Source organism: Cornus florida, unplaced genomic scaffold, assembly GCF_030987335.1.
Source record: "Cornus florida cultivar Cherokee Brave unplaced genomic scaffold, ASM3098733v1 CherokeeBrave_3.0.0_Hap2_Chr11, whole genome shotgun sequence".
Lineage (NCBI taxonomy): Eukaryota > Viridiplantae > Streptophyta > Magnoliopsida > Cornales > Cornaceae > Cornus > Cornus florida.
This window is the reverse complement of record NW_026775581.1, coordinates 105,202,115-105,274,203: the sequence shown is the minus strand read 5'-3', so window position 1 is coordinate 105,274,203 and position 72,089 is coordinate 105,202,115. Positions and strand designations below refer to the sequence as shown.

The window sequence follows — 72,089 nt, the reverse complement described above, 5'->3', positions numbered from 1 at the left end:
AGACCCCTGAACATGACAACATCCGATCTCAACTCATCTCTTAAAGGATACACAAAACCCCAGACAAGGAACCCCGTCTATCTCACAACCAGGCTCAAACTCAAATCTACAAATCCCAGTCAGACCAAATACTTGTTATCTAACACATAACTACCCCGTCACATATCGGTATAAGCGACTACCAGCCGCACCATTCGATAATCATCATATTAAACAACTTCAAGATGACTAAACAACATATCTCCTAACGACTACATAAACATGAGTCACCAAATCAGTAAAGCGCACTATCATGTACCCAAGATTCAAATCCTCAAAATAAGATGTTTAATAATCAATTATCGTACCACAAACCCCTTTATCGGACACTTGGTCCTACCCAACACACCTCGTCACCCGAGACAAACCACCCGAATTCACACTGTCACACCGACACAACGTACAATACCATGCTCTCACTATCCCTGACAATTCAAAACAATCATTGACTTTTTACCCGACATCGTGCTAAAGAGGGACTGAATCGGGAGAAATGGTTGGCCAGGCCATTCTCATCATTGGTCCGTCTCAACATAGACGTCGTTCCTGTCCTTAGGTCTTAACCTCAAACACAATCTCACACAGTCCACAAGACGACCATGAGATCCACTCACTATCAATCTATCACTTTACGAAACCTCAACAATTGTACAGTCATATACCTACTCTAAGAATCCTTATCATGCCTCAATCATACAATTATAACAAGCTAAAAGCAATACGGCACCAAATACCATAATCATCGACTAGCATATGAGCTCTTTGATCTCCCTATAACATCCATACCAGGTAGACAACTCGATAACATCATTTAATTTAATTCTTACCTCGTCAAAATACACAATACGACTATCTCATGCCTGGATCTCGAAATCAGAGTCAATCACTACTATTACTCCTTAAAGGAATCATACATTCACATTTCAAATCATAAAATCCTGAGGCGATACCGACACTAGTCCTCAAAACACTGCTCAAATCAATCGTCTATAAAAACACCTAAGTACATTACTCATATTACATCACCAATTATCCGTAAACTTACAGTTCACAACACATCCCCTAGTCATCACCGCTAGTACCAAACACTGGAATCACACAATCCCTATTTGGTAACTCATGCCTCACACCACCGGTTGAAACCACTCTCAAAATAAACACCACCAAAACGAAAGACCCCACCTCCCTCCATGGGAGTGAGTTGACCCATACAACCAAACATTTATCTGTGAACTCTAACAGCGTAACAAACCACACATAGGTCCGTCCATCCGCAGAAGCGCACAACTCTTAAATGGAGAACAAGACTTACGACAAATGATGTCCTTGTTAGGACTAGAACAAACGGAAAGGGTAACGAACCCCGCTCTGTCCAGAGACTGACAACTCGTACCTGAATGTACTTGACACCCTGTTACACACTACTCACCAATCGTCCAACCGTGGACACCCAATCTCACCAGAGATGAAATAAACTCCTTGCGCACAAGGAGGAGAATTAATCGGATACCCGTACGGAACTACGAACTCAAACCTAGGCGATCTCACCACTAACGGACCGTCATACATTATCAAAACCGAAACCTCGCATACGCTACATCACAATACCCATGCTAGCCAACACCAATCAGATTAATACCACCCATTCGTCGAGTACTAAAGTATATCCCATAATACGACCAATTAGACAAGAGCATCAACGTTCACGACATACCAACACTAGAAATAATCATAGCCCTTCGGACACCACATCCTGCTCCATCTTGAACCCATCACTCCCAAATAATAATCTCTATGCTATAAAATGACACTTAACCACCCATTCTATCTCTACCTTTCGAGGCGATATTGCCTCGAACACCGTATACAACTGGCTCGCGACCTTAGTCACAGCATCCCACTACTCGTCAAAATAAAAAAAAAGTGTCTATATAGCAACATCCCCCTCACTGGCTCTAGAGACTAAACCGTCCACAATCGCCTCAACTAGTGCATAATCACATCACCAACTTGACAACACACAACAAACAACTCACAATCTCTAAACCACACTCGGATCATACCTTAAACCATTATGTTCATCAGTGCAAAACATCCCACCATTACGCCTCTACTACCATTATCCTCGAATGACAACTCGAACTTACGTCCCGCCAACTCAACAAGCTACCACCAAATGATCTCCCCTTAAGTAGGATGACACAATCACAACAACCACTACTTACTACTAGAAAAGAAGTTCTAAATGGCAATGCCATGCCGACAAATCCCAAAGGAAAAATAAGCACAAAAACTAGAATGCTCAACACCCAACTATCTTCTCAAAACCATTTACAACACAATCAGTCACCAACACTCAACCGGTTACTTGAACCACTCATTCCGAGGCAATCTACGAGTCTAATTAAAGAAACCTCACACTCTAGGTTCAACATCATTACTTTTCCTCTTCACCATTTCTCAGAACACCCTTGGCCCAGACAAAAGTCAAATGGGTTTACCAACTAAACCTACGGGATCACCCTCAACCCAATCATTTCAATCGACAGTCTATCTCTTTGGATCCTCAAACAACAAGTACCACCTCCTGATACTCCAAACGCAATTTGAAATATCACCCCTATCCACAGCTCTCAAATTCTAGAACACAGTCCATTTGATAACACAGTACCTACCATCTATCACTTCATCCGCAACCAACCAAGCACCTCAATGACCCCGTACTACCTGCCTTATCGTGCAATCCTGCATTACACAGCTAAAACTGATTACTATACACCACATCGAGACTCTCCCGTCAACCTTGCCAACCCCTAACCCCGCTCGTCGACCGAGCCTTGCAATCGACTCACTGAGAGTCAATTATTCGCAACACACTCCTATAGCTCTCTGAAATGGGGATCATTCCTCGACAAACCAGTCCCTAAAATAGACTTTTACAACCCACGAATTGAATCAAATTAAACGGTCGGTCACCCAACACTGGCATGATTCCAGTCAATGCCTACGTCACCTTAGACTCACAGAGTCTAACAAGTCCTCTTAACAGTCGTAATCATCATGCTTCTTTGGACCGTACCAGAATACCCGAAATACAAATCTACAACCCATAAGCTACACTTGTGACTCGAGCAACCTCTATCATACCTACCACAAATCGGTCTGAAAAGAATCTCTGCACCAACCGTGACCCAAGTCACAAACACTAACCCCCTAAGGTAACGTATTTCTCCCACAAAACCCTCACTCCATACACCTGACCTCCACGGTCACAAGAACATACACCGATGCATAAAACTCACACAAAACATAAACACCATGCTATGAAATACGAGCCCGTTCAAAAGTCATGCTCTAAATACCGCACAAAATGCACCAAGAAGATCAGGATGACCCCACATTGAATAGCTCAATCTACAAGCTAGAAGCCCAAGCTGAGTTTTATAAGAACCGGCACCCAAATAACCCTGGAGCAACTGAGCTCCTTGCTTACGTAGGTCAAAACCCACACCACCATTCATGTCGCAACAAATACTCTAACATGTCGGCAACCATCCCATCCTCAACTGTATATACACACATAAACATATATATAATAACCGTACCCCATAGCATGATATAATCGTGTCTCTTTATTTAAAATTCAATGTTACACCTTCTTTCTAGTTATCATCCTTTCATATATAAAACATATTGGCATAAACCATGCCCGACTACCCGTCACATTATCATAAAAAAAAACTGCACAACCCATGCCTACCACTTGCCACTGTTATGTATCTCATACTTGCCATTTTATTACAATTAACATGCTTTCAATTATTATCACATAAATATTCCGCATACATGGCCATTTAACACATATTTTAACATTTAAACACATAAGGATGAGAACACTTAGCAAATAAGTATGCCCTTTTTTTTTTTTTTTTTTTTTAAACCGTAAACACATAAGCAATTAAGCAAGTAAGTATGCTTCTCAGGTAACAAACACTTTTTAACATATAACCATATAAACAATGCAATCCACCTTCCACACAACCCTAGGTAGGCCTCTACCCGTCGCCTTACAAGTTTTCGAACCATTGCTCTGATACCAAATTTATAACGACCCAAACACGGGGTTCGAATCGTTTACAAGGTCCTCACCCGAACCTGAGGTCATATAAGGCAACACCGTTCTTTTTTATGTTAGTGCATAAAATATACGTCATCTCAAGACTCATATCACTAGCATCACAGAAAACTCATAAATGCAGGTAGAATGGCAGCGACGTCTAAGTCCATTGATACAATTTGTACGTCCATACTCCTTAAGTTTCCTGAAAATGTTAAGATAAGGGGTGAGCTCAACAGCTAAGTAGGTAATGCCTAAAACACCGGTTTTGGACTCCCTTGAGCCAACAACCAAAGAACGAGAAAAAGATGTCAAGATCATACACGGGGAATTATCAAAATCACAATCCACATCATTCAATTTAAAAAAAAATATCATCACATAATCAGTCATAATCATAGGTGCCAAAATGCCATGAAATGCAATGCATTGCGTAACCGTCCCGAGCTTGATCTCACACTAACCCCAAATCCCCACCTACGTTAACTGACTTTATCGAGCTGGGATTGACACTTTTAATGTCAACTTTTTCACACCCTACACCGGGCCGCGCCCACTCTAGGTCAAGTTAGTCCCAGGTCCGCGATACCCGATTCATTTCTAAATCATTTCCTCACAATTCTTTTTCAATCACATTCCTTTACAAGAATCATTTCAACCTCACTTTTCCCAAACCATGCCCATGCCATGAATGGAATCATGCATGAATGAAATTGACAATACACATGCTTGCATTTTATCAACTGAATCATACATACTCATCATCATTATCATCATGTATATATATATATATATATATATATGTATATAACTTCAAGAGAATAATTCAACACAAGGCATGCTCATTAAACAACTTTGCAACTAAGCACATATATATACATAATTAACATCATTTAGATCATGTTTCGTCACATAAACATGTAAACATATAATTAACAATTAAATCCCGATATTTGTCATTTTAAGCATGCTTAGCAAGAAATCAACTACCGAACTCGACTAAAGTCAAAACGTGATGGTTTAGATATCCCTACCTCAAAAGTAGCCAAAATACATTCCCGGCCAAAAAAGTCAACGGCGGCGGAACGAAAAACTGTTTTGTGGGAACATAGTCGTCGACGAGGAGATTCTACTATTCCAAAGGCTCAGCTCCGGAATTCGACTCTAAATGGCCCAAAACCCCCTCCGAAGCCTTAGATCCAAAAATTTTAAAAATTTGTAAAATAATCACCGCTCCTCCAAAAATTAAATCCTTTGAGTATGTGATAGAGAACGACGAGAAGAACGTTTTCTGTCAAGGAACCAAGACCGGAAACTTAATTGATCGGTTGAAAAATGGAGGAGAAATATGAAGCTCAAAGAAAAATAAAAATAAAATCAGAGGAAGAAAAAGAGAGCTGCAGGAGAGCTGAAGCTTTCTGGCCAAAAAAAAAAAAAGGCCATGTGATATATGTTATAAGTGTATGACATGTGGGGCCCACCAAAGAAAATATCTCCCATTTACCTTTACTAAACACCTTACAACCACAAATTTTCAAACACTTAACCACATAATTATACATCATAAATGATAAGTGCTTAAATGTTGTACATTTCAACACCTAAACTAGGGTATTTTAATCATTACACCTATCTTATTTTCATATTTTAGTTCTAATTTATGTTTTTGTCAATTTCAGGTCAATAAGGTTTAAACGGACTAATTTTGGTTCACTAAAGCTTTTTTGGAGTCAAGCAAAGACATTCGGAAAAAGTTCAGAAAATGACAAAAAGAAGTCGCAACCCATTGCTCGGATAATGTGCTTATTCTTCAAAAAGAGGTCAATTCTACCTTTGTCGGCCTTTGATGATGTTTTCAGATGAAGAAGCAAACCAATTATCCCAGGGCCAAAATAGAGCTAAAATGGAGCTTAAAGGAGATTTCCAAAACCTGGGGATCGATCCCCCACTATTCACAGAACTAAAAATGCCCTTGGGGGATTGTTCCCCAAGGCTTTGGGATCAATTCCCCAGGCCCTGGCAGCATTACGAAATTTTGTTTTTTGGGCTTATTTGTTTGTAACTTATGGGCTTTAATAATGTTTATTACTTAAGGGAAACAAGCCCATTATTTTTAGGGTTAATTTTTCATTAGTTTTGAGAGAGTTTTATTTATTTATTTATTTTATTAAGAAGTTTTATATTCTGTACCGTGATATTTTATATTCTCTCTGGAAAAAGACGCGAAGGAGGAGAAACGAAGAACGGGCTAGGGTTTGGAAGAAAAGTTCAGAGATGATGAATTCAAGGATGGAGATTGTTCTATCTTCAACTCCATCAACCATGAGTGGCTGATTCTTCTACTTAGGGTTGGATAAACCCTAAGCATGTAACCTATTCTCTCTCTCTTTTCATACTTTTTTGGGATTTAACATGTAATTATTATATAGGTTTATATGAATCAATTCTTCCAATTGTTTATTTATATTAATCATGTGTTGTCTTATGTGTGGTTGATGAATAAACAAGCTTTACACCTGAATTCTTTATAAATTGATTCTTGTGATATCTATGCATGGTGATAATTAGTTGTAGTTGTGAATCAATTTGATGAAAAATTACTTCTATTTGATGGATGGCACTACATGTTTAGGTTAATTTATTGTCTAATTAGTTTTAATTTTATGTTTAATTAGTTTAATTCAAGTTTAATTAATTTAATTGCAATTTAATTATTAAGTAAGTAGACCATCCATACTTATATTTAAATTCCATACTTTTTGCCACAATTGCATTATCCTCTAGATTGATGTAGGCTAGAATTGTAACTTGAATTGATGGACCATTCTTTTGATAGGTGAATTGCATTACACTTAGTTTATTTGTCATTAGGTAGGCAATTCAAGCTTGAAATTGATGCTTCATACTTTTCTTTGCAAGTATTAGCTACATTAGAATTACATTTAATTATTTCCCCAATTAGTTGAAAGTTAGTGAGTTAGGAAATGTACTTAGTGGTGAATCCTACACCCTAAGTCTCTTTTCAATCTCTTAAACTCTATTTCTTTATTGCAATCATTTAATTTAAAATTAGCTTTAATCACAAACAAAACCCTTTTTAGGAATCACATGAGTACTAAAGTAGAATTCAATTCTGAAAAACCTATAATTGTTTAGATCTCTTAGGATGATCCCTGCTCACTTCATACTCTATAGTATAAGTGTTTATTGGTTTTATAAATTTTAAAATATGGTGCCCACTTGACATTATTTCTAAACCTAAAATGTTGTGCATTATTTTGTGCACACGCTCGTTCGCACCAACAAAATAATGTATGAAGGGTAACGGCCCCCTGAGAAATAATTTTCGTGCACAATAATGCCGGTTACGGGTCCCTCAAAAAATCAGAAAATTCTAGAAAATTTAAAATGATAAAAATCGGAAAGATTACAATAATAATGCCAAAAAACTCATTACTCATCGATTTGGTTCACTTGTGGTTGAAGAAATCAACTTAATCTTTAAATCGGTCTAATTAGGGTTATAGGGATAATATGGTCATTTTGGACCGTGCAATGCATCGGAAGCCTTATAACTGCCTTCTAAGTCATAAATGGTCATTTGGAAACGCTTAAAATTGAAAGAAAACAATTCGGTTCAAAGTTGTCCGTTTTAGGGTTAAAAAGGGTAAAAATAACATATCCATTCAACGCGTAACCGAACGCGGTCATTGGGTCTCACACATCCTAAAGGTCGTGTAGAACCCATACAAAGAGGCTAAAAAAGATTGGAAGAGTCCAAAAAAAAATAGTGTGTGAAGTCCAATTAACGAGCATTCGTCTGCCCCTCACGAGCACTTGTGAGACATGCCAGATGTAATGTTTCTGATTTTTCGCCATTTTCCATTTTCTAAAATTTTTTGTTTTTGTAAGGGCATTTTTGTCTTTTTTCGTTTTGCGTACCGGATGCCGTGAGGTGTGCCAAGTGTGTCCGAGAGTTAGTTGGGGCATTTCATTGAATTTAGGAATCTTGAAAATACACCGGTTACCATTTAAGCATTTCTCCGTTTTTCGGGCCCGACGGTTCCGGGTGGGCCCCGCTATTAGGATTTTGGTGTACGGGAGTTGTGTCATAGGTCCATTACATATCATGCATATATATTTTGTGCATAGTTGTATTATTGTGGGTTAAAATGAGTGGTTGAAAATTATTTACATACACATTTAAATAAAGAAAAAATGTGGGATATTTTAACTTAGTAGTGGGGCCCACTCCCCACTCACATTTTTTTTTTTTGTATAGCCTCATTCTCTTCTTCTCTCTCCCGGCCAAGTTCTCTCTCTCTATATATATATTTTTTCTTTTTTTTTCATCGCTTTCAAGCTTTGATTATGATCAAGCCTTTGGAAATTTGATGGCACATCCTTAGGCAAAGAATTTTGTTCTATAATACACACATCACACAATATGAGAGGTTCATTGACTCGTGTGCGTGATGATTATATAGATAGTTGAATATATATATAATATAGAGAGTGATAGGAGATAGATGGTGGGTAATTTGAAATTTTCAATTAATTCAATGCATGACATCAAAGTACTGCAATTTAATTATTAAGTGGGCTGGATCAATGATGACATCTCCTGCAAAAAGATTGTGTGCCATTAGTACACTTTATCTTGTAATTGCATTAAAACTCCCCCCTACTTAGGTTAGAAATTATCACAATTTAGCAAAGGCAGTTCCATTTCATTTTATTTGAAAGAATGTTTTTGCATTGCCCTGTGTAACTTTAATATATATTTAAATCCTTTAACATGTCTTCATGTGTAATTTTTAGAAATAAAAAAAATTAATACATGCTTCAATTTTAATTATTAAAGTGACATATTTAATAGTTACATGAAGTCTAAACTCGAGATCTTTAATTTTGACATTATGTTAATCACCATTAGCGCTAAAAGATTAAGTTGTAGGACATGGTGCAACTTTAGTATTTAATAATATTTAAATTATTAAACATAATTAAAAGTAACAGAATTCAATTAAGCTTGTACTTAGATTATAAGACTATATCACAAACCTACAATGCTATGGTCCACTACATAATAACTGGCTAGCTATAAATTTTGTTGACAGACATTTGCCACATTGGTATATAGTTAATAATTCAATACTATTAGATGTATTAAAGTTTGAGATCCCTCACACATCCAACAGTAATTTCACCATTGATGACTGCTTTTGCTTGCCCTATCCAGCATTGGGATTTTGAATTTAGGGCATAAAATTAGGAATTTTGGAACTTTTCTTCTCTTTTGAGGTAAGGGTATTCTAATTCAAGATTTCTTTGATTTTGGTGAATTTTTCCCCTTTTATTTGAGTAAAACATGCTTAATTTAATTGTTTTGCCTATGTCTTTGAGGGTTTTGTATTTAATCATGTTCTATATGACTAAATATTGAATTTACTTGTTTCTTGGAATGATATGAAGAAGCATGCTTGATTGAAAGTTTATTGTTGCATTCTATGTGTATAAATTGCTGAAATGTTATGTTCCTCAAAACATGAAATGTATCCACTATGTTCAATGAATTAGATTTGTACAAAAGGGCATATTGTGATTAATTTCATATGATGGGAAATTATATACATTAGTATGATTGTATTAAGCATGATGCATTTTATGCATTCCATTGGAAAAGAAAAGGGAAAAATGTTTTGAAAAGTAAAAATGAGAACTTGTTTTTAGGTAATGATTTTGAAAAGTACTTGCAAAAACCGGATGCCTAAGAGGCGCCTAGTGGTCTGTGGTGTTAGTGCGGTTTAGAGGGGACTAGGGAGAGACCCTAGCGTGGTTGAGCTAACTAGGCCAGATACGACGCCTTGGAGGTGCCTTGTGGTTGTGGATGGTTAGTCAATCCGCCTTTTGTGATGCCTTAGAGGTGCCTTGGGTCGGATCACATTAATGGTTTGGATGGTGAAACGGGATTGTTTCGGAAAGAAAATGGGGAGTGACATTACATGCCGTTGCATTCCATATCATGGTATGGCTTGATTAGGATTTTGATGTGTTGTTGTTGTTATGTTTTCCCTTCCGAATATGCATGACCCCTTTCTCCTTCGTATATGCTTTGTATGGATTCACGGGGTCATGAGAAGTATGTTTTAGACAATTCCTATTGAACATTTTGCTCACCCCATTATTTAACATTTTTCAAGTTCGGGAAAAGAAGTGGCGGGCGACTATCCACCGCAAACCTAGGCAGAATTTGGACTATCATTTTGCTATCTTTTGCATAGAAGTTAGAAACTTGTACTCTTGTAATTAACCAAATGTAATTTTGTACATGGTTGTAAAGGGTGATCTTGTAGGAATATGTATGACTCATGAATTGTAAATTTTATGAATTTCGTTTCCTTGTTTAAGACTATGAAGAATTTTGTATGAATCATATACTATGATGCAATTGAGTGTGGAAGGATCGTAAACAATGATTTCAGTTATGTTTGGAAGGGAATGAGTCATTTCTTTTAGTTCTATAGGAAGCTTTTGCACATTTTCAAATTGTAGCAAACCAGTAGCAGGTTCACAGGTTTGAGGGCATTTCGTTTTGGTCGACCGATCCTTTTGATAGCCTCGGGACTTTCCATTTCGGCCGACCGAAATGGACATTTCGGTCGACCTATTCAGGAGTTGCTTCAGAGGCCATTTCGGTCGACCAAAATGGAACTGTTTTGTGTACCTTTCTCCCTTCATCGGTTCATTTAAACCCCGAGCCTTAGAAAGTTGTTAAGAGCCTTTTTGAAGCTTAATTAGGATGCAAATATGATGTATGAACACTAGTTATGATGTGGATTTGACTTAGGTGACTTCGGGTTCGGGTAGTGACCCGGTTAGCAGTTCGGACTTATAGGTTCGGGTCGTTACACCAGATACCCCACGCGCACGTTGTAGCATGCCCCCTATGCCGGACGATTGCTCGTCCTTCTTGGTCGAGCGCTTAACCCTACCGAGAAATGGGGTTTCATGTCCCCGAAACCTATTTTTGTCGCGCAATTTGGTCGTTTTGACCTTCAATACCCTGTCCTAACTCATAACAAGTATAAATGACCTTTCATTTGCTTTGAACATTGATATAGACATCATATTGATAATTAAACATTCAAATCGTTCCAAGATAGCAACTTTGCTAATACATACATTGATAGTCATTACGAAGTTCAAATTTACATCAAAATAATACCAAAAGAATATGATTACAAGTTCGGGCCTTGACGCTTCAAATTACAATGCTTATACAAAAATAGCTAAGACTAAGCATTGAATACAAAAAAGTTTACAAAATGCAACCATTGACCCTGACTAAGCTTGTGAGGGTCCTTTTTCAATTACTTTCTTACCATGACTTGAAAATGGTAATAAAGGGGTGAACACAATGGCTCAATAGGAGGTACCTAAAATGCACTTCTTAATGATCTCGTGAATTGTATACAAAGTATATAATATAGAAAATAGGGTCATGTTTAGCTTAGGAACAATAATCATGATATGAACTAAGGCCCATGAATGCAATGAGGTGCAATGCCAATGCGATGTCAATGTCGCTCCCAATTTTCCGAAATCCTTTCCGATATCGCAATCGTCAAACCATTAATGTGACCCAGCCCGAGGTGACTCCCCGATGCCACTAGAGGAGAATTGACTAACTATCCATGACCAAAGGTACTCCTTAGTGTCATTTGGGGCCTAGATATCTCAACCACGCGTAGGGCAGTGTCCTTACATCCCCTCTAGGTTCCATTAACGTTACGGATACAAGGTAACTCCTTACCGTCCGATTTTTGCAAACATTCTTTCAAACCTTTACAAAATCGATGTCTTTTATTTCAAAAATCCATTTCCCCCTTTTTCTCACCCAATGGTAATGCATAAATGTATTACGAGTTACAACATCATACCAATATGAAATTTCATGTATTAACCACAATCATATTTACATGCATTATGAGTAATTTAACACAACCATTATCATGCTCTCAATGTAACAACCATAATATTCTTAGCATGTAAAGCATGAAGTGGTATCAATTAAACATATATCTCCACAATAATTTATATAGGCATGTACTTTAACACGTTAGCCACATAGAACATATCATTATGCTTCACTTATACATAAATTCTAATAGCTATGAACAACTTCACAAATCTACATACTATAAACACAATAGAATATGATTAATTCACAAAGAATCAAAGAAAATGGGCTTTAGTGACCCCTATCTCAAAATCAAGCCCAAGCCCTAACTTTTTCCCCAATTTTGAAATTTTCAAGGTTGTTTAATTGAAAATTGGCTCCAATCAATTCGTAGCCCTCATTGTGCTCGTTAACTTTGCCTTCAATGGAAAAGTTCAATTCCTAATAGAAGATGAAGAATTGGAACTTGAAACTTGAAGATTTAAAGAGAGAAAGATTCTTAAAGAGAGAGAGAGAGAGCATTTTGGCTGAAGGAAGGAGGAGAAATGGGCCAATATATATATATATATATATAAATTATGTGGTCATTGTATATGGCTTGGTTAAAGTGGGTCCGCTTTAAACCTAGAATTGATGAAAACGCCCTCGTATGCAAATACACTATATAAACATGTTATTATAATGTACTAAAACACATAGCCGCATAAATATACTCCAAATAATATAATATGAAATGCAATGACCCCGAAAAATAATTCTGAGTACGAAAAATCCCGGTGCGGGATCCATCCGGGACCTCTTGGTCCGAAAATTTGAAAAATGCCAAAATGGTTCAAAAAATATTTCAAAGAGTTCTAAATTCAAAGAAATACCCCAAATCACTTTTGGAACCTTCATGGCACGTTAAACAGTGCGTGGCACCCAAAACAAAGCAAAAAAAAAAAAATTCGAAAAATGAAAAATTGAGAAACATTACAATCTCCCCAACTTAAATGGATTTCGTTCCCGAAATCAAGCCATACCTGGGGAAGGAAACAATTTCGGGTATTTGGAACAGACTTCCTACTCTCGTTCCCAAGTAGCCTCCTCGACATCGTGATGTTTCTATAAGACCTTCGCTGGGGAAGGATTTTTTATTTTTATATATGAGAGGACCATTTAAATTGGAGCATTATGATATGGTACCTTCTGTATCTATATATATTATGACATGGTTCATGCCTAATTTTTTGTACTCAAAATGTGTTAATTTAAGGGCGTGTTCATGAAAGTTGTCAAAAGCATCTTAGGACAAATCTGTTTCAAAATAAAATGTGCCAGAGAGTAAGCGTGTGTAAAATTCTGTACTTTATTTTTCATTCTATTGTAGCGAATGTCTTGAATTGTGTTAGTTCTTTTTATTATTAGCTTGACATTTCTAGTGCAATTTTTTTATGAGTGAGCTAGGAACAATTGAAGTAGGGCCTCTTTGGGTCAGGAATTGGCAATGCCATCCCCATAATAAAGAAATAAAGCATCTAAGAAGCAAAAAATTAGACCTACGTTTTTTTTTTTTTTTTTTTTTCATGGGCAAGAACACACTCACACACTTTTTACCTGTGCCAAGCTTGAACCCTTATATCGTATTCCATTGCCCATTAGGAGTGTTAGTAATAAAGGATACAGTTTTAAAGTTTTCTCAAAAAAAAAAAAAAAAATAAGAAAAAGAAAAAGATAAAATTTGAGGGTTGATTTATTTATTTAATTTCGGAGATTTGCACTCTCAGTCAAAATAATAGCAGGTTTTGCAGCTATAATGAGTAAAAAATAATTATACCAAGTGATGAATCTTCAAATTGGTAGTCGTTTTGACAAAATAACAATAATAGTAGTGGTAATAATAATAATAAGCAACAAATAAAAACTAGGAGCCTGTGTCTTAGCAAAGTGCTGAAAAATTTGGCTACGCCAAATTACATGAATCTTTGTGTTTGTGCATATTTATTGTCCTGCTAGTTGGTTGGCTGTGTTTGTCATAACACTGTTGACCACTTTTTTCTTTTTCAATCTCATAATCCCCAAACAGAAATAGATCTGACATCAGAGAAATTGAAAAGAAAAGCGCATACATTTTGGAAATAGGAAAAACATATGAATCGAAAATAGAATTAACATACATAAAAATAAAAATCATTTCAAGAGGAACATTATAGCAGAGAGAAAAATTAGATTTATAATTGTGTATTACCAAGCATGTGATTATACATTTAATACAAACGTAGAACCAGTTTTAACACATATCAAGCTGGCAATGCCTTAATTCTAGATAACTCCTCCACCTTAAAGCCTTCTCCTTCATCCCTTAGTACATTTTATTGTTTGGATATTTCTTCCTCCTTCAATTCTTTCCCTTCATCCCTAACTTTAATCCTTTGGTCTACACAAGGTCCATATGCCAAACTACAAACAATATAATACAGCAAATTAATGGAACTCAATATGGCAAGAATCCAATAATAGTTTTCATACTGGCCCCTGTTAATATTATTAGAAACCCAACTCTCTTTCCCTCCTTTTTTAGTGAGGTCATTCACGGTGCTCAGTATAGCAGTGGCTAGCAAGTTTGCCACAGCCATCCCCAGTAAGAACAGAGAAGATGCAATGCTTGACATGCTTTTTGGGAATTCAGTGTAATAGAACTCTGTTTGGCCAATGGCATTGAAAGCTTCCGCTAAGCCATTCAAGCAATGTTGCGGCACAAGCCACATAGCTGACATATCCACCAGTCCACCAGCATTGTTCAAAAACCCTTGTTTGATTGCCTTTCTCCTCCTAACATTCTCCACAAGTGCTGAAACTACCATGGCTAGGCAAGAGAAAAACAGCCCTATGCCCATTCTTAGTTGTACACCGAGGTAAACTGGTTTTCCTTTGATCTTTGATGCCACGGGAAGGATTACTCGGTCGTAGAGAACAATCCAAAGTGTTAGAGCAATGATTGTGAACATTCCGAAAGATCCTGCAGGGATTTGGAAGCTTGAAGTCAAGTGTCTGTCCAAGGACTTGGCTTGGAGTACTGGGAATGAGGGTTGGCTTATGTTTATGGTCATCATGATCCCAGAAGACCATATTGGGGTGACTTTCAGCAATGCCTTTAACGCTTCCACTTGTTCCACCGTGCAAATGCTCCACGGGTTTAAAGCTATTCCATCTGGGGTTATATCTTCAGGCTTCCGAATGATGCAAGCTTTATTTAGAAACCTGATTGCACAAAATACTCAACATATGTCAAAAAAACATTCATGGACTGAGCTTTAAATGATGTTGATATGACAGTGAGTATACCTAAGTTTGTTGGTTGGCACTTTGAGCTCTGAATCCTTTCTATGATGGTACCACCCACTTGAATCCTGAGGTGGTAAAGCAAGCCTTCTGTTCTTATAAGCGACCACAGCCACTTGCGCAAATCCAGTGAGCAAGCTCTTGCTAGCTTTCATTTTCACATAGATGGGAGAAGCAAGGAAGAACAACAATGCAGAGAAGAACATGAGAATTGCAGGAACTCCGAAGCCCACTTTCCATCCAATGTGATCTTGAATGTATACAATGCCGGTCAAAGCAACCAGAACCGAAGAAGTTGCTGCAGCATAGTACCAACTGAAGTAGCTCTCCAAGACCCTCTCGTTCTTTGGATTATCCCTTTTGTCCAACTGATCTGCTCCAAAGGCCAAGGAACATGGTCTAATACCACCAGCTCCAATGGACATGAGGGCAAACGAAGCAAACAGGACCCAGTATTGCACTTGTGTAGGGGATTTGCAGCTTTGACCTGATAATAGATCGCAAGGGGGAGGCTTTGCTTGTGGAATCATAGCCGTTAACCATAGGACTACCATCCCCTGTCGTAAATAAATTTTAGATTGATTTCATTAATACAAGCAAAAATGCTTAGTAGTAGTCTTCACTCTTCATACAAGTGAACTACTGAGTTTGCTATTGTTTTGGTATAAAGACACCAGAGGCCAGCTTGATACAGACGATCTTCCTGTATATACATCATAACTCCAAGAACGACATCTTAAGTTTCCATTCGGTTCGCAAATTCAGTGAGGAAAGGATAATAAAATTAAAGAATATTTTTTTGTTGCTTGGTTAGCATGAAAAAATAGAAGGGAAAAGAAATCGAGTTAAGGCCGTTAGGGAGAAATTTTCAAACTTTTACATTTCAATTCCTTTTCATTTCTTGATTCCTAACAATTATTGAGAAAATCTTCAATTTCTAACTTAATTTTGAGAAAGCAAGAGACATTGGGGAAATCACTTTACTTTACTTCCTATCTTTCCTTTTCTTTGTCCTCATTAAATCCAAGAACCAAACTCGCCAATAATTGTTTCAATTTATTTTCTTTCACCCCACTTCTGTGTATAATCTCTCCAAAACCGATAAATCACAAAATAACTCACAAGAGTAAATATGATTGATGTGACATAATTGACTTTGTGCCCACATCTTGAGATCAGAATTCACAAAGGGCCCGTTTACTAACGTTTTTACTTTCTTACTTTTGCTTTCTCAAAAAGTAAAATCATGATTTTCATTTCTGAAACTAAAATATAAAGTAGAATTATGTTTACTAATTTTGTATGCTTTCAATATTTTCAAAACAAGAAATTAGAAAGTAAGTTTAGTAATTATACTTTTGATTTTGTTTTCTAAATTGTATTTATATATATATATATATATAGTGAAATCTCTCATTCTAAAAGGCAAATCTGGAATTTTGGTTTCTGGTAGTCGGGAATTGCAGCATTGATGATATATATATATATGATATATATATATATATATATATATGAAGAATCATGTTTCCAAATACTCTTCCCCGTTGTGAGGCCAAACGTACCGTGAACCACAACATGGAGAAAGAATCACAAAAATCATTGATTGGGCAAGAAAGATTTGTAACTGAATAAGCAGGGTTAGGTTCAAATTCACTTGCCTTTTTCAGATTTCTCCTGTTGAGCCAATTCATCTTTGAAGCAAAATTTTCTAGAGAGAGAGACGGAGAGACTTGACTGATTCAAGGATTCTATGATTGAAACCAAATGTACAGGGCATGTGATGAAATTGGTGTGCCCATGCCCAGTAAAGCGTTGGTTGGCGACGACGTTCTCTTCCTCATCTTCCTCCTAGTTGATTTGAGCCTCAATTTGCTCTCACAAATTCGAGCCACCCGACGGAGATTCCTCTGTTGAATCCTTCAATTTTGAGGTTGGGTTTCACCATCGACAATAGATCCGTGGGAAGCGAGTATTTGTAGAGAGAGAAAGAAAGACATAGGAGAGAGAGGCGTTCTCGGAAGTGGCGATGATAGAGGTGGTTGTCGGCAATGGCGATGGTGGCGATGGTCGTCGACGATGAGGGTCTGTGGCTTTTTTTTTTTTTTTTTCTATGTTGATTTGGGTATATTGTTGATGGTGTGTATGAAAGAGAAGAGAGTTGGTTTGTGGCAGTGACTATGGTGGGAGGAGGTGGGTGGAGGAGATGGGTGATATACGGCGGATGGCGGATGACTGGTTAGAAATTTTTTTTAAATGCTACAGTACAGAAAGTAATTTCCTTGAACAGTGTAGAAAATAGAAAAAGTGAGAAATTCTAACTTTCTCTTCACTTCACAAATTTAGAAAGTACTTTCTTAAAACAAAAAAGTGAAAGCATTTTATTAAACATGATTTTTACTTTTGATTCTTAATTTTAGGAATTGGTAGTAAAAATCAGAAATCATTCCTGTTAGTAAACAGGCCCAAAGGAAAGTCAATTTTTGTTTTAAATGTTACAAAGAGAGCAGGCCTAAAGTTCCCATACTAATTCACTGAATTTAGGACCACATAACAGAGTGGTGGGATCTACATATATTAGCCAGAGAATCCCATCCTCTTCAGTTCATAATGAACATATACGTATATACATAAATGATCTCTCCGTCACGAGAAATTATTAGTTGCAACAGTTATTGATGCAACAGATACATGAGAGTCGTTGGATCAGGTAACCATTGGATACAGTTGGTATGTTTTTTTGATAATTACCTTTTTTACACTTAAATCATATCCAAAGGTTACCATGCTTAAGGTGGAGAAAGTTCTTATTCAGTGGTGAGCAAGAGATCATTACATTCCTAGATATATATATATATATATATATATATATTCAGTGAATTTATCTTGTAAGCATAGTTTGTTCAATTGCAAACTAAATTTTGACCCTCTAATCTTCCAAACTTGTCTTCTAGACTATGCTTAAGTTTCTAAACTCCTAAGCGGAAATGTAATCAGATGCTTTAATGTTCTTAAATAAAGCCCATATAAGAACTTCATCAAGCTATGCATATTAGTTGAATACATAGATCCCCAAATCTAAGATCACTAATTTGGCACACTCTCTTTCTCACTGTGCTGCCAAATGCTAGTTCTTCTACATAGAGTGACCAAAACCAACTTTGATTGGAAAATAGTGTGTCACACCCTAAGCTAATTAAGTGGGGGAGTCTAACTATATAACATATATATATATATATATATATATATATATATATATATATATATATATGCAATGATAAAATTTGGAAAGGAGAAATTCGTAACAAAAGGAAAGGAAAGAGATTTTGGGGGAATTAAGAAAATACTACCAAGAAACTGAAGATGGAACCAAAGCCAATGGTGAGGAATCGACTGAGATATGAATCAGAGAGGAAAGCCCCAACAATTGGCATGAAATTGGTAGCTGCTGACCAGAAGAAGAGTATGTTGGTCCCTTTGACTGCACCAATGTTATACTCATTCATCAGATACAATATCATGTTTGGTAACAACCCATAGCTTGCCACCTTCTCAAATGCTTCATTCGCTACAGGACCCGCAAAATAGAAATTCAATCAAATTGGTGTCAAAGATCACAAAAAATTTAATAAAAACAACAAAATTCTGAAAAACCCATGAGCATTTTGAGCTTATAGCCAGAGAGTATTTATACCTATATATATATATATATATATATATATATGCATGTATGTATAATGTATGTTTTACATACCAATGATGAATGGCATGGTTATCAGCCCACCCTTTGGTCTTCCTTGTGATGGTTTCTGCTCCATTTTACTCTGCTCTGAAGAATTCTCCATTTCCTTCTATCAGTCTGTGTGTGTGTCTGTGAGAGAGAGAAAGAGAGAGAACCATAGTAGCATCCGTCTAGGAAGATGGTCCTAATATAATTAGTCCCAGTGAGGGATACGATGTGACAGGTTACATTTTAAGTGAATGGGGTCCCACCACTTTTGGCCTTTCCGGCTTGATCAGATATTCTGTTTGAGGGATAAGACTACAGTGGTCCCTTGATTTCATGGACTTTGTAGACTATTTTACTGCTCTGATACTTGACCAGGACGCTTTCGTGGGGCCTAATGTCTAGGTACTTGAATGACCACTTATTAGTTACTACGTATTAGTATAAGATTAATACCCCCTGTAAGAATCGAAAAAATAAAAAGAAAAAGGAATTGAAGTTTCAACAATATTTTGAAAATTTTGTGCTTAATTTTTTTTGTTTTAAAAACTTACGATTTTTCTTTTTTCATCCTAGTGAATTGTTACCGATGAGTCAAGTTAGTTACTCAGCTAAATCATTTAGGTTCGCTGCACCGTGTAATAGGCATAACAAATCATTTATATATAAGCTTGTTTATATATTATACGAATGATCCGTTGCACTGCAATTAACTTTTTTTCTGCAAAGTGGACTTAGACTTGTACTACTCCATAATTTTCTTATCAAATACATAGTATATATTAATGGCTCCATTCAAGAAAGTAATTGAATTCAGTGGAATGTATGACTTACTATTTTGACTTGACTTAAGTAAATTCAATCACATAAAAACCTTTCTCGAACCTTTTTTCAATCTCTTACAGTTTAACTAAAATGCAACGTATTTATTAGACAATTGGGAAATTAAGCCTGATGAATAAAAAATAAAGAATACTTTATAGTGTCCAAAATTTATCATATCAAAATAAATAACACAAATAAGATGGTTTCGATTCTTCTTGAAAATAAGGTGTGTGAGTGAATTACTTTAACTTAAAAAAAAAAAAAAAAAAAAAAAACTTCGACTTCAATCAAATGTCTCAGCTCAATGGAGAACCAAGGCTTCAAATTTTCTAGCTATCAAAGATACAAATAAAATCCCTAAAGTAAAAATTGAAACAAAACATAACCTAATTCTAACTTCAGTTTGGCAAAAACCATATAACTTATTGTAGTAATCCATTTTGTCCCAACCCTTTTCTAAAACCTTTGAGTATTCATGCGATTGCACTCCTTTCCAAAGTATTCCATATTTCTCTTTCGGAAGTTTTCTATGTTGCATTAGACATTTTTCTAAAAATTGAACGCATGTGCAATGATGGATGTAAAGACTTGGACGACATTTCTCTTAGTCAAGTTCCTATGCGTTATTTGTGATGGATTTGAAGACTTGGATAATATAAAATTGCAATTAATTTCGACTGTCTAGTGTCTAATTTGAGTGGGAATCTAATGAATTGCTTTGAAGGTGGCATGGGTTCAACTTTCTAGTTTCAAGTCAAGAAAATAGTTCAGATTTTGGTGCTTTTAGTGGCAAAAAACCATCATTTATTTTGGAGTTGTGCATTCAACTTCGTGTGTTTCACTTAAGAGGAGTTTGAGGATTAAGTACTAAATAATAATTTAATTAAGTGGAGTTTGAGGATTAAGTCCTAAATAATAATTTAATGTATTGGATTTGGTGTGGCTGACGTCCGGCAAATACCATATAACTTCTTGTAGTAATCCATTTAGTCCCAACCCTTTTCTAGAACCTTTAAGTATTCATGCAGGACTTCACTTCTTTTCAAAGTCTTCCATATCTCTCTTTCGGAAGTTTGCTCTGTTGTGTTAGACATTTTTCTAAGAATTGCACGCATGTGCAATGATGGATTTAGAGACTCGTACGACATTTTTCATAGTCAAATCCCTATGCGTTGTTTGTGATGAATTTGAAGACTTGGTTAATTTAAAATTACAATTAATTTCGGCTGTTTAATGTTTAATTTGAGTGGGAATCTAATGAATTGCTTTGAAGGTGGCATGGGTTCAACTTTCTAGTTTCAAGTCAAGAAAATGGTTCAGGTTTTGGTGCTTTTAGTGGCAAAAAACCATCATTTATTTTGGAGTTGTGGATTCAACTTCTTGTGTTTCACTTAAGAGGAGTTTGAGGATTAAGTCCTAAATAATAATTTAATATGTTGGATTTGGTGTGGCTGAGGATTAAGTTTATGTCATTTTATTTGAATATTTTATTTTAAAGGGGAGTTGTCATTTGTACTAAATTAGCTTATATTAAGTTTATGTCATCTTAAAATGGGTTGAATTTTTGTCAGAATTTATTTTAATAAGAAAAATGAATTAAATGTAATTCAACAAGAAAATGCATTATAGTCATTTAATGAAAAATAATTTATCACATGATAGGCATAGAACATTTTATAACAAAATAGGACAGTTTAATGGATATTGTATGCATAGTATAGTTGATGGGGTTATTTGTAAATTTGAACATAGTTAGGGTATAATTGACGGGCTTATTTGTAAATTTAAACTATTTTGTAAAATTGAACATAATTCAATTAATTAATTATTTATTTTTGCACTTCAAGAAAAAAGAAAAAAGAAAAAAAAGAGATGGGTCAAGAGAAACAATCAAAACCCAACGAACAAACAAAGCCCAAGGAGAAAGAAGGCCCATTGGGCAATGCAACCACCAGTATCAACAGCTGTTACCGTAAAGGCACCAAGGTGGGAGAATCAACGGGAATACCACAATCGAAGGATAATACGACATTTTAGCACTGGGATCAAAGAAGGAGTCCGAAAGGTTCCAGGTTGAGGCAACATCTCTCTCTCACAAATGGACAATTACATCGTTTGACAGAGAAAAGGCGCGAACAGAGTCGCTGAGGATTTTTGAATAGTGGCTACAAGACCTGGAGAAAACCCTAGTATTTGACGTGATACACAAAACGGACCAAGGTAAGTTTCCGAACAAGAATTTTATTCGACTTTTTCATCTGTTTCCAATTGGATAAGGCCCAAATGAGGAACTTGTGCCAATTTCTAGGGTTCGTATGGAACCCATACTTATGTTGAAGTGCTGTCAGATTACCTGAAGGGTGAGTTCGGTTGCATGGAATTAGAGTATTGGAATTGAAATCGGTAAAATTTTATCCAAGAACATCTTCATGCTGCCACCTCTCTCTCTTATAACCCGCTTCACTGCACCAAATTGTCCATCCCCAAGCTCTGCAAGATACACAAATGATGTGGCTCCACGCCTATTCAAATCCTAAAGACCCTCATGGTCGTCTTCAGCTCTCCAAGTGCACAAGTCGTTATTGCACCAGAGCAACAATGTTTGCATCAATTTTGCATGATTCTTTATATTTTTCACCTTGATCAGCTTCTTGCTTAGGATAATCATCTTCTTGATAGATGGCCAATTGTTTATGGATAATGGTGATAATGATCACCAGTATTATTCCTCCTATGATAACGATCTAGTAGTTTCTTGGATTTGTGGTGGAGAATCCAAGGAACCACATGGTGGTGTTCTTTGTTCTGTTCTTCAGTCTCATATATGCCTTGTACCCTGAGAGAGAGACGTTGAAGGGGGAAGGTTTAGAAGGATAGATGAGAGACTTAAGTTGGTGCATGTGTTGCAAAGATCCTTTGGTTTTGAATTTAGCATTAGATAGCTGAAATTTGTCTTATGCGTGGCAATAAAATGTACACAAGGGTTGCAATTCTGTTTTTATCTTTGATTTTATCCACTCCAGAATACACATCACGTATATGTAGAGAGATTAATCTTTTCTTTTTATGACCCCTAAAATGTTTAATCTATCTTGATAAAGATTCACCTGTACCATAGACAGGGCTATACACATGGTAGTATCCATTAAACCTTCTTCATGATGCATTTTTTTGGTAGTTCTAAAACCATTAATTTCCAATTAGTTTTCAAATTGATTAAGGTCTAGTTGTGTGTTCAATTAACCCATGGTTAGGTAGTTACACCTTGATATATATATATATATATATATATATATATCTGTAAATTTGTATAGACTAGGAGAAGGAATACACAGCAGCATGGCATACCCTGGGGACAAAACTAGAGCAGCCAAAGCAGAAGCAAACAATCATGCATACAATACAGAACTTTCTCAAAGCTTACAACACCAGCAGAACCACAAACCAACAAGCAATCAACTTACTACTACAACAAGAACTTAAGAGTTAAGAATTAAACAGCAGCTGGACCAAAAGACGAGCTTAACATGTTTCACAATGAAGGTGAATGTACTAGCTAGTTAGATGCAAGCATTCTAGTTGAAGCAGAGTCCTTCAGTTTTAGACACATGAGCTTGAATATGTTGATATTCTTAACATTCCAAAGAAAAGTAGAAGGGAAAATTGAATAGACACAGCAAGCCAGGGCCACTTAATCTGTCAAGGGTTTGGAGACTACCCCAAGCTGGTAACCAAAACACAAAGCCATGTTTTGGAATACGATTTTTAAACCAAATACAGAGCAAAGACAAGAAAATAACTGGAATTTAAGTTTGAGTTCTGGCTCTTACCATTATGCATCAGGACTTCTTTTACTTCCTTGAAGATTTTTCCTGACCAAATTCAGCTCACGTAAGGCATCAGTTATATCCATCCTGTCTTGTGGTGACTCCACGGAGCATGCAACTCCGACCTTGATCATTGACAGCAGACACTCCATTCTGATGCCATTTCTTGATTCTCCAGGAACCCGATTACTATTCGACACTTCTGCTGACTCTTTTTCATCGTCATTCAGAAGTATTGGGTCTACAATCTCCATAATGCGGTCGGGCAAAGCCATCATAGCAAACTTATGAAGGTTAAGGCCTCCCTCAAACATACTGTCGGTAGGCCTTTTCCTTGTCATCATCTCCAATACTAAGATCCCGTAGCTGTAAAATCCCCTTTAGTTGACACTTGGCTTCCCAGACCATACTCTGCCATTCACAAAATTAATGAAAAGAAAATAAATTTTTGACAAAGATAGCAAGCACATTTGAAAAAGATTAGCTATTCAATATTTAGGTTTATGAGCTAAAAACAAATTAAATTCCGATTTAAACAGGTTATATCTATTCACATACATCATTCTAACCAATCAACAAATCCGAAAAAATTTATACCCCTCCTTATATTCCAATGAAATTCTCTCTCTCTCACGCGCACGCACACACCAACACAAGGACTAACCTATATCAAATTTTAATCCTAATAAGCTGTAGTTAGGTATCAAATCTAATTTCTAAGTTATGGTATATTCAATGATGCAATTTGAAAACTAGAAGATGAAGAAAAAGAAAATAAAAAGAAACAATAGTGTATTGTGCATGCTTACCTGGAGCTGCATAACCAACTGTTCCCCTTACTGCAACTGAACTGCTTTGTTTTGGAGTTGTGAGTTGTTGAAGAAACCTTGCTACCCCAAAATCTCCTACATGAGCAACCATGTCACTATCAAGTAGGACATTGCTTGGCTTTAGGTCGCAATGAATTATTGGCGTTTGACAATGATGGTGAAGATACTTGAGTGCAGACAACACATCAACTGCAACATTAATTCTTTGAAGAAGGTTTAGGCTCTGAATTTGATCACTCTCTCCGTTACTAGATGTTGGACTTGGATGCAACCAACTCTCTAGACTTCCATTGGGCATAAACTCGTAGACTAGAGCCTTAAAATCATTTCCTTGAAAATCAATGCTTGAGCAAGAAGTTATGATCTTTACCAAATTTCGATGTCTGATGTTTCTTAATGCTTCACACTCGGCCATGAAACTTTTGGAAGCTCCCCGACGGAGGAGGTTTAGTACTTTGACTGCAACAATGGTTTCACTTGGATCAAGGATTCCTTTGTAAACAGAGCCATAACTACCCACACCAATCAAATTTTCTGAGGAGAACCTGTCAGTTGCTTTGAGGAGCATTTCAAAAGACACTTTCAAGAATGAATCCCTCAACATTATTCCAGAAGGTTGAGCATTTCTTTTCTTTTTAACCCAACAAAACCAGAAAGATAGGACCATTATAAAACCCAAAATTGTGCACGGTATCGAGATTACTAATATGATGAGCACAAGAGAACTTTTATGTTTCCTTGGTTCTTTGATGTTGCAATTTGGTAGTTGAAGTTTGGGTATGCCTCCACAGAGCCTATTGTTTCCTACAAGTGATATTGCACTAGCATTTGCAAAAACTCCTTCAATAGGCACCTCACCCTCAAAATCATTGAAGGATAAATTAAGATTCTCCAAGGAAAATTTCTCCAAGAAACTTGGAATCTGTCCAGATAATTTGTTCCTAGAGAGATCAAAGTTTCGAATACCTCTCAAGGAACTCAATGATTGAGGAACAGATCCGTTAAAGGAGTTTCCCTCCATATAGAGGTTTTCGAGGCTAGTGCAACTCTCAAGACTATTAGCAATTTCACCAGACAACTCATTCTCAGATATATCCAACTCCTCCAAATTTTTTAGGTTGCCAACCTCTAAAGGCAGGGATCCAAACAAACGGTTTCGAGATAAATTTAGTGACATAGAAAGAGCTGAAATTTTAAAAAGTTGTTTGGGTATGGTGCCACTAAGATTATTTTGGGAAAGATCTAGCAATAACAGTTTTTTGCAATTTCCAAGACTCAAGGGTATGTTGCCCACTAATCTATTCTCACCCAAGTAAAGCTCTGTCAAGAAAGACAAGTTTCCTATAGATTCTGGAATTTCCCCATAGAATGTATTTCCATCAAAAAATGCCAGTTGTAAATTTTGAAGTTTTCCTATAGTAGTTGGAATTGTGCCCGTGAATCGATTACCGTACAATGATAAAAGATTTAGGTTGACAAGATTACCTATTGCTGAAGGGAGTTCTCCATATATGAAATTTTGTCCAAGTGTTAGATAAAAAAGTTGGTTTGAGAGATTGCCAATGGAATTGGGTAATAGCCCTCTGAATTGGTTAGCGACCAGATCTAATATCTGCAAATTGCTACAGTTGGCCAAAGAGTCAATGAAGTTCATTTCATCTGGATCTCCACTCCCTAAATTATTACTAACTAGAGAAAATTCGTTGAGATTTCGTAGGCCTCCAAAATTAACTCCTAATTTCCCACTGAAATTATTGAATCCAATTTCAAATCTTTCTAGTGCTGTACAATTGGATATTGAGAGTGGAATGGGTCCGGTAAAATTGTTTTGCCATAATTCAAGGACTTGAAGATCAGGGAGCATCGTACCCAAGCTCGGTGGAAGAGTTCCATGAAGATGGTTATTAGGCAAAGAGAGTAGAGTTAGAAACGAAAGATTGTAAATGGAAGGAGGGATTATACCAGAGAGTTCATTGCTGCCAAAAGCCAGTCTTTTTAGGTTTTTCAATTGACCCAAGGCATTAGGAAGTCTGCCCGTGAAAGAATTTTCAGCTGCAGACACATGTTCTAGAGAAGTCAATCTCCCAATGAATTGAGGGAACCCCCCAGTGAAGTGGTTCTGGTGAATGCTGAGAAAAGTGAGCTTTGACAAGGAACCCAGTTCTTCAGGAAGATTCCCAACTAGCTTATTGTCACCTACACCAAGAGACCTGAGGTTGGAGCAGTAGGATAGGTTAGCTGGAATTTCTCCTTCAAAGCTGTTGTTGTATAACAACAATAACTGCAGCCTGAACAAATGACCAACTTGGGGAGGGATTTCACCTTGAAGGGTGTTGTTGAAGAGCTGTAACACCCGAAGGAAGCTCAAGTTTCCGACATAAGGTGACAACGAACCCACTAAGCCTCTAGACGTTAGATCAATGATGATGACTCTACGATGGCGATGACCACATGCAACACCTTCCCACTTGCAGAAATGAAGGGACTCATTCCATGAGCTCACAACACCTTGAGGGTCATGAATAATCTTTGACTTGATGGCTAACAAGGCAAGATGATCTGTCTCATTTTTGTCAATAGTTATCGTACTGGCAGTGGCATTAGGGAGGGTACTCATGATGATATGCAGCAATGTGATGAACACTAGGGATAGTTTTTGTATGTTGAAGGAGTTAAGAGGCATAATTGGACTCATTTCTGAAAGTGCAGAGATATCAAAATAGTGAGGCTAGTTTGAAAGACTTGTATGAATATATCAAGAAAGTTCACTTGTATTTTATATATGAATCTGTAAAAGAGGCACTTTCCAAAGTCTTCCACTTTCTTTCAGAAGTCTACTTTATTTGCAGATAGACTGTGTCGTTAAACTTGGGTTAAATAATTTTCTAAGAATTGCACGCAAGCATGCTAAGAGAAACCACTGAGATTTATCATTTTTTAAGGACTTGTATGAATCTATCAAGAAATATCACTTGTATTGTGACATATGGTTGTTACTTGTTATTGATTATCTTAAATTTAAAGAAATTGTTAAGTTGGAATCTTTCGAACTTTGCAGAGAGGCTTTTTCTGAAGTCTTCGTATCATTTTTTCAAAGTCTACCCTGTCTCTTTCAGAGAGAGTGAGAGAGAGAAGGTAGGGTGTTTTCCTGATATATATATATATCTATTATTATTTCAAAAAACATATATGTAAGTCACGGCCAATTTGTAAAGAGACTACCTATGCCTTGTTTGTGGTGGATTGAAGACTTGGACAATTAGAAAGAATACACAGCACCAGGGCATACCCTGGGGACAAAATTAAGTCCAGCAAACAAGAACGGCTCTGGAAAACTAGACAAAACTACTGGATGAATACAATGGAAACCAAACTAGAGCAGCCAAAGCAGAAGCAAACAATACAGAACTTTCTCAAAGCTTACAACACCACCAGAACCACAAACCAAAAAGCAGTCAACTCAATACTACAACAAGAACTTAATAATTAAACAGCAGCTGGACCAGAAGACGAGCTTAACTTGTTTCACAATGAAGATGAATGAACTAGCTAGTTAGATGCAAGCCTTCTAGTTGAAGAAGAGTCCTTGATTTTAAAACTAGAAGAAGAAAAAGAAAATAAAAAGAATCAACAATGTATTGTGCATGCTTGCCTGGAGCTGCATAACCAACAGTGCCCCTTACTGCAATTGAACTGCTTTGTTTTGGATTTGTGAGTTGTTGAAGAAACCTCGCTACCCCAAAATCTCCTACGTATGCAACCATGTCACTATCAAGTAGGACATTACCTGGCTTTAGATCGCAATGGATTATTGGCGCTTGACGATGATGGTGAAGATACTCGAGTGCAAACATCAATTCTTTGAAGAGGGCTCTGAATTTTATCTCTCTCCATTACTAGATGTTGGACTTGGATGCAACCAACTCTCTAGACTCCCATTGGGCAGGAACTCGTAGAGCCTTGAAATCATTTTGTAACGACCCGAACCCGTGGGTCCGAATCGCTAGCCGGGTCCTTACCCGAACCCGAAAATAACCGAGGGCAAAACGGTCAACTAAGGTGTGCAAATTAATTTCATTGGAAAGCTGACTTAAAATCCTTAAAATTTGACTCAAGAATGAACCCATTTAGATTTGAAATGAGAAAGATATGGCCAATGGAAGTTCGGATTTAAAAAAAAACTCAAAGCAGCAAGGGAGCAGGCTCCCATTTCCATGGAACCGCCTCCTTTTGCTGAGGGAACCGGCTCCCATTCTGATGGAGCCGACTCTATGCTGAAATTTTGTCAAAATAGGCTACTAGACAAGAAAGAGCTGGCTCTGCTCCACCCCAAAGGAGCAGGCTCCACTCCAAAAGAGCATGCTCCACTCCCAAAGGAGCAGGCTCCACTTCATATTTTGACGAATTTAAGCTATTGGACCAAAAAGAGTCGACTCCCAAAGGGGAAGAGCCGGCTCTTCACCTGGGAGGCCTGAAATTGCTATCCCAAATGCATTTCTAAGTTTGTACATTCCATCCTCTCAACCCAACATACATGAATGAGAAAAATAAACAATTTGATAGGCTAATTCAAGGAATTCTACAACATGGCGACACAAGGAAACTTTGATCTCATCATACATTCATCATCATTCTTCCCATTCAACTAAGAAATAATGCATAGTCTTTACATTTTGTCCAATTTTACATCAAAATAGAGTCAAAGGTTGATGGTTACATTACATAGCCATAGTAAGCAAGCTTAATACATTTTCAAGATACTACTTTACGAAAGAATGGCCTCAAGTACGAAGGTTACAAAATACACTCCTAGACCCTTCATGCTTGTGGTGGATTGTCATCCGCCACCTCCTTCTCATGACCTGAAAAATGTTAAATATAAGGGGTGAGCAAATTACTCAGTAGGTAGTGCCTAAGACACACCTCTTGTGATCCCGTGAATCCAAACAATGAATAGAAATAAGAAAACGGGGTCATGCTATTCCGGGGAAAATACCATACAATCTCAAGGTCAAAAACAAATAATGTCGAGCCTTGAAATGCAATGCCTTGCTGTGTCGCTCCCCATTTCAAAATCACTTTCATTCCTCACTTTTCAAACCGTTAACACAACCCGTCCCATGGTGACCCCGTGGCGACATGAGAGAAGGATTGGCTATTGTCCCTAACCCATGGTACCCCCGTGGTATCATTTGGGGACAGATAACTCAACCACGCTAGGGGGTTTTCTTAGTTCCTTCTAGGTCACATTAACGCCGTGGACCCTCGGTACCCCCTTGGCGTCTGGGTTTTCGCAAAACCCTTTATAAAAACTTTTTCCCAAAAACCCCTCTCTTTCATTTCAAAACAATTTTTCCCATTTTCCTTGCCCAATGCTATGCATCATGTTTTTCCCATGTCAAGCCAATATCCATTATCATACACTTAATTTAAGCTCAAATCACATAGCATAATTTTACAAGAAATCCCAAGAGAACATCATGCTTTCACATTATAAAATTTGACAAATTCTAAACATAATAGGCAAGGAATATTTACCAATTAAGCATGTTAATTTACACAATATCAACTAACACACAAAATCATATACTTCATATGCACAATTCAGTTACTTTAAGGTAAAATCAAAACAATTTAAGCATGTTTGACAACATATCACATAGAATTAACTCATAAAAGTGCAAGAATGCATGGATTAGAAACTCCTACCTCTTAAGATGCAAAAACCCCCAATTAATGCCCTAACAATTGAAATCCCAAGTGTGGCCAAATGGAGATTAGCTTAGATCAAATCGAAGAACTCGACGCGCTTTCTAACTTGCCGCAAACGGCACCAAAAATCTCCAAAAGATGAGAGAGTAATTGAAACTTGAAATTGTGAAGGAAAGAAAAAGAAAAAGAGAAGGAAAGAGAGAGAGAGAGAGAGAGAGCTTACGGGAGAGAGAGAGAAAAATGAGGCCAAAATGGTCTCTTTGGCCACTAAAATGCATTAGTGGTGGGCCCCCCAAAATAAAATATTTTTGCTTTAATTTTTCCACCACAATTTTCTTGTACATGGACTTCTTACATTACAACCAAAATTTAGCATTTAAACAATTAACTTATGCACAAAATAATTATGTATGGAATGCAATTGGACCCGTGACACAACGCCCGTACACAAAAATCCTGATAGCGGGTCCCACCAGGGACTGTCCGGCTCAAAAAATGAAAAAATGCCGAAATGGCAACCATTGCATTTTCAAGAGTCCTGAACTCAAAGAAATACCTTAACTAACTCTTGGACACACCTGGCAAACTCCACGGTGTCCGGCACGCAAAACGAGGAAAGACGAAAATACCTTTGAAAAATCAGCAAATTCCAAAAAAAAAAAAAAAAAATGGCGAAAATCGGAAACATTACATTCTACTCCTTGGAAGATTTCGTCCTCGAAATCTATCCTCCTTAAAGAAGGAGACCCATAGCCACACACCTTCTCGAAAAACACATCACCAAACCGCAGAGCTAAGAACTCAACAACCTTGTTACCTTTGACACCCGATGCCAATAGGCAATCACACACTTTCGTTAGAAAAACCTAATGTGGGTACCCATCTCTCACCTCATCATAACACAAGACCAACTAGACCTTACGCCTGACTCAAAACGGACATCGATATACTATACATAGCCACGAAAAACTCCAAAGCCCGAGAAAAGAACAGTCACCAGACCACCGAAAAATACAACATCAAACCTCAACTTATCCTTCTAAGAACACACAAAATCCCAATTCCATACATCTCTGTCAGTCCAAACACTCGCTATCTAACACTTAACTACACCATCACATAACCATACAAATGACTACCAACCACACCAATCGGCAATCACTATACTTGACAACCTCAAGATGACTAAATAATGAATCTCCTAACGACTACATAAACATGAGTCACCAGAACAATAAAACGTACTATCCTGTATCCTAGACACAAATCCTTAAAACGAGATCCTTAATAATCAATGATTGTACCACAAACCCGTCATCGGACACTTGGTCTTACCTAACACACCTCGTTACTCGAGACAACCACCTGAATCCACACTGTCACACCGACATAACTCGTAATTCTGTGCTCTCACTGTTCTTGACAAACTAAAACAATCATAGACCTTTGACCCGACATCGTGCTAAAGATGGACTGACTTAAGAGAAATGGTTGGCCAGGCCATTCTCATCATCGATCCGGTCTCAACACAGATGTTGTTCCTGTCCTCAGGTCTAAACCTCAAACACAATCTCACACAGTCCACAAAATATTCATAAGATCCATTTACTATCAATCCATCGCTATACGTAACCTCAACAACGATAAAGTCACATAACAGCTCTAAAAATCTCAATCATTCCTCAATCATACAACTCGTAACAAGCTAAAAATAATACGGCACCAAACATCACAATCATCTACTAGCATAAAAGATTCATAGTCTCCTCATAACACTCATACCAGGTAAACAACTCCATACATCATTCGATTCAATTCTTACTTCTTCAAAACACATAATACGACCGTCTCATGCCTGAAACCTCAAAATCAAAGTCAATTACTCCAATTATTCCTCAATGGAATCACACATTCACTCCCTAGCTGCATAGCACTTAAACAATACCAACACTTGTCCTCGAGACACTGCTCAAATCAAACATCAATAAAAACACCCGAGTACATGACTCACATCACCTCACCTAATCATCCTCAAACTGCCGTTCACGATACATCCCCTAGCCATCACCGCTAGTACCAAACATTGGAAACGCAATCCCTATTCGGCAACCAGTGCCTCAAATTCCACCGATCAAGACCACTTTATCTCCCTTCGTGGGAGTGAGTCAACCAAATCAACTAAACCTCAATGGATGAACTCTAACAACATAACAACCACACACAAGTCCGTCCACTCACAGACGCGCACAACTCCTAAACGGAGAACAAGACTCATGACAACTAACGTCCTTACCAGGACTAAACAAACGGAAAGGGTAACGAACCCCACGCTCACAAGAGACTGACAACTCGCACCTAAATACACACAACACCTTGTCACACGCCACACGCTACACACCAATCGTCCAACCGTGGACACCCAGTCTTACCCGAGATGAAACGAACTTCTTACATACAAGGAGAAGAACCAACTAGAGACACATACGGGACTACGAACATAAATCTAGGCGATCTCACCACCAACGGACCGTCATACACTAACAACACAGAAACCTCGCATACGATACACCGCGACACCCATGCTAACCAAAACCAATCAAATCCATGCCACCCATTCGTCGAATACTTAGATACAGCTTACAACACGACCATTAGACAAGAGCATCAATGCTCACAACATACTAACACTAGGAACAATCACTGTACATTGGACACCACGTCCCATTCCATCAAGAACCCGTCACTCCCAAATGGCAACCTCCATGCAAAACAATGACATTAAATCACCCATTCCACCTTCACCTTTCAAGGCGACACTACCTCGACCACCATGCACAAGACTCATAACGTCGGTCATATCAACCCACGACTGGTAAAAAAAAAGAAAAAAAGTACCTATATGGCTACACCGCTCTCGCTGTCTCTAAAGACTAGGCTAACCACAATTGCCTCAACTGGCGCACAATCCCATCACATAACTGACAACACTCAACAAACAACTCATAGTCCCCAAACCACATTCGGATCATGCCTCAAATAGTTCCGCTCTTCAGCACTAAACATCACACCATTACACCTTCACTGTCACTCATTCCAACAATGGTTTATACCTATCATCCCACCGGACCATCAAGCCACTACCAAGTAATTCTTTTTCCAACATCCTTAAGATAACACCATCATAACAATAGAATAACCATTACTCTCGATACTCCCCACAACGACCACCATTTACCACTAGAAAAGAACCTCCATACGGTAATGCCATGCCGACAAATCCTTAAAACATAATGAGCACAAATCCCAAAATGCTCAACACCCAATTGTCTCCTTAAGATCATCAAGGATGCAATCAATCACTAATGCTTAACCGGCTACTTAAACCACTCTTCCTAAGGCGATTTACATGCCTAAACAAGAAAATTTCGTGCCCTAGATTCAACATCATTACCTCTCATCATTCCCGTTCCTCGGAACACCTTTGGCCCCGACAAAAGTCAAATGGGGCTACCAACTAAACCTACAAGATCGACCTCGCCCTAATCATTCTTATCATCAGTTTACCTCTTCTGTGATGTTTCCGTTTTTCACCATTTTTTATTTTTTTGGGAATTTTGTCATTGCTAGGGCATTTTCGTCTTTTGCTCTTTTTCGTACCGGACACTGTGGAGTGTGCCGGTTATGTCCGAGAGTTATTTGGGGTATTTCATTGAGTTCAGGACTCTTTGAAATGCAAGGGTGGTCATTTTGGCGTTTTTTCAGTTTTTCGGGCCGGACGGTTCCGTGTGGGACCCACTACCGGAATTGTTGCATACGGGGATTTTGGTAGGATCCATTTGCATCATAATCATTTTATTTAATGTGACTATTGTATAGTTGGTGCATATATAAATTGTGGGTAGAATTAATAAGAAAAAGAAAAAAAAAAGAAAAGAAAAGAAATTTTGTAAAAAGAGGTGGGACCCACCATTATTGGTTTTATGGTCAAGAGGCCATCTTTTTGGCCTCATTTTCTCTTCTTCTGCCGGCACTCTCTCTCTTCCTCACCTTTCTTCCTTTCTTCTTTTCTTTTGTTCACCAAATTCAAGCTTAGATTGCTCTCTCATCTTTTGGAATTTTTTTATGCCGTTTGCGGCAAATTAGAGATCACGGCGAGATCTACGATTTGATCGGAGCAATTTCGTGTTTGGTGTACTCTAGGAAATTCGAGATCTGGGGCACAAATTTGGGGGTTTTTGCTTAATTTGAGTTAGGGGTCTCTAATTCCCAATTTCTTGTTCCTTTGTGAGTTTTCCTCCAATATTTGTTATCAAGCATGTTTAATTTGAGTTGATTGCCTTTAAAATGATGTAAATGTTGTGTATGAAATTCATGATTTTCTGTATTAATTGACTTGTATGAAGAACATGCCTAAGTGTTAAATTTTCATGCCTATGATGTTTATTAACTTGTTAAAAGTTGTTATAAGGAAGCATATTAATTGTGTAATGTTAGTTTCCTTCATTATCATAGTATTGAAAAAGGCATGTGATATGCATTCATAGCATTGGGCATGAAAAAGGGTAAAATAATTTGAAGTGAAAGAGAAAGGGGTTTTTGGGAGAAATTTGATAAAATGATTTTGAGAAAACCCGGTTGCCGCGGAGTCACCAAAGGGCTGTGGTGTTAATGTAACCTAGAGGGAACTAGGGGAATCACCCTAGCATGGTTGAGCTATCTGGGCCCCAAATGACGCTGCGGGGGTACCAAGGGTCAGGGACAGTAACCAATCCTTCTCTCGTGTCGCTGCGGAGTCACCAACGAACGGGTTATATTAACAGTTTGAAAAGTGATGGATTTGGATTTTGAAAATGGGGAGCGACATACATGGCATCGCATTTCATGGCACGACATTGTTTATTTTGAATTTGGACTTGATATATATTCTTTCCCGGTATAGCATGACCCCTATCCTCCATTCCTATTCATTACTTGGATTCACGGGGCCACAAGAGGTGTATCTTAGGCACCACCTATTGAGCAATTTGCTCACCCCATTACATTTAACATTTTTCAAGGCTCGGGAAGGAAGTGGCGGATGACAATCCTCCACAAGCTTAAGGAAGAATAGGAATCCACTTTTGACACCTTTTGTGTAACTGCCATTCTTTTGTAAAGTCTCAGACTCTTGTAAAGTTTATTCGTTTTGGAAATCATAGCCATGTATTGTAACTATAACTTTTAAGAGTAATTGGATACAATTTGAGACTATGTAAATACTTTATGATGAATGGGAAAAGAAATCATGTTTTGAACAATTATTGATACCTTTCAATTGATTAATGTCGTGCTTTGTTCTCGTGAATTCGGAACTTCATTCCATGATAGGTTCAACATAGGTTTAGCATGTATAAAGCACAGCCAGAAAGCATTCCAGTGAGTTGGGTTGTGAAGAACCTTGTTTCGGCCAACCGAACCCCCTCCATCAGTCGACCGAACCCCCTCCATCAGCCGACCGATAGGCTATTTTGGAAAGTCCCGAGAGCAACCACTTTCCCCAATCGTTTCAACCGGCCGATCCTGTAGGTCAGCCGACTGATCCTGCACTGCCAGCCGGCCGATCAATGGCCATCAGCCGGCTGATCCTTTCCTTTCCACCTGTATCATTTGAACCTCTGTAAGGTTGTTTCCTAAAGTATTTTGAGCCCCAGGATTGACTAGTAGGACAGCTATGGACACAGGAAATGATTGGTATGACCTAGTTGACCTCGGGTTAGGGTAAGGACCCGGTTAACGATTCGGACCCACGAGTCCGGGTCGTTACATCTTCGGATCCTTAAACACCAAGCACTATTGTGATGTTTCCATTTTTTGACCTTTTTCATCTTTCCAGAAATTTTGTCGTTGCATAGGCATTTTCGCCTTTTACCGTTTTGCGTACCGAACACTACGGAGTGTGCCGGTTGTGTCCGAGAGTTGTTTGGGGCATTCCATTGAGTTCAGGGCTCTTGAAAATGCAAGGTAGGTCATTTTTGCATTTTTCCATTTTTGGACCGGACGGACCCGTATGGGACCCGCCACCGGTATTGTTGTGTACGGGGATTTTTGTAGAGTCCATTTGCATATCATTTATTTTATTTTATATGCATCATGTTTTTATATGGTATATGTATAATTGTTGCATATTTTCATGTGGTGGAAAAAGAAAAGTCAAAATTGGAAATGTTGGTGGTGGGACCCACCACTCACATACTTAGTGGTCCGAGACCACATTTGATCTCTCACTCTCTCTCTCCTCGTAACTCACTCTTTCTCTCCTTCTCTAGTTCTTCACTTTTTTCTTCTTCTTTTTGTTGTGATCTTCAAGTCTTGATTCCTCCTTCATTACTTGAAATTTTTGGAAGCTGTTTGCGGCAATTCGAAGAGCACGGCGAGATCTTCACATCCATATAAGCAATTTCAGTTTTAGTGCACTCTAGGGATTTCGGTTTTAAGACCCATTTTGGGGGTTTTTTCATCCTCCTTGAGGTAGGGGTTTCTAATTCATGTTTTTCTTGTGCTTTTGTGAATTAATTTCTTGTTAATTGTTGCTAACATGTTTAGTTAGTGTTAATTTCTTCTAAAATGATTTAATTGTGGTGTACAAAGTTCATGATGATATGTGCTAGTTGATTAGTATAAAATGCATGCCTAAGTGTTGATTTTCTATGCCTATTGTGTTGTCAACTTGCTAGAAATGATGTATGGAAGTATGTGTAATTTCCTTAGAACTTCTTTTTAAAGCATGCTATATAGTTTGGATTTGAGTGTCATGGCACGATGCATCCATGCACGAGCATCGGGAGGAAAATGGGAATGATTTGTTTGAAATGAAAAAAGGGAATTTTGGGAAGAAGTATTGATTAAAGTGTTTTTACGAAAACTCGGTAGCCGCGGAGTCACCAAAGGGCCGTGGTGTTAATATAGCCTAGAGGGAACTAGGGAAATCACCCTAGCGTAGTTGAGCTAGCTGGGCCCCAAATGACGCCGCGGGGGTACCAAGGGTCAGGGATAGAAGCCAATCCTTCTCTCGTGTCGCTGCGGAGTCACCAAAGGATGGGTTATATTAACAGTTTGAAAAGTGATGGATTTGAATTTTTACAATGGGGAGCGACATACATGGCATTGCATTTCATGGCATGGCATCGTTTACTTTGAATTTGAAATTTATGTTGTATTCCTTCCCGGCATAACATGACCCCTATCCTCTATTCCTATTCAGTGTTTGGATTCACGGGGCCATAAGAGGTGTGTCTTAGGCACCACCTACTGAGCAATTTACTCACCCTTTTAGATCAAACATTTTTCAGGTCATGGGAAGGAAGTGGCGGATGACAATCCATCACAAGCTTGAGGGTTGCTAGAAGACCATTTTTGTTATCTTTTGTATCTTAGAGCCATTCTTTTGTAAAAGCATATTTTGAAATGTAATTAAACTTGCTATCACAGCTTTGTAACCCAACTATGAACCTTAACACTATTTTGATGTAAATTAAATTAAATGTAATAACCATGATGAATCCTTATTTAAAAGCACTTTAATGATGTCGTGTTTTGCTCGAATGTCGATGCTCATGACGATGGTATATGGCTTTAGCACTTAAACGTTTTGAGAACAGGTCTAGAGCATTTTAGAAAGGGCCCCTTAATCATTTTCTCATTTTAGTATTTCAGTAGCAATTCCAGGGCTCGCAGAGCCATTTCAGTCGATCGAAATGCCTGCTTCGGTCGATCGGTGCGTCTAGAGACTTCAATGGCTTTAGGGCTTCATTTCGGTCGACCGAAATGCCTGTTTCGGTCGACCAGTTCTTGGGAGTTGCTTCGGCTAACCGAAGCTCCACTTCGGTCGATCAGAGTGCACCTATTTTGTTCATCTTGTCCTTCTCTTCAATGTGTTAAATCCTATGCCTTGGAAATTTCTTTTAAGCCGCTGTGAAGTCCAATGATGACCTTAAAGGTGATGTTTTGACACTAGAAATCACGGGTTTGACATTGATGACCTCGGGTTCGAGCAAGGACCCGGCTAACGGTTCGGACCTCCGGGTTCGGGTCGTTACAACTATCTCCTGATACTTCAAACACAACTTGAAATATAACTCCAGCCCACAACTTTCAACTTCCAATACATAGTCCATTTGGTAACACAGTCCCCACTAGTTATCACCTCATCCGTAAATAACCAAGCACTCTAATGCCCTCAAACTACCTGCCTTAACGTGCAACCTTGCACCACACAGCTAAAACTGACCACTATACCCCACCTCGAGACTCTCTCAAAAATCGTGCCAACTTAATCCTGCTTGCTAGTTGAGCCATGCAATCAACTCTCCATGAGTCGATCACCCGCGACACGCTCCTATAGTTTTCCGGAATGGGAATCACCTTTCAACCAACCATAACCAACACACTTCCTTAGACCGTACCAGAACACCCGTAATACACATCCACAACCCATAGACTACATTCGTGACTCAAACAACCCCTGTCACACCTACCATGACCGGTTCGAAAGAACCTCCGCAACCAAACTGTGACCCAAGTCACAAACACTGACCTCCTAAGGTCGTACCGAAACCCTCACTCGCACACCTGACCTCCACGGTCACCAAAACTCATACACTAATGCATGAAACTCACACGCAACTTAGTCACCGTGCCATGAAATACGAACTCATTCAAAAGTCGTGCTTTAAGCACCACAGAAAATGCACCAAGAAGATCAGGAGGACCCCACACTGGATAGCTCAATCCACGAGCTAAAAGACCAAGCTATTCGTTCGATATGAACTGGCACCCAATAACCCTGGAGCAAACAAGCTCCTCGCCTACTCAGGTCAAAACTCGCACAACTGTACTAGCAACCATCCCAATGCTCAACCGCATAAACACATAAGTACATTGATATATATATATATATATATATATATATATATATATATACAAAATGACTGTAACCCAAAGTACCATGTGAAACATGCATGCACATACAATGTTCACTATTTGCCACATTACCATTAAAATGAAACCACACATACCGTGCCCACCACCTGCTGTCACCACATTCCTCATTCTTGACATCTTATCACACTTAACATGCTTTCAAATAACATATACACTTCTTTTATATACACCGGAATTTAAACACATAAGCATGTGAACACTTAGCAAATAAGTATGCCTTTTAAAACCGTAAACACATAAGCAATTAAGCAGTTAGACACCTTAACACATAAGCATATAAACATGCAATTCAACTTCCCATGTAATCCTAAATAAGCCTCTACTCGTTGTCCTAATGGTTTTCAAACTATTGCTAGCCGAGTCCTTACCCGAACCCGAAAATAATCAAGGACAAAACGGTCAACTAAGGTGTGCAAATTAATTTCACTGGAAAGTTGACTTAATATCCTTAAGATTTGACACAAGAATGAACCCATTTGGATTTGAAACGCAAAAGATATGGCCAATGAAAGTTCGGATTTTAAAAAAAACTCTTAAGCAGCAAGGAAGCAGGCTCCCATTTCCATGGAGCCGCCTCCTTTTGCTGAGGGAGCCGGCTCCCATTCCGATGGAGCCGGCTCTATGCTGAAATTTTGTCAAAATAGGCTACTGGACAAGAAAGAGCCGGCTCCACTCTAAAGGAGCCGGCTCCACCCCAAAGGAGGATGCTCCACTCCCAAAGGAGCAGGCTCCACTTCATATTTTGACGAATTTAAGCTACTGGACCAAAAAGAGTCGACTCCTAAAGGGGAAGAGCTGGCTCTTCACCTGGGAGGCCTGAAATTGCTATCCCAAATGCATTTCTAAGTTTGTACATTCCATCCTCTCAACCCAACATACATGAATGAGAAAAATAAACAATTTGATAGGCTAATTCAAGGAATTCTACAACATGGCGACACAAGGAAACTGTGATCTCATCATACATTCATCATCATTCTTCCCATTCAACTAAGAAATAATGCATAGTCTTTACATTTTGTCCAATTTTACATCAAAATAGAATCAAAGGTTGATGGTTACATTACATAGCCATAGTAAGCAAGCTTAATACATTTTCAAGATATTACTTTACAAAAGAATGGCCTCAAGTACAAAAGGTTACAAAATACACTCCTAGACTCTTCATGTTTGTGGTGGATTGTCATCCGCCACCTCCTTCCCATGACTTGAAAAATGTTAAATATAAGGGGTGAGCAAATTGCTCAGTAGGTGGTGCCTAAGACACACCTCTTGTGACCCCGTGAATCCAAACAATGAATAGAAATAAGGAAGCGGGGTCATGCTATGCCGGGGAAAATACCATACAATTTCAAGGTCAAAAACAAATAATGTCGTGCCATGAAATGCAATGCCGTGCTGTGTCACTCCCCATTTCAAAATCACTTCCATTCCTCACTTTTCAAACCGTTAACACAACCCGTCCCACGGTGACCCCGTGGCGACACGAGAGAAGGATTGGCTACTGTCCTTAACCCATGGTACCCCCGTGGCGTCATTTGGGGACAGATAACTCAACCACGCTAGGGGGTTTCCCTAGTTCCCTTTAGGTCACATTAACGCCGCGGACCCTCGGTACCCCCTATGCGTCTGGGTTTTCGCAAAACCCTTTATAAAAACTTTTTTCCAAAAACCCCTTTCTTTCATTTCAAAATAATTTTTTCCATTTTCTTTGCCCAATGCTATGCATGAATGCATCATGCTTTTCTTATGTCAAGCCAATATCCATTATCACACACTTAATTTAAGCTCAAATCACATGGCATAATTTTACAAGAAATCCCAAGAGAACATTATGCTTTCACATTTTAAAATTTGGCAAATTCTAAACATAATAGGCAAGGAATATTACCAATTAAGCATGTTAATTTACACAATATCAACTAACATACAAAATCATATACTTCATATACACAATTAAGTCACTTTAAGGTAAAATCAAAACAATTTAAGCATGTTTGACAGTATATCACATAGAATTAACTCACAAAGGTACAAGAATGCATGGATTAGAAACCTCTACCTCTTAAGATGCAAAAACCCCTAATTAATGCCCTAAAAATTGAAATCCCAAGTGTGGCCAAACGGAGATTGGCTCTGATCAAATCGAAGATCTCGGCGCGCTCTCTAATTTGCCGCAAACGGCACAAAAAAACTCCAAAAGATGAGAGAGTAATTGAAACTTGAAATTGTGAAGAAAAGAAAAAGAAAAAGATAAGGAAAGAGAGAGAGAGAGCTTACGGGAGAGAGAAAGAAAAATGAGGCCAAAATGGTCTCTTTGGTCACTAAAATGCATTAGTGATGGGCCCCCAAAATTAAAATATTTTTGCTTTAATTTTTCCACCACAATTTTCATATACATGGACTTCTTACATTACAACCAAAATTTAGCATTTAAACAATTAACTTATGTACAAAATAATTATGTATGGTATGCAATTGGACCTGTGACATAACTCCCGTACATAAAAATCCCGATAGCGGGTCCCACCTTGGATCGTCCGACCTGAAAAACGGAAAAATGCCGAAATGACAACCATTGCATTTCCAAGAGTCCTGAACTCAAAGAAATACCCCAACTAACTCTTGGACACACCTGGCACACTCCACGGTGTCTGGCACGCAAAACAAGGAAAGACGAAAATACCCTCTAAAAATCAGTAAATTTTAGAAAATGAAAAATGGCGAAAATCGGAAACATTACACATTTCCTTGAAAATCAACGCTTGAGCTAGAAGTTATGACCTTTACCAAATTCCAATGTTTGATATTTCTCAAGGCTAAGGATGGCAATGGGGCGGGGTGGGGCGGGGATCTCATTCCCCATTCCCATCCCCATCCCTAGTCAAATTTTTTACCCCATCCCCACCCCCACCCCCACCCCCATACCAGTTTAATTTTCAACCCCCTTTTCCATCCCCACCCCGCCCCGCCACATTAGCCCCCATCCCCGCCCCACATAACATTTTTTAAATTCCAATTCACCTTCAACAAAATCAACACAGCCATAATATTTTTCAACCTAATAATTAAATAAAGCTTCAGCACAATTATAACAATTTAAAATATGATCAGATATTTGATGCACAACGACTATGTTCTTTCTCTATGCTGCAAGGGAATAGATCTAGGGTTTCACTTTCAGAAGTGAATATATTATATATATAGTTATGTAATTTAGTAATATTTTATAACATGTAAGGGCAATTTTGTAAAAATGCACTATAAACGGGGCGGGGTTATCCTCCCCCCACCCTATCTCCCGCTGGGGTTTCAAATACAATCCCCATCCCCTCCCCATTTACATAAATGGGTCCCTAAACCCGCCATAAACAGGGCGGGGTGGGGCGGGGACCCGCCGGGTATGGGGATTTTGCCATCCCTACTCAAGGCTTTACACTCGGCCATGAAACTTTTCGAAGCTCCCTGCCATTGGAGGTTTAGCACTTTGACTGCAACAATGGTTTCACTTTGATCAAGGAGTCCTTTGTAGACGGAGCCATAACTACCCACACCAATCAAATTTGCTGAAGAGAACCTGTCAGTTGCTTTGAGGAGCATTTCATAAGACACTCTGTAGAATGATTCCCTCAACAATATTCCAGAAGGTGCACGCTATGGAGATCACTAATATGAGCACGATAACTTTTTTGTTTCTTTGATTCTTTGATGTTGCATTTTGGGAGTTGAAGTTTGGATAAGCCCCCACACAGCCTATTGTTTCCAGCAACTGATATTTCACTAGCATTTGCAAAAACTCCTCCAGTGGGTACCTCACCCTCAAAATCATTGAAGGATAAATTAAGGTTCTTTAAGGAAAAATGCTCAAAGAATCTTGGAATCTGTCCAGTCAACTTGTTCCTAGAAAGATCAATGTTCACAAGACCTCTTAAGGAACTCAATGATTGAGGAATAGATCCATTAAAGAAGTTTCCCTCTATATAGATATTTTCAAGGCTAGTGCAACTCTCAAGACGATTTGGAATTTCACCAAGCAACCAATTCTCAGATATATCTAACTCCACCAAATTTTTGAGGCTACCCACCTCTAAAGGGAGGGATCCAGACAATTGGTTTCGAGATAGATTTAGTGAAATAGAAAGAGAAGAAATGCTCCAAAGTTGTTTGGGTAGCTAAGATTATTTTGTGAATGATCAAGCAATAACAATATTTTGAAATTTCCAAGACTCATGGGTATGTTTCCCAGCAATCTGTTCTCACCCAAGTAAAGTTCCATTAACAATGACAAGTTTCCTATAGATTCTGGAACTTCCCCATGGAATGTATTTATGCCAAGATATGCCCGTTGTAAATTTAGAAGATTTCTATAGTAAATGGAATTGTTCGTGAATCGATTATTGTATAGGCCTAAATGTTCTAAGTTGGAAAGATTACCTATTGCTGAAGGGAGTTTTCCGTGTATAAATTTAAATCAAGTGAGAGATAGGAAAGTTGGTTTGAGAAATTGCCCACAGAATCAGGTAAGAGCCCTCTGAATTGGTTAGCAGGCAAATCTAACGCTTTTAAATTGCTACAATCGGCCATAGAATCAATGAAGCTAAATTCATCTGGCTCTCCACTTCCTAAATTATTCATATATAGAGAAATTTCCTCAAGATTCTGTAGGCCTCCAAAATTAGTTCCTAATTTCCCGTTGAAATGATTTTCTCCAAGATCAAGGTTTTTTAGTGGTGTACAATTGGAAATTGAGAGTGGAATGGGTCCAGTAAATTTGTTCCCCCTTAATTGGAGAAGTATAAGATTAGGGAGCATTAGACCCAAGCTGGGCGAAAGAGTGCCATGAAGATGGTTACCGGACAAAGAGAGAACAGTTAGAAAAGAGAGATCGTAAATGGAAGGATGGATTGTACCAGAGAGTTCATTGCTACCAAACGCAAGTACTTCTAGATTTTTCAATTGACCCAAGGCCTCAGGAAGACTACCTGTGAAATGATTTGAAGCTGCAGACACGTATTTTAGAGAAGCCAATCTCCCAATGAATTGAGGGATCTTTCCAGCAAAGTGATTCCCGTGAATGATGAGATGTGTGAGCTGTGACAAGGAACCAAGTTCTTCGGAAAGTTTCCCAACTATCTTATTGAGACTTACACCAAGATACCTGAGGTTGGAGCAGTGGGATAGGTTGACTGGAATTTCTCCTTGGAAGCTGTTGTCGTTCAGGTACAACATCTGCAGCCTGAACAAATGACGAACTTGAGGAGGGATTTCACCTTGAATGGTGTTGTTGAAGAGCCTTAACACCCGAAGGAAGCTCAAGTTACCGACATATGGTGACAACAAACCCACTAAACCTCTGGACGGTAGATCAATGCTGATGACTCTACGATGGTGACGACCACACGCAACACCTTCCCACATGCAGAAATGAAGGGACTCGTTCCATGAGCTCACGACACCTTGAGGGTCATGAACAATCTTTGACTTGATGGCTAACAAGGCAAGATGATCTGTCTCATTTTTGCCAATGGTTACAGTACTGGCAGTGGCATTAGGGAGTGTACTCATGATGATATGCAGCAATATTGTGATGATCACTATTTTTCCTAGTGTTTGTATTCTGAAAGAGTTGAGAAGCATAATTGGACTCATTTCTGGAAGTGGATTTCAAAATTGTGACGTTAATCAGAAAGAATCGTTTGAATCTATCAAGAGAGATCACTTGTATTGTTATATATTAATCCGTAAAAGAGGCACTTTCTCTCCCTGGAGGCTGTGCCGTTAAACCTGGGTTACAAATTTTTTAAACGTTGCGTGCATGCATGCAACGAGAAACGGATGAGATTTATAATTTTTTAAGGACTTTTATGGATCTATCAAGAAAGATCAATTGTATTGTTATATATGGTGGTTATTGATCATCTTAAATTTAAATAAATTGTTTAGATAGAATCTTTGGAACTTTGTAGAAAGGCTTTTTCTGAAGTCTTCCAATCATTTTCCGATGTCTACCCTTTCTCTTTCGAAGAGAGACTGCCGGCCATTCAACTTAATTTATATACTATGGTAACGTGTTTTCTTTAATTTCTTTTAAAAACACATACATATATGCAAGTCATGATCAATTTATAAAGCATACCTGTGCATTGTTTTTGATGGATTGAAGACTTGGAAAACTTAAAATTTCAATTAATTTTGGCCGTTTAGTTCTAATTTGAGTGGAACTTACTTGAATTTCACCAACTCTTTTCTTGTTCCCACCAATAATAGAGGAGGTTGATGGTTAAGTTCTGAATGGAACAAGGTGGATGTGCTAATGTTTCTTGCCTATTAAAATTAATTAATAAAATGTGCACTAGGGATTTAAGCCTGCATCAAATTCTATATGCAATTTTTCATTTCATTTGCAGCAAAAGCAAATACGGGTGAGAAGGGTGGGACTAATATGAGCAACTCAAGTTCTATCCGAAAATTTATGAGTGTGAGTAAAAGGTATTTGAGACTCAGACTGAGATTAGATTTAGATCTTATAATACGAATTTACTTTCGGCAGCATTTGGGTAAAAGCTTTACTGAGTAACTCAAAATATAAGAAATAATTATAATTTTTTACAGCCACATCTTATTTATATATTTGTAGTCATTAGTCTAGCTTGTAACATAGTCAGTTCTGAAGTTTGATGTAAAATTATAGTAATTAAATTAAGGTTAGTTTATAAATAAAATATTAAGAATATAAAGTTTTGAGTTCTTTTCAAATTATTAACCAATTATATTGTCTTCAGGTTAAGTGTATATAATTTCCTATTTAATTTATATATTATTAGCATTTTGTTCTTTATGTTTTTTAGTAGGTTGTTACAGTCTGAACAATCTGAGCAACTATAAAAATGCATTAAGCATAGATTGACATGGGTAGATATGTAATGAAATTCTTGTGACTTGAGTTTGACATGGACTCCGGTATTAGTCCGTTGGGTCTGGCGTGGTTGACCCCTTAAAAATCTCAATTCTAAAAATGCTTTAAACATGTACGGATTGAGATGGGTTGAGTTGCAATGAACTTTTCGAGACTTGAATTTGACATGGTCTCGGGTATTAGTATGTTGGGTTTGGCGTGGTTGTCTTACTAAGTGGCCCATATTCAAGTATTGTCACACAAAAAATTAATCTTTAAGCATTGGCTTACAAAAAATTAACATTTGGACTCTCAAGCTTACAGAAATTTGTTACAAGCCCGTCCAAACCCAACCCACATGAAATTTAGTCCATCAAAACTCACATAACTTTTAGGCCATCAAAATACCCATTGATGTATTATACAAAACCTTCATCCAAATGTCCAATTCATACTTTATTATTATTATTATCTAGTACCCCATGATCTATGTTATATGCTTTTATTTGAATCTAATGCATATTGTCTTCAAATTGATTCCGCAATAATATAATATTGAATTTAAAGTCGGCTCGGTTCTATTTGTACAATGAAGAGAATTTATTTCAAAAAGAACATCCCTGATACTTCTTTGTACAATTTTTATTTATTTATTAGATATATGGAATATATGTTAGATCACATAACGTACCTGTGATCTACTATTTGGATTTGTACATGTCATGTAAAAATCGACTTAGATTTATTTTTTAATTTACTTAATGAATTGAAATGTTTTTTTATTTATATAAAATTTTGTCTTAGTTTTTTTTTTTTTACATTAAAAATATATATTATAATTTCTGATGTGGAAAATATGTATGTAAATATAATTTTTAATGTTTTTAAACTTTATATTCATCCTACTAGTTTTCGCCCCCAAGTTGGAACCAAAATCACGAACTCCTGTCTTTGCTATCTGTTCGATGATCAAGGAGGTGTTGAGTTTTGTTTGTTTTCCTCTTATTCATGTCTGAATCTCTGTTCAAGCTCATAACTTTTGGGAGTGTGGGGTTCAAAGCTTTGTCACTGATGTTTGAATAGTGAAGTTTCCTTGTCTTCCAATCTCTCTGTTTGCATTGTTCTATTCGATGTGATCCACCAAGGTGGCTTGAACTTCGATCGACAAAATGTTGCCAGAATGCCAGGTATGAATCCATGTTGACTCAATATACTTTGTCTTCTAGTATTTTTGATTGATTAATTGGAGTTTTATAATGCTGCCTTTTCAAGGTGGATCCTTGGCATGTTAGGTATGATTGATACATACAGCTTGGGCTCTTTTTTATTATTATGTTTTGCAAGTTGTGTGCATTACTGTATAAGTAGCATTAGGTTTCTGGTGCCCATTGTTGTTTGTTGTGTGCACTATTCTAGGGTTTGGAGGTGTTGCTATTACTTCCTTTCCACCTTTTATTTGGCCATCTATTCCAATATTGATCATTTGATTAATTCTCAATTTTTAGTTAAGCTATTTACTTTGGGGTTCTGTTTCTTTACCTTCCAGCAATGGGATTGTGATCTACCAATTGAATTTGTTTAAGAGCTCTCCAGGGGACGACTCTGAGTCCTTGTGATGTCAACCAAGACTAACTTATTTTACACCTGACAGGCATATTTATAATTCACATAAAGAGCATATACCAATTTTAGTAAAAGTGTAAATTCATACACAATAGAAGAAGGAATACATGGCACCAGGGCATACCCTGGGGACAAAAGTCCAGCAAACAAGAATGGCTCGAAAACTAGGCAAAACCACTACACGAATACAAGGGAAACCAAAAGCAAACAATCATGCATACGATACAGTATTTTGTCAAAGCCATTACAACAACAGCAGAACCACAAACCAACAAGCAATCGAATAACTACACCAACAAGAACTTATGAATTAAACTGCACCTGGACCAAAACACCAGCTTAACCAATTCAAAATGAAGAAGAATGCACTAGCTAGTCATTGCTGGTAGGATGGGCTTGGAAGGTTCCTTTCGGATGCAAGCCTTCTAGTTGAAGCAAAGTCCTTGTATTAGAGACACGAGCTTGAATATGACGGAATTCTTAAAATTCCAAAGGACAATAGAAGGGCTAGAGTTTGAGTTTCAAAAATCTCTAGCATTTCTTCCAACCCAAATTGAATAGACAAAGCAAGCCAGGGACACTTTGTTGATGAAGACCTGCAAGCTTTTGGAGGAATTCCAATCATCAGAAACCCAAAGCAACAAAGAGGGCCAGTCAAAGGAATCAATGTGGAAGCGACAAATGAATTGTATTTGGTTCCAATTGAAGGCAGAGAATGGACATTAAAGAATAGGGTTTTGATATGTCAAGGGTTTGAAGCCTACCCCAAGCTGAAAACCAAAGAACATAGCCATGTTTTGCAATACAATTTTAAAATCAAATACAAAGCTAACAGGCATTTAAGTTTGAGTTTTATGTGTTACCATTATGCATCAGGACTTGTTCGAGCACCTTGAAGATTTTCCCTGACCAAATTCAGCTCACGAAAGACGTCACTTATGTCCATCCGATCTTGTGGCGACTCAATGGAGCATGCAACTCCAACCTTGATCATTGACAACAGACACTCCATTTTGATGTCATTTCTTGATTCTTCAGAAACCTGATTTCTTTTTGACACTGCTGCTACCTCTTTTTCATCGTCAATTTTCAGAGGTATTGGGTCTACAATCTCCATAACACGGTGAGGCAAAGCCATCTGAGCAAAATTATGAAGGTTAAGGCCTTCCTCAAACATACTGTCAGTAGGTATTTTCCTTGCCATCATCTCTGTTGTAAAGCATAAAATGGAAGTGAAGAGAGAATTGAAACACGAAGAATACAAGGATATTACGTGGTTCAGCCACTAGGGCCTACATCCACGGCACAAAGAGCCTAAAGGGCTACATCACTTTATAATATATTCTCTCTTAATCGTTGTATACAATGATCACCTCTATTTATAGGTCAAAGAATTGAGGTGATAAATATGGAAAATACATTAATGGAAGATTCCTAAAATCAATACCATAAATCACTCCAATCAATATTCTACCATAGGCTAAAATCTCTACTATGATATTCTCATATCAAATATTATGTCAATGAGTAATTTAAGGGTTCCTATAATAATATTTTCCAAATATAATATCTTCTAACAATCTCCAATACCAAGATCCCGTAACTGTATAAATCCCCTTTTGTTGACACTTTGCTTTCCAGACCATACTCTGCCGTTTCACAAAATTAATGAAAAGAAAAGAAAAGATAAGATAAAATTGACAAAGATAGGAACCACATTTGAAATGATAAGCTATTTAATATTTTATGGGCTAAAAGCAACTTAGATTATGATTGAAACAGGTTATATCTATTCCCCAATATGGCTCTCTTGGTGTGAGCAAATTTGGAAGCAATCAACAAATCCAAAAAAAAAATTGATCCCTTCCACTTATGCCTCCATTCCAATGAAACTCTCTCTCTATCACGTGCATGCACACACAAGCACAGGGACTAAACTGTATCAAATTTTGATCCTAACAAGCTAGTTAGGTATAAAATCTAATTCCTAATAAGTTGTGGTGATGCAGTTTTAAACCGAGCAAGAAAATGAAAATAAAAAGAAACAATAATGTATTATGCATGCTTAACTGGAGCTGTATAACCAACAGTTCCCCTTACTGCAATTGAACTGCTTTGTTTTGGATTTGTGAGTTGTTGAGGAAACCTCGCTACCCCAAAATCTCCTACATGAGCAACCATCTCACTATCAAGTAGGACATCGCTTGGCTTTAGATCGCAATGAATTATAGGCGTTTGACAATGATGATGAAGATATTCAAGTGCACACAACACATCAACTGCAACATTTATTCTTTGAAGAAGGTTTAGGCTCTGAGATTGTTCATTCTCTTCGTTACTAGATTTCGGACCTGGATGCAACCGACTCTCTAGACTCCCGTTGGGCATGAACTCATAGACTAGAGCCTTAAAATCATTTCCTTGAAAATCAACGCTTGAAAGAGAAGTGATGATCTTTACCAAATTCCGATGTTTAATATTTCTTAAGGCTTCACACTCGGACATGAAACTTTTGGAAGCTTCTCGATGTTGGAGGTTTGCAACAATGGTTTCATTTGGATCAAGGATTCCTTTGTAGACAGAGCCATAACTACCCACACCAATCAAATTTACTGAAGAGAACCCGTCAGTTGCTTTGTGGAGCATTTCATAAGACACTCTCAAGAATGTTTCCCTCAACAATATTCCAGAAGGTTGAACATCTCTTTTCTTTTTAACACAACAAAATGAGAAAGATAGCACCATTGTAACTCCCAGAAGTGTGCACAGTATCGAGATCGCTAATATGAGCACAAGAGAACTTTTTTGTTTCTTTGATTCTTTGATGTTGCATTTTGGCAATTGAAGTTTGGGTATGCCCCCACATAGCCTATTGTTTCCAACTACCGATATTACAATAGCATATGCAAAATCTCCTTCACTGGGCACTTCACCCTCAAAATCATTGAAAGATAGATTAAGATTATTTAAGGAAAAATGCTCCAAGAAGTTTCCCTCCATGTAGAGACTTTCAAGGCTAGTGCAACTGTCAAGGCTATTAGGAATTTCACCAGACAACTCATTCTCAGATATATCCAACTTCGCTAAATTTTTTAGGTTGCAAAACTTCTGAAGGGAGGGATCCAAACAAATGATTTACAATGTCAAAAGTTGTTTGGGTATGGTTCCACTAAGATTATTTTGGGAAAGATCAAGCAATAACAGCGTTTTACAATTTCCAATACTCAAGGGTATGTTCCCCACTAATCTGTTCCCAAACAAGTAAAGCTCTGTCAACAATGACAAGTTTCCTATATATTCCGAAATTTCCCCATGGAATTTATTTCCTGCAAGATTTGCCCGTTGCAAGTTTTGAAGATTTTCGACAGCAGCTGGAATTGCGTCGGTGAATTGTTTATTATTTAGAAATAAAAGATTTAAATTAACAAGATTACCAATTGTTGAAGGGAGTTTTCCATGTATGAATTTTTTAAGAAGTGTTAGATGACGAAGTTGGTCTGAGAGATTGCCCGCAGAATTGGGTAAGAACCCTCTAAAGTGGTTAGGACCCAGCTGTAGTATATGCAAATTGCTACAGTTGGCCATAGAATCAATGAAGTTCATTTCATCTGGCTCTCCACTTCCTAAATTATTATCATTTAGAATAATTCTAAAGAGGTTTGGGAGGCCTCCAAAATTAATTCCTAATTTCCCATTGAAATTATTATTTGAAAGTTCAAGGCTTTCTAGTGCTGTACAATTGGATATTGAGAGTGGAATGGGTCCAGTAAATTTGTTCCCCCATAATTGGATCTGTTGAAGATTAGGGAGCAACAGACCCAAGTTCTGCGAAAGTGTGCCATCAAGATGGTTGTCAGCCAAAAAGAGATTAGTTAGCAAAGAAAGATTGTAAATGGAAGGATTGATTGTACCAGAGAGTTGATTGACACCTAAAAAAAGTCCTTCCAGGTTTTTCAATTGACCCAATGCATTAGGAAGACTACCTGAGAAAAGATTGTAAGGTAAAGCCAAAAGTTCTAGAGAACTCAGTCTTCCAATGGATTGAGGAATCTCTCCTGTTAAGTTGTTTAATTCAATGATGAGATATGTGAGCTTTGATAAGGAACCAAGTTCTTCAGGTAGTTTCCCAACTAGCTTATTGAAACTTACACCAAGATACCTGAGATTAAAGCAGTGGGATAAGTTGGCTGGAATTTCTCCTTCAAAGCTGTTTATGTTCAAGTTCAGTATCTGCAGTCTGAACAAATGACCAACTTGAGGAGGGATTTCACCTTGAAGGGTGTTGTTGAAGAGCTTTAACACCCGAAGAAAGCTTAAGTTACCGACATAAGGTGACAATGAACCTACTAAGCCTCTGTAGCTTAGATCAATGGTGATGACCACATGCAACACCTTCCCACTCGCAGAAGTGAAGGGACTCATTCCATGAGCTTATGACACCTTGAGTGTGGCGACCTTGTGGGCGGGTGTGTGTGAGCGTGTGCAGGGGGCACCAGTAGGCTACCACACTGGGCGAGTTACAGGTGCACAATCCCATATCGTCTGGGTGTGGATGGGGCAAGTGCTATATGTAGATTCAACACCCTTCTATGACACAACGCGTTTTAAAGCCGTGATGGCCGTGAACCCATCAGAACTCTGTAGTTAAGCGTGCTTAACTTGGAGTAGTACCAGGATGGGTGACCCCCTGGAAAGTCTCTGGTCTGGGTGAGCTAAAAGCGGACAATATTGTGTCTGGCCAGGGTGAGGGTCGTTACATTGAGGGTCATGAATAATCTGTGACTTGATGGCCAACAAGGCAAGATGATCTGTCTCATTTTTGCTAATGCTTACAGTTCTGACAGTAGCATTAGGGAGGGTACTCATGATGATATGCAGCAATGAATTCATCAGGCTCCTAGTTCCAATCACATTAGACACTAAACAGCCAAAATGAATTCATTTTTTTAAATTGTCCTAGTCTTCAAACACCTTACCTTATTCTATAAGTTGAAAACACCTTACCTAATTGTATAATTGATTCAGTTGAAAACACCTTACCTTATTATATAATCAAAATATTAAAAAAGAGATACACAGGGAAGACTTCTACTGTTATTTATCTACCAGAAAGTTTTTTACTCAGTAGAGAAGTTTTTTCAAAGTGCTCCCTTCGGGAAATGATTATCGCCGGCCGTTTATTTAAATTTTAACAACCATAAATTAATGTCGCCAGTCCACTTCTCATTGCGCATGCATCCATCCAATTCTTAAAATATGTCCAGAGAAGACTTCCAAAAGGGACAGGGAAGACTTCGGAGAGTGACTCTTTACCTGATATATATATATATATATATAACAATACAAGTGATCTTTATAGATAGTTTCATACAAGTCTTTCTAACTAACCTCACATTCCTGAAATCCAATTTATGCCACTAAGCTCCTTCAGACTATAAATACTATACCTAGTGTTGGAATAAAGAAAATCTGGGAACTTGATGAATTGTTGTGAGGTGTCATGGGTTAAGTCAAGAAAATGGTTCACTTTTTGATCCTTTTAGTGGCAAAAACCATCTCTACTTTCATTGAGCTGGAGCACATGTGAATTTCACTACTGTCTTGTCTCCTCCGCTACCAAAAGCGGAGGTTTAGAGGGGGGAAAAATGGATATTGTTGAGCCAAGTCCTTTTTCCCGATGTCACTGACAAGGTCTTTGGATGTAGAGAGATTCAATCATCCACATCTAATGAGCTTCAATCGCTATATGGTCTAAGGAGGGTTAGATGTACATGCTGCCTTACTGTTGCACCAGAGTCCACCCTTAAACTAATTAATAAGCTTATCAGTGGGAAATTCATATATTCCTCCTCAGACAATTCTTTATTTTCATCACCATGCACAACTTGTCCTGTTTTATTTATTTATTGTCCATTCCCAACTACTTGCCTTTACACCACACATATTTTATACTACATTTAATTTTTTTTTTTTCCCGACATCTAATTTAGGAGGTACAATTAGGTATTACTCAAACAAAACAAATTTGTTACAGCCTGTAAATTAGTGTGTTTTTTAACATCAAAATGTCAGACATAAAGTAACGGTGATAATAATGGACGGATAAGGATTCTCTTCAGGAAATGAGAGGTCCCGCACACCCACCAACCATTGGATTGGATTCTCCCACTAACGGTTGGTGGGTGTGTCGGACTTCTCCTTTTCTAGAGAATATCCTTATCCATTTTTGTTGCTAATAAGATATGAAATATTTAATGAAAATTTTAGTGAAATAACACAGATAATATTATATTTTTGTTCTGTAATAATTATCAATTAGCCCTAATAGTTAACAGAAATAAATACTGAATCAAATAGCATTCATATGCTTCTATGAAGTAAAGAAAATGGTAATTAAGAGTTTCAAAAAAGAAAAAGAAAAAAAATTAATTACCACTAGATTGTTGCTGGCTGCACCAAAGAAAGAAAGAAAAAAACGTAAGAATTCATCTATGGTCCAATTACAAAATTAAGAATCCAACTTGAGTTTCTTGAATCAAGTACTCCTAAATTAACTAAAGGAACGGTCATAATTATTACAAAAATGCTTTGAATGGATACAAAAACGCCTACAACTATACTGTAATCTTTGGTTGTGCACGTAACCATAGTTGGAATGTTATTTTATAGTTTATTATGAGATTTTTTTGAAACTCAGTTTCGATTATTCCACATTGTTAAAACAAATGCTGTACATTAAGGCAGCCTCTCTCCGGAGCACTCCTTTTGCAGCGACTAGATTCAATGCAGATTATGCAAGGGGTATTGACGGTGAGAGCACTCCCTTGACCAGACTGCTCTATTGTTAATGACTTACTTGAATTAATTAATTCAATGCCAAAATAAAATAAAATCAGCTAAACACTACTTCACTACTCCTTACATATTATTATGGGATAATTCTAAAAAAAATGGTGTTTTGGAGGTCAAAGGACAAATAAATGAAGTCAAATTTTAGTTTTTCAAATTAATGAAGTTTTCTCAAATGCTGGTATGGACATGGAATTTTACTGTAAGATTGAATTAATGGAAGACATTAATTGAAGGACATGGAATTTTCTCAAATGCTGACCTGGACATGGACCTTACTGCAGAATGTAAGACATAAAGTTGTGAAGTTATCATCAAAATCATAAGGCTATTTAATCTGTCCCAATTGCACACACAAAATATACTTGAATGATCCAAATTAGGAAAAAAGATGGTCATAATTATTATACAACCTTTTCCAAGATTTAAATTGATACAAAAATGACTACCAGTTGATAACAATTCGATCTTTTAATGGATCATATCAGACCCTTCCAAAAAAAAAAAAAATCCTATTAAGCTTGATTTGCTTTTGTAATTTGCATCTTATTTGGGCCATTCTTTGCTTTTGTTTGGCTTGGGCCATTGTACTCTCTTCGCAGGCCCATTGTGCTGGTCTATTTAACTAAAGCTGAATTTGATGTAATATGCTCTTACATACATTTTTTTTTTTTTTTTTTAACTTTCCGAAAATAATAATGTTGTGTTTGAGATTAAATTTTAAATTGAAAGAAATTTAATTAATAATAAACTAAATTTTTTTCTATTTTGAAATTCAAACTATCGACTCAATACTTTCAAACACTATAAATATTATTTTTTCAATTTGATTCTAGCGATTATTTATGAATGAATTCGTATCAATTTAAGGAGGGTAGATTTCGAGGACGAAATCTCTTTAAAGAGGGCAGATTGTAATGTTTTCGATTTTTTCCATTTTTCATTTTCTGATATTTTTCTGATTTTCGGGGTTATTTTGAATTTGTCTCGTTTTGCGTGCCGGGCATAGTAAGATGTGCTAGATGGGTCCCAAGAGTTGGTTGAGGCATTCCTTTGAGTTCATGACTCTTAGAAATGTATTAGTTGTCATTTCGACATTTTTTCATTTTTCGGAATGGAAGGTCCAAATGGGACCCGCAACCGATACTGTTGTGCACGGGGACTATGTTCCGGGTTTGTTACACTTCATAAATAATTGTTTGGTGCATAATTATTTGGTTATATGTTTAAATTGTGGTGGTAATTTGGTTTGTACACACACATATAATGTTAATGATATTTTACATCCATGGGACCCACCATTTGCAATGAACCCTTATAATGACAATAAGGTCATTACCTGATTCATTTTGTGTTCTTCTTTCACGCAGTGTTCTCTCTCTCTCCTTATAAGTTTCCTTTTTCATTTTTTTTCCCACCATTTCAAGCTTTGATCCAAGCTCTACCATTGAGAATTTGACCACTGAAGGCAGAGTCGACGATAGCGAGGGGTTCGTATTGACCGAAGCAAAGCCCCGTTTAGGCCACTTTTTGATTTTCAAAAATTGGGGGTTTTAACGGTTTTGCTCTTTAATTTGAGGTAGAGGTGTTCTAATCCATATTTTCTTTGAATTTTTGTAGATTTTCCCTCTTTAATTTCAGTCTAAGCATGCTTAAATTGATAATTTTGTTTATGGTTTGAGGGTTCTATGTGTAAATGTGTTCTATGTGATTATGTGGCAAAAAATGTATGTTACTTGGAATGATGTGATGAAGTATGCTAAACTGAATTTTTGTTTGCATTGTATGTATATAAATGTTGAAACTTTATTTTGTCAATGTATGAAATATAACCACTATGTTGAAGGTGTTGGATTTGTTATATGAAAGCATGATACGTCTATTTCTAGAATTTCTATAAAGGCATGTAATATTGTTGTGATTAATTTCAAATTATGGAAATTTGTATAATGTTATGATTGTATATGGCATGAGGCATTCATGCATTTCATTGGGAAGGAAAAAAAGGAAAAGTTGTTTTAAAAGTAATTGAAAATTATTTTTGGAAAATATGTTTTTGAAAAGTGGTTTCCGAAAACCCGGGCGCCTAGGAGTTGCCTAATGGTCCGTGTCGTTAATTTGATCTAGAGGGAACTAGGGAGAGATCCTAGCGTGGTTGAGCTACCTAGGTTCGATATGACGCCTTGGAGATGCCATGTGATCGGGGATAGCTAGTTAATCGTTTTCTCGTGGCGCCATAGAGCTGCTATGGGTCGGGTTGCATTAACGGTTTGGAACGGTGAAATAGAAATGTTTTGGAAATGGGGAGCGACATTTGCATGTCATTGTATTACATTGGTATGCATTTTGTACATATGGTTGGATGACCTATATTGTAGTTGGTGTTATTGTCGTTGTGGTTATTGTGTTTTCCCCTTAATGACATGATCCCGTACTTTTTTTATCCTATGTTTTGTATGGATTCACGAGGTCATTAAGAGGTGTGTCTTAGACACCTCCTACTGATCGACGCTCTTCCACAAGTTTAGATAGATAATGGATTATTTTGACATCTTTTGTAGCTCTGATCTCATTTTTTTGTATAAGGGGTGGCACATATATTATGTATCGACATTAGAATTGACCATAATGCCCTTAGACGACCTCGGATTCGGGTAAGGACCCGGTTAGCGATTCGGACTCTTATGTTCGAGTCGTTACAGGCCTGCATGGGAGGCCCACGGCTCGCTAAGAGGGTCGTGGTTTTTCAGCAACCCATTGGGTGGGGCCCAATTTTTGGCAATGCTATTAGAGCAGTCCAATAGCGAAAACCGGCCCAGAATTTCTAAATTTTGGGCCGTTGGAGCTGCTCTAAAGGAGGAGGTTGGGATAATATATATATATATATATATATATATATATATATATATATATATGTATAATGGGGTGTACCTAATTGTAGCACCTATGAAGTCTCCTCTTTTTAAAAATAGAATAGTACGAGGATTATGTGTTAAAATTTTGTGTAAAAGCTTGTTCTAAATAAAATGTGCAACTTAAGGTTAGTTTTTTTTTATTATTTTTTGGGGATTTGCATTCAAAAATATAATAAGTTTTTTTTTAGGTGCACCGAGTAAAAATTAATCATTTAAAGAATTTAAGGAGGCATATCTACATATTTGTAGTCGTTTTGACAAATCATACTTAAAAGCTAACAAGGATAGCAATACATTTTTTAAAGAGCAGTGCTACTGTTGCTCAAAGCAATTGTCAATCACAGTCGTGATTGTAATTAGTTGAAAATCAATCACATTAACTATAATTGGAGTATAATTACCAAGGAATCTTAATTTTTGGAAACATTAAAAACATATTTTGTAGGACAAAATTAATTTAATTTTGTCTTAATTTCCACTTGTGTGTGTGTGTGTGTGTGTATATATATATAATTTTTGGTAAAGAGTAAATTTGTATAGAATAGAAGAAGGAATACACAACACCAGGGCATACCCTGGGGACAAAAGTCCCGCAAACAAGAATGGCTCTGGAAATAAAACTAGACAAAACCACCACATGAACACAAGGGAAACTAAAAGCAAACAATCAATCATACATACGACACAGGACTTTCTCAAAGCCATGACAACAACAGCAGAACCACAAACCAAGAAGCAATCGACAAACTACAACAACAACTTATGAATTAAAACCACACCTGGACCAAAACACTAGCTTAACGAATTCAAAATGAAGATAAATGAAGTAGCTAGTCATTGATAGTAGGAAGGGCCCAGAAGCATGAACTGGGAAAGTTCCATTCAGATGCAAGCCTTCTAGTTGAAGCAGAGTCCTTGAGCCTTGAATCTGCTGGTATTCTTAACATCCCGAAGGGAAAGTTGAATAGACACAGCAAGCCAGGGCCACTTATTTTGTTGATGAAAACCTGCAAGGGGATCAATGTGGAAGCAACAAATGAATTGTCTATGAAGGCAGAGAATGAACATTGGTTTGATACGTGAAGGTGGGCAACTGAGGATGTGTCAAGGGTTTGGGGCCTACCTCAAGACCTGTTCTGAGGGCCTTGAAGATTTTTCCTGACCAAAGTCAGCTCACGCAAGACGTCATTAATGTCCATCCGGTCTTGTGATGACTCCATGGAGCATGCTACTCCGACCTTGATCATTGACAACACACTCTCCATTCGGATGCCATTTTTTAATTCTTCAGCATCTCGATTTCTATTTGACATTGCTGCTACCTCTTCTTCATCATCAATGTTCAGAAGTATTGGGTCTACAATCTCCATAACGCGGTCAGGCAAAGCCATCCTAGCAAAGTTATGAAGGTTAAGGCCTCCCTCAAACATACTGTCAGTAGGCCTTTTCCTTGTCATCATCTCCAATACCAAGATCCCGTAACTGTATAAATCCCCTTTTGTTGACACTTTGCTTCCCAAACCATACTTTGTCATTCACATAATTAATGAAAAGATTTTTTTATTTTTTGTTTTGACAAAGATAGGAAGCACATTTGAAAATGATAGGCTATTCAATTTTTAGGTTTATGGGCTAAAAGCAACTTAAATTCCAATAAAAACAGGTTATATCTATTTCCATACACCATTTAATATGGCACTTTTGGTGAGAAGAAAAATGGATTTGGAACCATAACAAATGCACAAAAAATTATTCCCTTCAATTTATGCCTCCATTCCAATGAAACTCTCTCTCTCTCACACACACACACAAACACGAGGACTAACTTATATCAAAATTTAATCCTTAGAAGTTAGTTTTGGTATCAAATCTAAATCTTAAGAAGTTATGGTGTCTTCGGTGATGCAGTTTTAAACCTAGAGGAAGAAAATGAAAATAAAAAAGAAACAATAATGGATTGTATATGAGAAACAATGCTTACCTGGAGCTGCATAACCAACAGTTCCCTTTACTGCAATTGAACTGCTTTGATTTGGATTTGTGAGTTGTTGAAGAAATCTTGCTAGCCCAAAATCTCCTACATGTGCAACCATGTCACTATCAAGTAGGACATTGCTTGGCTTTAGATCACAATGGATTATTGGCGGTTGACAATGATTCTGAAGATACTCGAGTGCACACAAAACATCAATTGCAACATTTATTCTTTGAAGAAGGTTTAGGCTATGAGTTTGATCATTTTCTCTATTACTAGATTTCAGACTTGGATGCAACCAACTCTCTAGACTCCCATTGATCATGAATTCATAGACTAGAGCCTTAAAATCATTTCCCTGAAAATCAATGCTCGAGCAAGAAGTTATGACCTTTACCAAATTCCGATGTCTGATATTTCTCAAGGCTTCACACTCGGCCATGAAACTTTTGGAAGCTCCCCGACGTTGGAGGTTTAGTACTTTGACTGCAACAATGGTTTCATTTGGATCAAGGATTCCTTTGTAGACAGAGCCATAACTACCCACACCAATCAAATTTGTTGAAGAGAACCTGTCGGTAGCTTTGAGGAGCATTTCATAAGACACTTTCATGAATGATTCTCTCAACAATATTCCCGAAGGTTGAACATTTCTTTTCTTTTTAACCCAACAAAATAAGAAAGATACTACCATTGTCACACCCAGAAGTGTGCACACTATTGAGATCACTAATATGAGCATAAGTGAACTTTTCTTCTTCTTTGATTCTTTGACGTTGCATTTTGGTAGTTGAAGTTTGGGTATGCCGCCACAGAGCCTAATGTTTCCAACAACTGAAATTGCACTAGCATTTGCAAAAACTCCTTCAATGGGCACCTCACCCTCAAAATTATTGAAGGACAAATTAAGATTCTTTAAGGAAAAATGCTCCAAGAATCTTGGAATATGTCCAGACAATTTGTTCCTAGAAAGATCGAAGTTCAGAATACCTCTCAAGGAACTCAATGATTGAGAAATAGATCCATTAAACAAGTTTCCCTCCATATAGAGGTTTACGAGGCTGGTACAACTCGCAAGGCTATTTGGAATTTCACCAGACAACCAATTCTCAGATATATCCAACTCCGCCAAATTTTTGAGGTGGCCAACGTCAGAAGGTAGGGATCCAGACAATTGGTTTCCAGATAGATTTAGTGAAATAGAAAGAGAAGAAATGCTCCAAAGTTGTTTGGGTATGGTGCCGCTAAGATTGTTTTGTGAAAGATCAAGCCATAATAATTTTTTGCAATTTCCAAGACTCATGGGTATGTTCCCCAGTAATCTGTTCTCACCCAAGTAAAGTTCCGTCAACAATGACAAGTTTCCTATAGATTCTGGAATATCCCCATGGAAAGAATTTATGCCAAGATATGCCCGTTGTAAATTTTGAAGATTTCCTATAGTAACTGGAATTGTGCTCGTGAATCGATTATTGTCTAGGCCTAAATGTTCTAAGTTGACAAGATTACCTATTGCTGAAGGGAGTTTTCCATGTATAAAATTTACATCAAGCGAGAGATAGGAAAGTTGGTTTGAGAAATTGCCCACAGAATCAGGTAAGAGCCCTCTGAATTGGTTAGCAGGCAAATCTAACGCTTTTAAATTGCTACAATTGGCCATAGAATCAATGAAGCTAAATTCATCTGGCTCTCCACTTCCTAAATTATTCATATATAGAGAAATATCCTCGAGATTCTGTAGGCCTCCAAAATTAGTTCCTAATTTCCCGTTGAAATGATTTTCTCCAAGATCAAGGTTTTCTAGTGTTGTACAATTGGAAATTGATAGTGGAATGGGTCCAGTAAATTTGTTCCCCCTTAATTGGAGAAGTATAAGATTAGGGAGCATCAGACCCAAGCTGGGCGAAAGAGTGCCATGAAGATGGTTACCAGACAGAGAGAGAACAGTTAGAAGAGAAAGATTGTAAATGGAAGGATGGATTGTACCAGAGAGTTCATTGCTACCAAACGCAAGTACTTCTAGATTTTTCAATTGACCCAAGGCCTCAGGAAGACTACCTGTGAAGTGATTTGAAGCTGCAGACACGTATTTTAGAGAAGCCAATCTCCCAATGAATTGAGGGATCTTTCCAGCAAAGTGATTCCCGTGAATGATGAGATGTGTGAGCTGTGACAAGGAACCAAATTCTTCAGAAAGTTTTCCAACTACCTTATTGTCATGTACACCAAGATACCTGAGGTTGGAGCAGTGGGATAGGTTAACTGGAATTTCTCCTTCGAAGCTGTTGTTGTTCAGGTTCAATATCTGCAGTCTGAACAAATGACCAAGTTGAGGAGGGATTTCACCTTCAAGGGTGTTACTGGAGAGGTTTAACACCCGAAGGAAGCTCAAGTTACCGACATAAGGCGACAACGAACCCGCTAAACCTCTGGACGGTAGATGTATGGTGATGACTCTACGATGGCGACGACCACACGCAACACCTTCCCACATGCAGAAATGAAGGGACTCGTTCCATGAGCTCACGACACCTTGAGGGTCATGAACAATCTTTGACTTGATGGCTAACAAGGCAAGATGATCTGTCTCATTTCTGCCAGTGGTTACAGTACTACTGGCAGTGGCATTGGGGAGTGTGGTCATGACGATATGCAGCAATGTGATGAACACTAGGGATAGTGTTGGTGTTATGAAGGAGTTGAGAGGCATAATTAGATTCATTTCCATAAGTGCAAAGATTTCAAAAATGTGAGGCTAGTAAGAAAGGCTTGTATGAATCTATCTATCAAGAAAGATCACTGCTTGTATTGTTATATATTAATCCGGAAAAGAGGTTACTTCCAAAGTCTTCCCTCTCTCTCTTGGAAGTCTTCTCTATTAGCAGAAAGTCTGTGGATGCCGTTAAACTCGGGTTATAAATTTTCTAAGATTTATCATTTATGTATGGATTTGTTATTCATCCTCTTAAATTTAAATAAATTATTAAGTTGGAATCTTGCGGAAAGTCTTCTTCTCAAGTCTTCCAATCATTTTCCCAAGTCTACCCTCTCTGTCTCTTTCTGAATTTTCTTCGTATTAATAAGAAATAAATAGGAGGAAAGAAGACTTCCACTTTTGCAATCCCCAAATTTTATTCCTATCTAAGGAATCAAAAATGACGTTTAACTTTTATTGAAGATACAATTTTTGTTCAGGTTCAATATCTGCAGTCTGAACAAATGACCAAGTTGAGGAGGGATTTCACCTTCAAGGGTGTTGCTGGAGAGGTTTAACACCCGACGGAAGCTCAAGTTACCGACATAAGGCGACAACGAACCCACTAAGCCTCTAGACCCTAGATGTTTGGTGATGACTCTAAGATGGCGATGACCACACGCAACACCTTCCCACCTGCAGAAATGAAGGGACTCGTTCCATGAACTCACGACACCCTGAGGGTCATGAACAATCTTTGACTTGATGGCTAACAAGGCAAGATGATCTGTCTCATTTTTGCCAATGGTTACAGTACTGGCAGTGGCATTAGGGAGTGTACTCATGATGATATGCAGCAATATTGTGATGATCACTATTTTTCCTAATGTTTGTATTCTGAAAGAGTTGAGAAGCATAATTGGACTCATTTCTGGAAGTGGATTTCAAAAGTGTGACATTAATCAGAAAGAATCGTTTGAATCTATCAAGAGAGATTCCTTGTATTGTTATATATTAATCCGTAAAAGAGGCACTTTCTCTCCCTGGAGGCTGTGCCGTTAAACCTGGGTTACAAATTTTTTAAACGTTGCGTGCATGCATGCAACGAGAAACGGATGAGATTTATAATTTTTTAAGGAACTTTTATGGATCGATCAAGGAAGATCAATTGTATTGTTATATATGGTGGTTATTGATCATCTTAAATTTAAATTAATTGTTTAGATGGAATCTTTGGAACTTGTAGAAAGGCTTTTTCTGAAGTCTTCCAATCATTTTCCCAAGTCTACCATTTTTCTCTTTCGAAGAGAGACTGCCGGCCATTCAACTTAATTTATATACTATGGTAACGTGTTTTCTTTAATTTCTTTTAAAAACACATACATATATGCAAGTCACGATCAATTTATAAAGCATACCTGTGCATTGTTTTTGATGGATTGAAGACTTGGACAACTTAAAATTTCAATTAATTTTCGCTGTTTAGTTCTAATTTGAGTGGAACGTACTTGAATTTCACCAACTCTTTTCTTGTTTCCCACCAATAATAGAGGAGGTTGATGGTTAAGTTCTGAATGGAACAAGGTGGACGTGCTAATGTTTCTTACCTATTAAAATTAATTAATAAAATGTGCACTAGGGATTTAAGCCTGCATCAAATTCTATATGCAATTTTTCATTTCATTTGCAGCAAAAACAAATAGGGGTGAGAAAGGTGGGACTAATATGAGCAACTCAAGTTCTATCTGAAAATTTATGAGTTTGAGTAAAAGGTATTTGAGACTATGAGACAGATTAGATTTAAATCTTATAATACAAATTTACTTTCGGCAGCATTTGGATAAAAGTTTTACCGAGTAACTCAAAATATAAGAAATAATTATAATTTTTTACAGCCACATCTTATTTATATATTTGTAGTCAGTAGTCTAGCTTGTAACATAGTCAGTTTTGAAGTGTGATGTAAATTATAGTAATTAACAGAGTAAAGTGCAAAAAACTCTCTCGAAGTATTGGCCACATAGCAAAAAATCCCCCGATCTAATAATTTGGCAATTGACTCCTTGAACTAAGAATTTGGTAGCAATTTACCCCGTTCGGCGATCTGCCGGTGGATTTTGAGGACATGCAAGTCACGTAACAACCCAAATATAATTAAATAACCATACAACCCTCATGAAAAATTAAAGATCATAATGCCCTTCTATGTATATCTTCCCTAAATTTCTCATTCCCCATCTTCCTCGATTGATTTGTGGTTAGATATATATATATATATATATTTCATCTGTAAATGAGGTGTGAAAGTAGATGGAAGAAGTTAAAAGTGTAAACATTGTAGAACAACCCAAGACCCTCTTTCATCTCTCTGACAATACAAGCTCATCGCCGGCAACCCAATCCACAAGTCCCGCAAACCCAATCGCAAAACCATGAATATTTTGTCACTGATCACCAACCAAACTCAATTGAATCATAAAAATCTCAACCCACCGACATGTCAAGATCAAAATTCTAATTGGTTCCTGGTCCTGAAACCACTGTGTTCGCGCCGGCGGTCCAACAAAGAGGCAAAGTAGTGGTCTCTTTCTTTCCATTACGAACTAGACGCTTCGCCTGCTCCCTCCCCATGTCAACTAGCGCTCCTGTCCAGAGTGAAAAGAAGGTGAAAAAGCGCCCGCCAAATCTTTCACAGTCATATTCCTCACCAAATCTTTACCGTAGTTGGGTCTGTTCTTAATCGCCGCTACTTTGCTGTGAGTTGACTCGATTGCTTTGTTAACACTCTCTCTCTAACAACAAAAATTTCAAAATCAAGAATCACATAATAACTTTGAGATATATATATGAACTCGGATCACCAAATCCGTGCCTCCGACGCCATGGGTGTGACCCAAAATCAAGCTCTTTCTCTAACTCACAGATGGTGTTGCATAAACCCAAATCAAGCTTTTATATTTTGACTGATTTCTCTAAGTCTAGGGCGTCGGAGGCACGGATTTGGCGACGGAAGTTCAGTCGCCGGAGAGAGATGGTGGCAGATTAAGAACGTGGTGATCGGTGAGGATGGAGTAAAAAAGGAATTTTTTTATTTTTTTATTTTCAGAGACGGGGCGAACAGATGGCTTTGTTTGGCCTAAGAATAAAGATACTATTGGTGTGTGTTATCAAAATATGATTGGTTACTTGAGATTGTTATCTTCCACCATATTCATTGAAGTGCCTTAAGTGTGAAACGACACCGTTTTAAACGAGGGTAAATGAGTCTATTAATTTTTCTGATCAACTCAATGGCCGAAATGTCCTTAATTGCACAAAATTGATAGTTCAAGGGGGCAAGTTGTAGTTTGTAATACTCTTAATTTTAAAAAGGATAGATCTGGAATTTATTTAAATGTTTAATTGTGTTTTTAGTTTATTTAATTGGTTATTTGTAATTGTTGTGTTTGTTTGTTTATTTAATTGTTATTTAGTTGAATTTTTGTTTTGCTTTAATTGTTTAAATTGATTATTTGTTTTATTTTAAATTGTTTTATTTTAAATTGGTTGCTTATATTAGTTAATATTTATTTGAATTAAGTTAAATGATTTATTTATTAAATTAAGGTTTTATCAGTTTTGGGAAGCCACGTATTTAGCCGACTTGTTTCTGTCTAGTATTAGGATTGGGTTTTAACGGCACCTAGGTTTAGTTGGCCTATATATATATATAAGGCTGTCAAGGGTTTAGAACCCTAACCACGTATTGGAGGCAGAAGAATCAGGGGAGTTAGGAGCAGAGGAGAATTACTGTAGTTTACCGGAAAACTTAAAAGAAAGACGTTGAGATTTTTGAACCAAATCTCACAGGCAAGTTCTATAACTAACTCTATCTCTTTGGCCTGTGTTCTTTGCATCGCTAATTCAGTTCCAGGAAGTAATAAAGTTAAATTAATATGGTTGCACAATTAATTGTTTCAAAACAGTATGTGTTCATGTATGTGTTTTTCATTCGGTTTTAATCTGTTTTGCTTGATTCTTGTTCCGATTGAATTTGGTTAATAAGTAAAGAATTTAATTAACTCTGGAACACCTTAGGACTTAGTTTTAATCAGTTATAAACTTGGTTTGGAGGAACAAGGTTGCCGGACATTGCCGGAGTTGGAGAAGATCAAGCAACAGGGGAGAAGCTGGCTCTGTTTTGAGTAGAGGAGGCTCCACAAAGGGTGGAGCCGGCTCCACCATGAATGGAGGCGGCTCTAGGACCAGTGGAGGCGGCTCCAATGTTTAGGGAGCCGGCTCCTTCAACAGTTTTCAGTTTTTCGCTTTTTCGGTGATGGTTTTAGCTACAGGTTTCAGAATTGGGTGTTTCCAGATGCAGTTAGGAGCTATACAGGGATGTTTCAGTATCATCTAAGTCCTATTAAAACTTTTGGAAGTGTGTTAATACTTAATAAATTACAAAGAAGTCGGTAGATGAACCATTATAATTTCAAGTGAACTGGTGGACTGTTTTTGGAGGCAGAGGATTTTAAGTGCATAACTTTATGAGTTGCTATTTATCTGGGAATGGAAATATTGTTTAATCATGTTTCTGTAATTTAAATTAAGCATATTAGATTACAGAATGATTATATATTTATAAGGGACAGTAAGAAACTTTTAAGGAAGTTTACATGGTTGCAATGTTGCAGACGATTCAAGTTGTTTAATTTTAAATTAGCAATTGAAATAGGAGTTTGACATGTAAGTCATAAACAGCGGTATGAGATTAAGCCTGTTAATTAATATAAATTCAGTTAATGCTTAATAAGAAACTAGTTGATGTTTACTAAGCATTGTTTATATCAACTTATGGGATGTTGTGGAGTAATTATAAGTAAGCATGTATATACTGTTATTGTTATTATTATGCTTATTGTGAGTTACAGAATGATTATACTTATTTCTTTCTTTGCATTCTAAATTGTAGAGAATTATATACTGGATGTATTGAACAAGCATGCTATTTATACAATCTTGTAATGCTTAAATTGGTTATGTTAATATTTACTGTTATTTATATCATCAACACTGGATGGATAGATTGTATGTACCGGTATGGGACGGTGACATACTAGGGGGATTAACTCAAAAATGCTAAGTTCTACTTACTCTGGATTAAGTGATGGATTAACTACAAAAGTTAAGTCCTACCTGTATTTTGTGTCAGATCACTAAATAGTTGAGTGACACTTTTGGTTTGGAACGGATTTTAAATATATTTTTATAGTGCCACGATATGAGCCTGAGTCTCAGAATCATTGGTTAGGGAGCGTATATGCATTGGGATGCATAGCTGGCTATGATGGTTGGATGTGTGTCCTGCTAAACCTAGGTAGTCATGCCCACCTCAGGTGCATTTTGCATAGTGTCTTCTAGTCAGGTTGAGACGGGCCTATAGTCCAGTGAGAGTCCTGTAGTGTGAATATATATATATATATATATATATATATATATATATATATATATATATATCTACGGACTATTTAGATATTGTTAGATTGGTTAGGATGTACATACGTATCGGGTCTCTGTTTGGGTAGTAGTAGTATAGAATTACTCATGGGCCTGACCCACTTATCATTTTTCAGGTATTGGACGTTTGAAGTCTTAGGGCTTGTTCGAGCTGAGTAGAAACGATCTTCCATTCTACCGACAACATAGGACTTCTTTCCAGAGATTATATTTGGAATTTTTTTATTTATTTTCAGTTATTTACTTTCGTTTGGGTTGGGATTTTTATTAGGGGTCCACTAGAGATGGATTCCCGAGTTGTAAACTTATGGAGGTTTTGGATTACCGAATTTAAGTATTTATTATTAAAGGATTTATTTTAGTTTCTTTCAGCTTAAACTTTATTTCTTTAATTCATTTTGTCATCTGTGTTAGTTATAAAATATTAATTGTTTGATATTTACCTCAGGTTTGGGCCTGGCCTGATCAACCCGTGTCTCGGATCCGAGGGGTATCACATAGTTCAAGGGGGTTAATTGCACATGGCCAATACTTCAAGGGGGGGTTTTTTGCACTTTACCCTAATAAATATTAAGTTTAGTTTATAAATAAAATATTAAGAATATAAAGTTTTGAGTTCTTTTCAAATTATTAACCAAGTATATTGTCTTCAGGTTAAGTGTATATAATTTCCAATTTAATTTATATATTATTAGCATTTTGTTCTTTTTGTTTTTTAGTAGGTTGTCTCGTTTGAACAATCTGAGCAATTATAAAAATGCATTAAACACGTACAGATTGACATTGGTAGATCTGTAATGAAATTCTGGTGACTTGAGTTTGACATGGATTTGTTAGTCCGTTGGGTGGATTCCGGTATTAGTCCGTTGGGTCTGGCGTGGTTGGCCCCTTAAAACTCTACAATTCTAAAAATGCATTAAACATGTACGGATTGGGATGAATTGAGATGCAATGAACTTTTCAAAACTTGAATTTGACATGGTCTCGGGTATTACTATGTTGGGTTTGGCGGGGTTGTCTAAGTGGCCCATATTTAAGTATTGTCTCACAAAAAATTAATCTTTAAGCATTCTCTTACAAAAAAATTAACATTTGGACTCTCAAGCTTACATAAATTTGTTACAAGCCCGCCAAACCCAACCCACATGAAATTTAGTCCATCAAAACTCACATAACTTTTAGTCCATCCAAATACCCATTGATGTATTATACAAAACCTCCATCCAAATGTCCAATTCATACTTTATTATTATTATTATTATCTAGTACCCCATGATCTATGTTATATGCTTTTATTTGAATCTAATGCATATTGTCTTCAAAATGATTCCGTAATAATATAATAATCTATTTGTACAATGAAGAGAATTTCTTTCAAAAAGAACATCCTGATACTTCTTTGTACAATTTATTTATTTATTTATTAGATATATGGAATATATGTTAGATCACAGAACATACCTGTGATCTACTATTTGGATTTGTACATGCCATGTAAAAATTGACTTAGATTTATTTTTTAATTTACTTAATGAATTGAATTTTTTTTTATTTATATAAAAATTTTTCTTAGTTTTTTTTACATTAAAAATATATATTATAATTTCTGATGTGGAAAATATATGTAATTATAATTTTTAATGTTTTTAAAATTTATATTCATCCTACTAGCTTTCGCCCCCAAGTTGGAACCAAAATCACCAACTCCTGTCTTTGCTATCTGTTCGATGATCAAGGAGGTGTTAAGTTTTGTTCGTTTTCCTCTTATTCGTATCTGAATCTCTGTTCAAGCTCATAACTTTTGGGAGTGTGGGGTTCAAAGCTTTGTCACCGATATTTGAATAGTGAAGTTTCCTTGTCTTCCAATCTCTCTGTTTGCATTGTTCTATTCGATGTGATCCACCAAGGTGGCTTGAGCTTCGATCGACAAAATGTTGCCAGAATGCCAGGTATGAATCCATGTTGACTCAATATACTTTGTCTTCTAGCATTTTTGATTGATTAATTGGAGTTTTATAATGCTGTCTTTTCAAGGTGGATCCTTGTCAAGTTAGGTATGATTGATACATACAGCTTGGGCTCTATTTTATTATTATGTTTTGCAAGTTGTGTGCATTACTGTAAAAGTAGCATTAGGTTTCTGGTCCCCATTGTTGTTTGTTGTGTGCACTATTCTAGGTTTTGGAGGTGTTGCTATTACTTCCTTTCATGCACCTTTTATTTGGCCATCTATTCCAATATATAATTTTCAATTTTTAGTTAATCTATTTACCTTGGGGTTCGTTTCTTTACCTTCCAGCAATGGGATTGTGATCTACCAATTGAATTTGTTTAAGAGCTCCTCCAGGGGTTCTCTGAGTCCTTGTGATGTCAACCGAGACTAAACTTATTTTACACACCTGACATACATATTTATAATTCACATAAAGAGCATACACGAATTTTAGTAAAAGTTTAAATTCGTACACTAGAAGAAGGAATACATGGCATCAGGGCATACCCTGGGGACAAAAGTCCAGCAAACAAGAATGGCTCTCGAAAACTAGGCAAAACCACTACATGAATACAAGGGAAACCAAAAGCAAACAATCATGCATACGATACGGGATTTTCACAAAGCCATTACAACAACAGCAGAACCACAAACCAACAAGCAATCGACTAACTACACCAACAAGAACTTATGAATTAAACTGCACCTGGACCAAAACACTAGCTTAACCAATTCAAAATGAAGAAGAATGCACTAGCTAGTCATTGCTGGTAGGATGGGCCTGGAAGGTTCCATTCAGATGCAAGCCTTCTAGTTGAAGCATGAGTCCTTGAGTATTAGAGACACGAGCTTCAATATGACGGAAGTCTTAAAATTCCGAAGGACAATAGAAGGGCTAGAGTTTGAGTTTCAAAACTCTAGCATTTCTTCCTAGTTCCAACCCAAATTGAATAGACAATGCAAGCCAGGGACACCCTGTTGATGAAAACCTGCAAGCTTTTGGAGGAATTCCAATCATCAGAAACCCGAAGCAAAAAGGAGGGCCAGTCAAAGGAATCAATGTGGAAGCAACAAATGAATTGTATTTGGTTCCAATTGAAGGCAGAGAATGGACATTTAAAGAATAGGGTTTTGATATGTCAAGGGTTTGGAGCCTACCCCAAGCTGATAACCAAAGAACATAGCCATGTTTTGCAATACAATTTTAAAATCAAATACAAAGCTAACAGGCATTTAAGTTTGAGTTTTATGTGTTACCATTATGCATCGGGACTTGTTAGAGCACCTTGAAGATTTTCCCTGACCAAATTCAGCTCACGAAAGATGTCACTTATGTCCATCCGATCTTGTGGCGACTCCATGGAGCATGCAACTCCAACCTTGATCATTGACAACAGACACTTCATTCTTATGTCATTTCTTGATTCTTCATAAACCTGATTTCTTTTTGACACTGCTGCTACCTCTTTTTCATCATCAATGTTCAGAAGTATTGGGTCTACAATCTCCATAACACGGTGAGGCAAAGCCATCCGAGCAAAATTATGAAGGTTAAGGCCTCCCTCAAACATACTGTCAGTAGGTCTTTTCCTTGTCATCATCTCCAATACCAAGATCCCGTAACTGTATAAATCCCCTTTTGTTGACACTTTGCTTCCCAGTCCATACTCTGCCATTTCACAAAATTAATGAAAAGAAAAGAAAAGATAAAATTGACAAAGATAGGAACCACATTTGAAATGATAAGCTATTTAATATTTTATGGGCTAAAAGCAACTTAAATTATGATTAATGCAGGTTATATCTATTCCCCAATATGGCTCTCTTGGTGTGAGCAAATTTGGAAGCAACAACAAATCCAAAAAAAAATTGATCCCTTCCACTTATGCCTCCATTCCAATGAAACTCTCTCTCTCTCACATGCACGCACACACAAACACAGGGACTAAACTGTATCAAATTTTGATCCTAACAAGCTAGTTAGGTATCAAATCTAATTCCTAATAAGTTATGGTGGTGATGCAGTTTTGAACCGAGCAAGAAAATGAAAATAAAAAGAAACAATAATGTATTATGCATGCTTACCTGGAGCTGCATAACCAACAGTTCCCCTTACTGCAATTGAACTGCTTTGTTTTGGATTTGTGAGTTGTTGAGGAAACCTCGCTACCCCAAAATCTCCTACATGAGCAACCATGTCACTATCAAGTAGGACATTGCTTGGCTTTAGATCGCAATGAATTATCGGCATTTGACAATGATGATGAAGATATTCAAGTGCACACAGCACATCAACTGCAACATTTATTCT

At 37.3% G+C, this 72,089-nt stretch overlaps 5 protein-coding genes and 1 pseudogene across 5 annotated transcripts; all 6 read right to left on the bottom strand.

Annotated features, from left to right (window-relative positions):
• Window positions 1–14,305: 14,305 nt before the first annotated feature.
• Window positions 14,306–19,315, bottom strand: LOC132285388 (protein NRT1/ PTR FAMILY 1.2-like). The gene is made up of 4 exons (XM_059787564.1): window positions 19,192–19,315; window positions 18,788–19,005; window positions 15,444–15,997; window positions 14,306–15,359 (listed from the first exon to the last, which is right to left on the bottom strand). Exons 1-4 carry the CDS (start codon window positions 19,280–19,282, stop codon window positions 14,471–14,473), a joined length of 1,752 nt encoding a protein of 583 aa, XP_059643547.1. The 5' UTR covers window positions 19,283–19,315; the 3' UTR covers window positions 14,306–14,470.
• Window positions 19,316–24,168: 4,853 nt separating this feature from the next.
• LOC132281758 (probable LRR receptor-like serine/threonine-protein kinase At3g47570) lies at window positions 24,169–27,341 on the bottom strand. The gene is made up of 3 exons (XM_059783429.1): window positions 25,834–27,341; window positions 24,626–25,305; window positions 24,169–24,227 (listed from the first exon to the last, which is right to left on the bottom strand). The coding sequence occupies exons 1-3, from the start codon at window positions 27,339–27,341 to the stop codon at window positions 24,169–24,171; spliced, it is 2,247 nt and encodes a 748-aa protein (XP_059639412.1).
• A 15,308-nt stretch (window positions 27,342–42,649) lies between these two features.
• Window positions 42,650–44,902, bottom strand: LOC132281757 (putative receptor-like protein kinase At3g47110). The gene is made up of 3 exons (XM_059783427.1): window positions 43,850–44,902; window positions 43,088–43,509; window positions 42,650–42,950 (listed from the first exon to the last, which is right to left on the bottom strand). The coding sequence occupies exons 1-3, from the start codon at window positions 44,900–44,902 to the stop codon at window positions 42,650–42,652; spliced, it is 1,776 nt and encodes a 591-aa protein (XP_059639410.1).
• Window positions 44,903–49,910: 5,008 nt separating this feature from the next.
• On the bottom strand, window positions 49,911–52,277 carry LOC132281756 (probable LRR receptor-like serine/threonine-protein kinase At3g47570). Its single transcript, XM_059783426.1, has 2 exons — window positions 51,099–52,277; window positions 49,911–50,963 (listed from the first exon to the last, which is right to left on the bottom strand). Exons 1-2 carry the CDS (start codon window positions 52,275–52,277, stop codon window positions 49,911–49,913), a joined length of 2,232 nt encoding a protein of 743 aa, XP_059639409.1.
• Window positions 52,278–59,533: 7,256 nt separating this feature from the next.
• Window positions 59,534–62,509, bottom strand: LOC132285063 (putative receptor-like protein kinase At3g47110). Its single transcript, XM_059787230.1, has one exon. The coding sequence runs from the start codon at window positions 62,320–62,322 to the stop codon at window positions 59,536–59,538; it is 2,787 nt and encodes a 928-aa protein (XP_059643213.1). The 5' UTR covers window positions 62,323–62,509; the 3' UTR covers window positions 59,534–59,535.
• Window positions 62,510–71,037: 8,528 nt separating this feature from the next.
• LOC132281755 (probable LRR receptor-like serine/threonine-protein kinase At3g47570) overlaps window positions 71,038–72,089 on the bottom strand; it is a 3,461-nt pseudogene continuing 2,409 nt past the window's right edge.

Excerpts from the sequence above, each read along its gene's own strand:
- LOC132281757 (XM_059783427.1), bottom strand. The coding sequence starts at position 44,902 with ATGAGTACACTCCCTAATGCCACTGCCAGTACTGTAACCATTGGCAAA. Across the intron at positions 43,510-43,849 it reads GAGGGCTCTTACCTGATTCT|CTACCCAAACAACTTTGGAG; the intron begins GTGGGCAATTTC and ends AAATAATCTTAG. Across the intron at positions 42,951-43,087 it reads GTTGCTGGAAACAATAGGCT|AGTGTCTTATGAAATGCTCC; the intron begins GTGTGGGGGCTT and ends ATCATTCTACAG.
- LOC132281756 (XM_059783426.1), bottom strand. The coding sequence starts at position 52,277 with ATGAGTCCCTTCACTTCTGCGAGTGGGAAGGTGTTGCATGTGGTCATC. Across the intron at positions 50,964-51,098 it reads ACTTGTTTGGGAACAGATTA|AAGTTTTGCAACCTAAAAAA; the intron begins GTGGGGAACATA and ends CCCTCCCTTCAG.
- LOC132285063 (XM_059787230.1), bottom strand. The coding sequence starts at position 62,322 with ATGGAAATGAATCTAATTATGCCTCTCAACTCCTTCATAACACCAACA.
- LOC132281758 (XM_059783429.1), bottom strand. The coding sequence starts at position 27,341 with ATGAGTCCAATTATGCCTCTTAACTCCTTCAACATACAAAAACTATCC. Across the intron at positions 25,306-25,833 it reads AAACAACTTTTTAAAATTTC|ATCTTTCTGGTTTTGTTGGG; the intron begins AGCTCTTTCTAT and ends TATAATGGTCCT. Across the intron at positions 24,228-24,625 it reads AGTTGGTTATGCAGCTCCAG|AGTATGGTCTGGGAAGCCAA; the intron begins GTAAGCATGCAC and ends TGTGAATGGCAG.
- LOC132285388 (XM_059787564.1), bottom strand. The coding sequence starts at position 19,282 with ATGGAGAATTCTTCAGAGCAGAGTAAAATGGAGCAGAAACCATCACAA. Across the intron at positions 15,998-18,787 it reads GTTCCATCTTCAGTTTCTTG|GGGATGGTAGTCCTATGGTT; the intron begins GTAGTATTTTCT and ends TATTTACGACAG. Across the intron at positions 15,360-15,443 it reads GTGCCAACCAACAAACTTAG|GTTTCTAAATAAAGCTTGCA; the intron begins GTATACTCACTG and ends TTGTGCAATCAG.